The sequence below is a fragment of the Nicotiana tomentosiformis genome, chromosome 1 (assembly GCF_000390325.3).
Source record: "Nicotiana tomentosiformis chromosome 1, ASM39032v3, whole genome shotgun sequence".
Taxonomy (NCBI): domain Eukaryota; kingdom Viridiplantae; phylum Streptophyta; class Magnoliopsida; order Solanales; family Solanaceae; genus Nicotiana; species Nicotiana tomentosiformis.
In genome coordinates this window covers 74,947,846-75,019,934 of record NC_090812.1, presented here as the reverse complement: position 1 = coordinate 75,019,934, position 72,089 = coordinate 74,947,846, and the positions used below count along the sequence as shown (strand labels likewise).

The following is a 72,089-nucleotide window of genomic DNA, read 5'->3' as shown; positions in this document are numbered from 1 at the left end:
AGCAAAGAAGACAACCACAGGGAGAGGTATGGCCACAGAGCCCTCTGAATCAAGTTCTTACATCCCGTCTAGGGAAGCTTCTGAGGGCCACTCTGTGGAGGCACAACCGGAGGCCCAATCTCAGCCACATCAATTCCCTGGGAGATACCAGCTCCGCAATGAGCCTTCCACCTCAGCAAGCTCTTCTGAAGGTTCAGAAGATGGCAGCCAGGGCTCAGAACCCTCTTCTACTCACACCCCTGCCACACCAGTCACAGTTGAGGATGATGATGATATTCCATATGACGGCCGAGGGGATGATACTAGAGTTGCTGGCATAAAGAGGTCAAAAAAGAAGGAGGCCTGGGAAGATAGATTTGTGAGCCTGACAGCCTTTACCAGGTTCCGAGAGTAGTGGCCCCAGAGATCGCTCACACTTGAGCGTCAGTTCCTATTGAAGGATTTGGATAGATTCAATCCGAATGTGGCTAAGCAGTTCAGGGAGAGAAAATGGTGGACATGGTTCACTCAGAGTGTGATGGATGCCAAGGAGCATTTAGTGCGGGAGTTTTATGCCAATGTGGCACACATCAAAAAGGGGACTAAGGTGACCAAGGTGAGGAACCTGAAGGTCCGATTTGATCAGAGTACCCTCAACACTTATTTGGGGTTCGAGGAGGTGGAGCCAGTTCAGTATTTGGAGAAATTTACAGTGGGTGATGCGGCTCACCTGTGGTTAGCTGAGAACTTAGCAGCTCCAAGACCACCACCATCATGGATCACATCAGGTGCCCATTTTGCGGGCCACCCTCAACTTTGAGGCAAAAAGGTGGTAAACATTTGTGTGCAGCCGCATAGATCCGAACCAAAATAAGAACAATCTTCTAGTCCCCCGCGTAGTCTTAGTTGCATCTATCATAGACGGGTACCCAATTAATATGGGTGCCATCATATCGGCCAACATGTCGGTAGTTGTCAGGAAGGGTGAGAGATCCTACCCGTATCCCAAAACTATCACAGAGTATCTCACGGATGCGGGGGTGGAGCCTAGGAGATTTGATACGAAGGTTCGGGCTAAGAAGCCTTTATCCTGGAATTCTCTGAAGGACCCAAGGAACCCGATGAACAAGGGTAAGTCAACTACTACCATAGGCCAATCTGATGAGCCATCGGTGGTAGTTGCTGATTCTACTGCTATGCCTTCTACAGCTTTCATGCCTTCCACAGCAGCCGGGCCTTCGACCGAGACAGCTGACATGCCACCACCTCCATCTTCAGGGCCATCAGCATCAGTATCAGTGCCTTCCTCCTCCACTTATCCACTCACTGTGCTGCGAGTCTCCCAGACACTGGCGAGTCTCAACAACTGGATGCAGACAGCTACTGCAAAGTTGTCCGACCTATCCAGTGCTGTTGCAGCACAATCTTCTGCCCCAGCACCCCAGGTTCCTCCGTCAGTGGAGGAAACATTGAAGAATATATTGGATAATCAGAAGACCAACATGGATACCTTGGTGGCACATGGGGGGAGCAATTGAGGAGCTAGGTAAACAGGTGAAGAAGATGAGAAAATCCCAGGCCTCGAGAAAATCAGTGGACAAGTTGAGACGTGAAGTGACCAAGATAGCAGCAGCTAGTGATCTTCCCTTTGACTTACTGTTAGAGACAGATCCATCAGTACTAGCAGACCCAGCAGCACCTTCAGCACCAGTAGCACCAGCTGGCCAGTCTGATGAGCTAGACCTCGTTGCCCACACTGTTGAGGCGGTGTAACAGATGTTCACCAACCCCGCTAATCCCCGAGCAGAGGATGATGAGATCCAGTTGGAGGAGCCTGAGGGTGGTGATGCTGCTATGTACACCGAGACCACATAGGGAGTCCTCTCTACTCTTTCCTCTCCTTATTTTGATTTTTCTTAAGCATTGAGGACAATGCTTATTCTTATTCAGGGGGTGGTCTATTTTGATTTGATATGACATTTGACATTGGCCTATAATAACTATAATACTCTCTTTTTATTTTTATTTTCATTATGTATATATTATTCTCTCTCTATTGATGTATATATTCTCTTGTCCTTTCTCGATTTGTATATTCATTTTTGCTTTCAGTAGTATATTTCATAGCTTCTTTATTCTGTTTTCTTAGTAATCTAGCTTCTTATTTCTTTAATAGCTTCTTATTTACTTTAATAGCTTCTTTTTTATTTAGTATCTTCTTTTTATGTTTTAGTGATCAATAAGCCTTTGGTTTTCTTAATACCACAGTTCTTTCCAAAGGTATTTTTGTGTGAACCGGGTGGCTCTTCCCAATGATGGATGGCGTGACAACTTTCTTAAGGGATTTAGTTCTTTTTTGATGTTTAGGTAAGAACAGTAGTAATAATGAATAAGAGGACCTAATTGAGTCGAAATAGAAGAGTCAAGCATGCTTCACTTGGTACCAACATACTTAACTACATGCTTATGATTAAAAACAAGTTCTTGGAAAGCAATAGCTCTAGTTAGTGACCTTGTGACTCTTGCGTTGACTTAGGCAATCATCGAGTGGTTAGTTGAACTATTAGTAATTTTCAATCTTGAATACGGTTGTTGTAGACCCTCGACTCTATCCTCTTTAACAATCCAGTTATGTGAGAGGTGAGATATTTTGTTGCAAGTCCAAGTACCCGTGTGAATGGTTTAGAACTTGCCCCGAATGTGTTTCTAGGCAAAATTTTACGTTTTGCTTGGCTTGAGAAGTGATTGTAAGCTCTCCTTGCCCCATTTTGAAATTTTTCATGGCCCACCAATGATGTTATCCCTAGTTAACCCTTTTGAGCCTAAAGCCTTTCTCATTTGATAACCATGTTACAAGTCTTTACCCGTTTTGTAGTGACCTTCTCTTGGCACCCGAGCTTTCCTTAACACTCATGAGAAGCAATTGGTGAAAACATAAGTTTGGGGGAGAGACGAGGAGTTTGAAATTTGTATCAAGGTACAAAAAGAGAGAAGAAATGAAGAAAAGGCAAGGCAAAGAAAAGAAAGAACAAAAGAAAAATACAAAAAGAAAATGAATAAATTGAATAGTTGAATGGATTCAAAGAAAAGCAAAAGTGCAAAGCATGGAGGAAACAAAGAAGGAAAAAATGAATATCATGACCAAGAAAGAGTGATATCAAGTCTCTCTAATTCCCCTAAGAAAAAAGAAAATGACTCAAAGAGTTGGTAAAGCATGAGCCAAAAAGAGAAAATGGAGTGCTTAAGGAAAGATAAACTTGAGAAGAATTAACAGAGTTGCAATGTAAGGTGCGGACCGCATAATAATTGTGCGGCCGCAGAAGTCAAGGTTGAGAGAGTTCCAACTCCAAGCCCAGCAAGAACTGTGGACCGCACTATAATTGTGCGGCCGCAGAAATCAAATGTGCGGCCGCACCCAGAATTGTGCGGTCCACAGAACTCAAGAGATGCGGCTGTAGTGCAGAATTATGCGGCCGCAGATCCAACTCCTGTCAAGGGCTGAAACAAAGTGCGGACCACACACAGAATTGTGCGGCCGCAGAACCTCCGAAAGTGCAATTTTGTCCAAAAATTTCAGCTATGTATATATAGACTTTTTTGACGAAATTAGGTTAAGTTTTGAATACCACAAAGTCTGTAGCCATTTTGCTTCACTCTTTTAGGCAACTTTAGCTTATCTTGTTGATTTTACATTGGATTTTCATCTATTTATCTTTTAATATGAGTTTTATCATCTTTGCTTCTTTATTTTTTTCACTACCCACTATGAGTAGCTAAATTTCTAACTAGGGTTGTGACCCAACCCTAGTGTGGGAACCTAATGGGTGTTTGATTTAGGGCTTGTTTATGGTTGGGTGTGTATTATTTAGCCTAATTCTTGTTATAATTGTATAATTAATTGTTGCAAATATTGTTTTAAGCCTATTTGACTTGGTCTCTACTTGAGAAAGAGAGACTTAGTCTAGGAAAACTTGGCTAACAAGAGTTTGGGATGAAATCAAGAGATTGATAGTCTCAATTAAAGGGTTGAACCTAGAGATAGTAAAACCCAACTTGAGCAATTTTTTAACTGTTTAGTTTAATACCTATTTGGACTTGAGAAAATCAAATTGGGCAAAACCACTATCTTACCGAGAGGTATTGAGTGGGTATTTGAGTGTTGATTGCTATAATACACCCCGACCAATGAAACTCGCTCTAAAGCCCACAACCCGTTAGGCCAACACCTAGGTGGAAGTCACAACCCTAGACCTTTTACATATTTGAAAAACAACAACAAAAGCATTCTTCTCTAGTTTCATATTTTTCAATTGCAATCCTTAGTATAATTTTAGAAGTAAAATCAAAACAAAGTTTGTGGAAGTTCAACTTAGATAATTCACGTGCTTAGACCAAATACATACCACTAATCCCATCTACGCTCCCTGTAGATTCGATCCCGACTCCTAGTTGGGTATTATTATTGCAATCGACCGCTTCACAATCCTAATTTGAGGTGTGACTTGGGAGAGACCACCAGTGGGTTGACCCACCTCTTCTAGATCATTACAAATAAGTAATTTTGGGACTGCTATAAATAATTCGCATCAATGAGTAGCGAAGGAATAGGGAAAAATAATATGTAATTGTGTTTGTTATTGCTGCACTGCTCTTTGTAGTGTTATTCTTAGCTTAGGATCATTGTATGTTCATTCTTAACAAATAATGACAATGTCAAGTGTATGGAGTATTTTGCTGTAATGAAAAGTGATGTTTGGCATTAACATCTAAACATATATTAGACAGTTCAAAACAACCATTTTGATTGTCAAAAGTAGGCCATCAAATCTGCACACTAGCAGAAACCAGTTTACTATTGTGCCTAAAACCAAACCAAAATAACATTAACTAAGTTCTGAATATTTCAGACTAAATCTTCCACAACATAACATACAAATAAGTTCTGATACTAACAGACTTAAACTTTCACAAAAAGAATCATTTCTTCAAATCATTATAGTTGAGACATTTGAAGTTGGACTGAGATTGGCTCAGGTTAGGTTGAATTGAAGGAGCTTCAGATTGACCTAAGGTTGCCTGAGTTTGTCTCCTTCTAGCCTGTTGTTGAAGTTGCCTTTGTGTTACTGCATTTGTTCCTTTCCACCTTAGTCCAGGTGCTCTATATCCAAGATCAATATTGGTCTCGCTAGCATCAATTATTTGCCTAGGATCATGTGTGAATCTATCCCTTAACCCAAACTACATTCAAATAGAAATATAATTTCAGAACTTAGTATAGTAATTAGACACAATAATTAGACAGAATTTCACATACTTACCCTGTCTATGACTATCCCTAATTCACCAAACAATATTCCAAATCAAGCAGTCCTAGGCCTTCCATCTAAAGTTCTAAGAATTTATTGAGGAGTCCTTGATCTTTCTTCTGTAGTTCCAGATTGTTGTGTTCCTGATCCACTATCAATAGTAGTTCTAGAATTTCTTTGTGTTGCAGATCTAGTTGTTGTAGTAGTAACAGATTGTTGTGCTGCAGATCCACCACTAGCAGTAGTACCAGAATGACATCCTGATACAGTTGTAGTAGCATGGGCATTGCAGTACTACTCCCAGCACCAGCAGTTGAACTTTGCCCTTTCTAGAACACCCAAAATATAAAAGAAATTCAGCAAAAGACTAAAAAATACTTAAATCATAAGGAGTATTTGTTTCTTACCAGGATTGCACAACCTTTCTTGTTATGCCCTACTGTCTTGTAATGAGAGCAGGTCATTGGTTTCCCCTTCCTTGATCTCTTACCAAATTTCTTTGTAGGTTCACCTTGAGCCTTTCTTCTATATTTCTTAGGTCTACCAGGCATCTTAGTAATTACAGGAGGCTCAACTTTGGGGTTTTGAGTTGGAGGCCACATCTCCATGTTGGTCACAGGTTGAATGTAATAATTGAATGCCTTGAGGTATGTTTTCTTCTTATACCAATGCTCAACATAGTCAGCAGTTTCAAACAACAACAACATACCCAGTATATAGTCAGTAGTGTCATATATTTTTAAAATAATTACACAAAGTGTATGGGAGCAGGGTATGCCTTTCAGCTGCCACATTCTATATGTGCACTCTTTCTTTACAAAATCAATTATCTGTTTGTAAATTCTATTTTGGATCTCAAATCCAGTTTCCCCGTTCCATTTATATTCATGCTTGGTGGCTCTTATAGATTGCTCTTCAATGTACCCCATTGCCATAGGAGATATATCATAATTCCACTTTGTAAAAAATTCTCTCATATTAGTCATCCTCTCCATTACCTTCACTCCGATCTCTTCCAACATGGTTATGATTGACTTGTGCCTAGAAGTAAGTATCCAACTGTTAAAAGTCTCACACATGTTGTTCTCCACAATATCACACTTACTACAGTCTTTAAAAAAGGCACTGCACCATGACTGTTTGGGATATCTAAGAAAGTCTTCTATTATTTTATTGCCACCCAATTCTGCCAACTCATCCAGTTTAACCTTCAGAAATGCTTCAAATGAAGCTCTTGCACAACCCCAGAATTTCTTCCTTTTTTCCTCACCACTCCAGGTTTTCTTCTAGTTGCTCCATATGTGCCTCGCACACATTCGATGCTCATCATTTGGCATCAATTCATATAAAGCTTGAACAAGTTCCTTGAACAACAAAAATACATTGTTAGAGTTCATATAATGCAAGCTTAAGTATTAAAGTAAAAAATGAGATTAAAATAATACACATACCTTCTGCATATCAGACATAATTATTAGTCCTTTACCTTCAGATTCTGTCAGTTTCAAGTCCTCCATTAGACACCTAAAAACCCATGACCAACTGTTATTGGTCTCTTTCTCAACCACTGCGCAAGCAACAGGGTACATCTGGTTATTACCATCCTTAGCAATGTATGACAATAGCTCACCTTTACACATCCCTTCAGAAATGCACAATCAAAGCCAATTACACTTCTACACCCTTCTAACCAACCTATTTTCAAAGCATGTAAACAAATGTATATCCCCACAAAGACCTCTTTACCAGGTTCTATTTCTTTTGAAGTCTTCACCACAACAGTCCTACCATGGTTAGTAGTTCTTATCATGTCAGCATAATCATAAATCCTAGCAAACTCCATTTATAATCACCTAAATACTTACCCATTACCTTCTGTCTAGCCCTGGCACATATTGTTTTTCCTACATACACACCATACTTAATCCTTATCAACTCTTGTAACTTCTTGAGCTTTATGTCAAGCTGATTAATGATCTTATCTTTGTAATGTTTAAATATCCAAGCTCTGTTAGCAAGCTTGTTCTTTGTGATCGGGAAGCATGAATAGACATGGTAGTATGTGTTAACAATGAAGTTCTGTGTGTGGTCCTGTAAACTACCTAAAATATGCCATCTACATCTCTAGAGTTCAAACATGTTGCCCTGACCCTATTCCTCTCATTTGGTCTCAACTTTAACTGAACTCTCCTATGTATAGTATAGTCTTGTAAAGCAGATCTAAATTATCTAACATTTTCAAAGACCATTCCCAGTTGAAAAATAATTTTCTTACAGTTAGGGTCAAAGTAGACCTTTCTACTGTATCTCCTTGGAGGAAGGTTTTGCACCTCATCATCTGCATCTACATCATCATCAGTACTATCCTCACTCCCGGGATCTGAACTATCTAGGTACTGCTTATTCCCTCCTAATTTACCAGCATATTTAGAAGTCTTGTCCTTGTAAATGTCTTCAAATCCAGGGTCAATGCCTACTGGGCACTAGGTAGCTCATCTACATTAACATCACTAGATCTCTCTTTCCAGTTCTTCTGATTTACTTTGGTCTGTCTAGCAGCAAAAAGGTCAGATATCCCTCTATCTTTTCAGATATTGAAAATGGAAGTCAACATTCATAAATTTAGAGTTTGTCAAGATAGTGGAAGTTTTGAGTGTGGCCATTTCTAAAATTTTGCTAAATTACTACATGCTTGTAGAATCTTTTCTCTTTGTACCACTTCTTTTGATTTTTCCCAAAGGCTATGACAATTATAAACAAAAAGTAAATGTTTGACTTCGTATTATAGCCGATTAGCGGATCGGATCTAGGTGCGGTCCTTCCCCAAACCATGCGTGAATACGGAATATTTTATGCACCGAGTTGCTCTTTAGTTGATAGGTCCCCGCAATCATAACCAAAAAAGTTAGATATTACAATAGAGGGGTGTCAATGGTTTGGTTCCGCCGGTTATTTTATAAAACTTGCACCATACTAATTTTTCAGTTATTCTATTATGTATAACCAAAATTAGACTTTTAGAAACCGTACCAATCATGTCAGTTTCTCTTCGGTATCGGTACGGTTTGGTTAATTTTCGGTATTTTTTTTAAAATGTCAGTTAAAAGTCATCAGTAGAAGTAGAATGTAATAACATACGTACTTTTATAGGACTTAGCAAAACTCTCTAGATATTTTTACTATTTAAAGGGTAATAAATTAAGAAAACATGAAAGATGGTCAAAGTATAGATCCATCAAACGTAAAAGAAACTAAGCAAAGACAAAAAAATATAAATCACATGAGTCTAAAGATAATAAGTAAGTTGGGACTTAAGAATAAAGTCTATAGAAGATTAAATATTCAAAAATATAAATTTAAATCATATGAAAGGAAACATATTCAATACATTGTAGTTTGCTACTCATAATCGCTAGTATACCTTGTGTCTTGCTAGCGAATATGTTGGAAATAGTTTAGTTTCAATAGGAGTAGTATAATAGGTTTGGGAATTAGGATTTTGAGTTTAATTATTTGTTGCCTTGTAACCGTTTTCATAATTCCAAGGCCCAAAAGAAAATTTAATGCTTTATTATTTTAAAACTTTATATATAAATATATATTTTTCATGTAAATTTATTCAGTGCGGTTCGGTATTTTTTGGTTTATTTTTATAAAATAAAAAATCTACCCTAATTATCGGTACGGTTATAGATTTATATAAAAACCTATGGTTTTATTAAAAAAAAAAACCTAAAAATCGATTTGTTACGGTACGGTTCGGTCGGTCTAGTCGGTTTTTAAATATCCATTAACACCCCTAAGTCAATATCAAACATCGCATCGTATTAGGTTCATTAAACAGGAAGTACTTCCTATTATAAATCTTAATTTCTATGACTCAAACTCGAGACCTTTGATTAAACGTGAAGGAGTCCCATCCATCTCAACATATCCTTTTACGTTAATTCACTGGCCAACCTCATATCAAGTGTAACATTATAACTGTCACTATACTTTCATACTATTCACCCAAAAGAGAGATATATAAGAAAAAATCTCCTCAGGCTACTCCAAAACATCATTTAATATATGCGTGGACATAGATCAATTGCGTTCATAATCCCAAATTGTAATACGCCGATATTAATATATATAATCAACAACATTATGATGATGGTGATTTACGAATTAGTTTCGCATAGTATAGTCAATAGTGAATACAAACCATGCTTAAATTAGTCATCCTAACTAGCAAACAAAAGGAGGCTGCCTTAGGTGTAGGATTGGTATTTCTAGAAAGATTGAACTGTTTTAAAGTCAGAAAAGATTATGCTCCAAGTACAAACAACTTAAATTAATTTTTGTCATGATCATAAGGAGCAAACAATGTTTGATCATAGTCAACTTTTGGGACCCAAAAAAAAAAGGTCTATGCCAATCAACACGAGAAAAAGTACCCATATACTTTCATGCAATTAATTTTTTAAGACTAGGAGTTAAAATGACAGTACAAACGCACAAACTATAGACGACAAGATCTATAAATAAACACTTTTGCACTGTATACCACTAATATTTTTCCCTTTTCATCGAATCTTGTTATTATGAAACTAAAGAAAAGAACTAATAATATCAAGGGATGCCGTAACAAATGACTCTCTTCATCATTAATAAGAGATTTTAAATTCAATTTTTTTGATTGGAAAAAATCATGAAAAAAAATGTTTCCTTACGACGAATATTTAGATTAGTTATTTCCATCAGATACCTGAAGAATAAACAAAAATTACAAATAATTAAAATAACTATTCGAGTTGACTTATTAGGGAAGAATATAATTGATAAAGCTCCACTATTGAAGGTTAGGCACCATTGCTTACTTGTTGTACCCAATCCCTTTTGGACTTGAGTGACACTCAAATTAAAACCACAAACTTTTTGTCCCAAGGGGATTGAACCTAATCATGTCAACATATTTTTAAGCACCAACATCATAATCAAGTAGAAAACTTTTAAATTCGTTGTCTCTGCTTTTCCTATCATTTGTCATTATTCATTATAAATAAGAAACGCAACAGCCTCACCAGCAAAAATGTTCTAATATTTAATTGCCATTCACCTAAGTGACTTTTCACAGATTAAGTTTACGTTTAGGATCTATTTAAAATTAGGACTTTCCACAGTAACAAAATATTACTTATATATTTTAAAAAATTTCACAACTATATGTACATCGAATTGAAAACAAGTATGCTAACACTCCGCTATTACTTTGCGTCGCCACTAATTGTAATAATGTCTACACTTTCATTAAGAAAAAGGGAACATTAAATTAAAAAGATTGAGTAGACGAATATTCCTTTTTAAGTTTTTGTGTCCGTAAACTCCCATAGAGAGGATGATTTGGGCCTTTATTTTTTGACAAGAAATTTGTACTTATCTTGATTTCTTAGTGGAGAAGGTAAGGTTGTTGTTATGGACTGAAGTCAACTATGAAGATATACAGCATCGCAAAATAGAGTAGAACACATATTCTCAATTAGATTCTGTACATAGTTTGACTAAACATTTTTTTTTTTTTTGTAGAAGTTCAACTATTGATATGACATAACAAATTAAAGTCATGAGCACATAAAAAGTGAGATAAAAGAATACTAAGGGTAATTGATAGAATGAATATGATACTTTCGCCCTTAATCAAAAGTTTTGAATTTGAACCTTACAAATTAAAAAGAAAAATTTAATAGAAAATACTTCTCTTTTAACGAAACTTGTAAGGCAAGAATTCAATTAATCAAAGCTCAAAAACAAGTGTTGAAACACTGAATGAGAAACTAAAACTTTAAAAAAAAAAGTGAGACAAAGATAAACATGTTATAGTGGACTTAAGAAATTGAGAAGTTCTTTTTCTTGTGCACGTCCAAAAAGCCTATCAGCTACCCACTAATGACCTATTGGCATATCCTTTTAGACTACTCCTATTTGAAAAGGGTACTCGCCGTACACCTGTTTCGTTACTACAGTTTACATCATGAAAAATTATCAAAGTTCAACATTTCATGGCCAACATTTATTCATGTAAATTACACAAAATAGTGCTGCTGACGCAGAACGCAATTCATTAAGATTTCGATGCTTGTTTAGATATTTCAAAATATTACATCACCGCTTAACAGTTAGCTAGCACCAACAAGCTAGAGCAATGAGAAACGAATTTAGAATTTAGAATTTAGAATTAGTTGATTGAGGGTGAGGGTGAGTGTGATATGTGTGTATATATATATATATATATATTATATATTTTTTGTTCATATATTACGTAATTTGTATTAAAAATAATGAGTTCAGTTGAACCTACCGAACCGTTTATAGATATGCCTCAACTAGCATTATTAGAATTCTAAGTATGATGTAGTAGTAGTGGTGATGGGTCGGAGATAAATCAAGAAAACATTTTGATATAATAAGATAGATAAGATAGTTTTATCCTAATCTAACGTTCTTTCCTATAGTTTGAAAGTTATAACGTTAAAAGAAATTAAGAGAAAGAAAAAAGAGTGAAAAATTCCCTTTTTAGCTCATGTCAATACTATTTCATCTTATCCTATCTTACCACTATGCAGTTGAACACGATTAACATGCTTTAAGAAGATTAAGACCCATTTGTCATAATTAAGGGTAGACGTTGACCACTAAACATATACAGAGGCGGATGTAGCGTAATAGTTACGGGTTCAACTGAACTCATAACTTTTGACGCGGAGTAAAAATTTGTATGTAAAAATTTATTAAAATTGCAAAAATAGTAGATATGAACCCATAACTTTAAAAATATAATGGGTTCAATGTTAAAAATCTTAAAATTGAACCCATAGGATTTAAATCCTGGATCCGCGTCTGAACACATATGATCATCCAAAACTAAATTATTAAAAAACCAACTTACAACTACAAAACGCTGTGCTATCGCCCTTTTATTTTTTTAATCTTACATTTTATAATTAGAGAAGCATACGGTTAGGGATGATATATTAAGTTTATAGAAGCAGGGGCTAAGCTAGTATAACTTTCAGGTTCGCCAAATTTAGTAACTTCTACAAATATTATATCTATTTTAAGAAATTCATTGAATATGTATATATTATTTTTATATATTATACTTGGCTGTCGGCTAATCAACTTGTTGGAAAGACAAAATAAGAAGATTAAATAAAAGAAACAATTGCTGTATAGAAGGCTTAAGAAGTCCAATGGATGCATTAGGTGGTTCTCAAGGTTGACTTTACCATTTGACCCTGGCACAAGAGCGACAATAAATTATGAGAAATTGGGAATATATTACAAGATTTTCTGAATTTGTCAATAATTATGATTCTCTGTTTTAAACTTTTGTCCGTGCTGGAATGTGTATATTTCAGCAACAAGGAAAATTGTTCAGTTTTCAGTAGACAGTAGTAGAATTATTAACAATGACATATTAATATATTCTTAAGTGTGGACTGTGGCACCTTGTACTCCTAATTCTGTTAAGACAATACATGTATTATTGTGCTCTAACCTAAACATTAATAAGTCGGTGTACTAATATAAAATTTGAAAATACCTGTTACTTTATATATATAGTTTACCATTGGAAAAAAGATTAGCAACAAAAATAAGAAAACCATTATGGCAAATGATCAGACCTTGGGAAAAGGGGGTGTAATATGGCCATTATTTTGTCAAATGGAGTCCATCTCACATAAGCATAAGTATTTTTGTAAAGTGTAGACTTTGTTGGCAATATTCTTTGGGACCCAAAAATATTGTATTGTGTATTGGACATCATTTGCACAAGTTGTATCTCTTCTTTTACACCTAAGAGGTCAAGACTTTTTTACCTATAAAAGGGAAGGCCATTAGTTCATTTTAAACACACCAACAAGACTTGAGTCTTCATTTCTTGTTTCTTCCTTTCTTCCTTTATTAAGAGTTTTGTATGAGAGTTAAGTGTTGGGAAGCACTTGTGTGAACCCTTTCTTTGGAGTGATCTTGTGAGGTTATTCCCTTAGGGTATTTGGGATTAATTAGAGTATTTACTCTAATTTTGTACTCTCTTTTGTACTCTTATTGTTATAGTAAATTGCTCCTCTCCGCTTGTGGACGTAGGTCACTTTGACCGAACCACGTTAAATTTGTTTCTTCTTTATCTACTTTAATTGTCATTGTTATCAACTTCCATTGTCTTTGTTATTACCATTATACCGTTGTTTGGCTATATTCCGCACTACTCGGGTTCCCGATCCTAACAAATTGGTATCAGAGCCGGATCTAACCGGGTTAGTTTCAATAGCAAAATTACTCTAACAAAGACCTATGTTGAAAAATTTGACCGAAGTGCAAACTTCGGAATGTGGCAATTAAAGATGGAAGCTATCCTAATTCGGGATGGCTTAGACTTGGCGTTACAAGGAAAGGAGAAGAAGCCGGATAAAATGATGGACGAGGAGTTTGCCATCATAGACAAAAAGGCAAAAGCAGGTATCATTTTAAATCTCTCAAATAAAGTTTTACGTGAATTTTTCGTAGAAACCACAGCTAAAGGCATGTGGGAAAAATTAAAAACCTTATATATGAAGAGGACGGTGAAAAATAGACTTTACCTGAAGCAGAAGCTTTATACAATTTGTATGGGTGAAGGTACCTTTATTCTCTCTCATCTTGACACTTTCGATTCCATTTTTATGGATTTGATTAATATAGATGCTGAAATTAAAGATGAGGATCAAGTCGTGTTACTGCTTTGTTCTCTACCTCCATCTTTTAAGCATATAAGAGATACTATGCTTTATGCAAAGGATAATATCTCTTATAAGGATATTAAATCTATCTTAAAATCAAAAGAACAGATAGATAGTGATATTACTGGGGAAGCTAGTGGAACTCAAGCGGAAGTTGGATTGTTTGTTAGGGGCAAATCCGACTCCATATCCAGATACAATAATTTAAGGTATCGCTATTGTCATAAGAAAGGTCACAATATCTCCGAATGCTATAAGTTGAAAAATAAAGAAAAGCATAAGGAAAGAAAAAATGAGCACAAAAATACTGACACTGCCGAAGAAAGTGTAGCTGCTGATGAGACTGAGGGGACTATTTTTTTAGCAACTAATAATAGTTTCAAATCTAACAATGAGTGAATTTTAGATTCGGGTTGTTCTTATCATCTGTGTCACAATCGGTATTTATTTACCACATATGAATCTATTGAAGATGGAGTTATCTTGATGGGCAACAATGTTGTCTGCAAAGTTTTTGGAAAAGGTACAGTCCGAATCAAAATGCACGATAGTGTGGTGAGAATTCTCACTGATGTTAGACATGTTCATGACTTGAAGAAAAATCTCATCTCTTTGGGCACTCTAGAATCTCTTGGGTGCAAGTACACAGGTGAAGGTGGAGTTCTGAAAGTTTCTCATGGTGCTCTTATGATCATGAAAGCACACAGATCTGGTTCGTTGTATACTTTATTGGGATCCACTGTTATAGGCCTTACTACAGTTTCGGTATCAGACAACTTGTCTGATTTTGATGACATTAAATTTTGACATATGCCCATTGAGGCTTTTGCGGAGAAGGTAGAGCAAATATACGATATCATCCAAAATTAGGCCAAGGTGGAGATTTATAATATGGCCATTATTTTGTCAAATGGAGTCCATCTCACATAAGCATAAGCATATTTGAAAAGTGTAGACTTTGTTGGCAATATTCTTTGGGACCCAAAAATATTATATTGTGTGTTGGACATCATTTGCAAAGTTGTATCTCTTCTTTTACACCTAAGAGGTCAAGACTTTTTTGCCTATAAAAGTGAAGGTCATTAGTTCATTTTAAACATACCAACAAGACTTGAGTCTTCATTTCTTGTTTCTTCCTTTCTTCTTTTATTAAGAGTGTTTTGTATGAGAGTTAAGTGTTGGGAAGCATTTGTGTGAACCCTTTCTTTGGAGTGATCTTGTGAGGTTATTCCCTTAGGGGTATTTGGGATTAATTAGAGTATTTACTCTAATTTTGTACTCTCTTTTGTACTCTTATTGTTATAGTAAATTGCTCCTCTCCGCTTGTGGACGTAGGTCACTTTGACCGAACCACGTTAAATTTTTATCTTTTTTATCTACTTTAATTATCGTTGTTATCAACTTCCATTGTCTTTGTTATTGCCATTATACCGTTATTTGGCTATATTCCGCACTACCCGGGTTCTCGATCCTAATAGGGGCTTTTATTCACTAATTAAGACAGAGATTTATGGCCAAGATCGGATTGATAAGTTCCAAAACTTTGTCCTTAACTATATTAATTGATGGGCAACAAAAAATTAAAATGATCTAAAATCATCAAAAAACCATACTCCAAATTTAATGAACAGGCTAATCAACTTGTCGTTTAGTACCAACTAGACATAATTCAAAAGGTTATTGTCTGTACGCTGTATGTATAAATTCTTCTCAATTTCACATTTAGTTAATTATTTCTCCTACCACTAGTGGATTAATTATGAGTTCTTTTATCAATTCAAATTAATGTAATTTAATCTATCATTATCGTTAAAGGTTGTAGTCGAGTGATAAGTTGTCACGACCCAAAATCTAACTAGTCGTGATGGTACCTAACTCATCCTGTTAGGTAAGCCAATTTCCAACTAATCAGTTTCAATAATAATTATTAAAGCAATTTAAGTGAATAAAGATCATAATCTTATACAATCCCCAGGAACTGGTAGTACAAATCATGACCTTCTAAGAATAGAGTATACAAAGCGGAAATGAAATAAATACATAGTCTGTTTGAATAATACATAAATAGAGCTTTTATAAATCTAAGGCTACCCTGAACAAGAGGCAGCTACAACAGGAACGCAGGTACATCTTCAGATCCCGCAACCATCGAGCACAGCAACAACAACAGCTAACATCTGCACGCAATATGCAGAAGTGTAGTATCAGTACAACCGACCCCATGTATTGAGTAAGTAACAAACCTAGCAGTAGGTTGAAAGTAGTGACGAGCTCTACCAAGGTCAGAGTCCAACTTCCATAACCAACAATAGTTCATAATAATATTAAACACGTAATGCCAGAAGTAACTCAAAGAATAAATGCTCAGCTAAATCATGACTTCTGAAAATAGTTCTGCATTTCAAGTACATCAATGAAAACCCAAATCGTTTGCCGAAGTTGCCAAAAATATGAATAATTTGAGAACATTAATTTTTCCAAAATCCTTTCAATAATAAATAAAATATCACATTTTCTTTCCCAGATAACCAGTGTAAGACAAATGCATCACTATGCCCATATGTCGGCATGTGTGAGAAATCATGAATAATGTGATATCGTACAACATGAGAAAAACACATCTCTATGCATATATGTCATGTGTGCATGTCAATGCAATGTATCTCAGAGATTGCACTCATGTACTCACACTCTCTCAGAGTACTCAATCTCATTGTCTCGCATTCTCTCTCACTGTGCTCAACACACTCAATCATTCAGCGCTATACAATACCTACTGGGGGTGTGTAGAAACTCATGAGGGGCTCCTACAGCCCAAACGCTATAAGCACGGACCACTCATGTGCCATAATATAAATATCTGGATCCGCACTGCCAACTTACGTGTTGCACGGCCAACTCACGTGCAATAATATTATAAGGATCAGCACGGCCAACTCACATGCTGCACGGCCAACTCACGTACAATAATAATATAAGGATCCGCACGGCCAACTCACGTGCTGCACGGCCAACTCACGTGCAATAAGAATATAAGGATCTGCACGGCCAACTCACGTGCAATAAGAAGCCAATAAGGCCTGCTGGAGGCGGGCAGCCCCAATCCATATAATAGTAATAATATATATATAGCCAACATGGCATGCTGCGGCGTGCAGCCCGATCCCAAAAATATCCTCACAACCAGGTCCTCGGCCTCCCTCAGTCATCAATCTCTCAAGTCTCTCTTTCATGGGCTCACAATGTCATGAGAATAGCCCAAAATGATGATATGATGTATCAATAAATAACAATAGAGACTGAGATATGATATGTAATGAAATGAATATGACTGAGTATGAATTTTCAATATAACCAATAATTCACAGCAATATTACCTTTGTGGGTCCCAGTAATACTGGCACATAGCCTCAACATGATTTTTAATATGCTTTTCAGTTCAATTTCTTTAACTCATAAAACCGCGTGGAAAATGCCAAGATTATTTAACTATAAAACTCCACAGAAACAATTATGTCACAATTTCTATAGTGCATGCCTGTCACCTAGCATGTGCGTCACCTTCCAACAATTCACATAATACATATATTCAGGGTTCATACCCTCAACTCCAAGATTAGAAGAGTTACTTACCTCGAACAAGCCAAATCCAATGTCAAGCAAGCTAAGCAATGCTCCAGAAATTCTATTCTACACGTATCAACTTCCAAATAGCTCGAATCTAGTCATAATTAATTTGATTCAGCTCACAAAATATAGGAATTAATTCCATATCAAAATACTAATATTTTCCAAAAATCCAAAATTACGCCCCAAAAATCACCCGTGGGGCCCAAGTCTCGGAATCCGATAAAACTTACAAAATCCAAACCCCCATTCAACTACGAGTCCAACCATACCAAAATTACTCAAATCCGACCACAACTCAGCCTTCAAATCCTCAATTTAAACTAAGAGGGTTTTCAAACTTTTTCAACTTAATTCACCAATTAAATGATAAAAACAACCATGGATTCGGGTAATTTAACCAATATTGAGTTAAAAACACTGACCCTGTTGTTTTCCTTGAAAAACTCTCGTTAATCGCCTCTTCCCGAGCTCAAATCCGTCAAAAATAGAAAATGGGACAAATTCCCATTTTCAGAACTTAAACTCACTGCTCGGGCTTTTCTTCTTTGCGAACGCGGTCAGTGCCTCGCGTTCTCTAAGCACAAAATAGTTCCCGTCCAAATTCCTCCTTCGCAAACGCAACATCACCCTCGCATTCGCGAAGCACAAAGTGCCTCTGCTTCAATGCCTTCTACGCGAACGCGTTCAACCAATCGCGAACGCGATGCTTCGTTCCCCCTCACTACGCGAACGCGACACCCCTTACGCGAACGCGTAGACCAATTGCCTGGGGTCCTCAGCTACTTCCTCTCTTTTTCGCGAATGCGTAACACCTTTCGCGTTCGCGATACACACCCAGTTCACCCTTCGCGAACGCGAAGAGCAAATATTGTCAGCCTCTCAGTTCCTCTTCGCGAACGCGAGGCTCCACTCGCGAACGCGATGAAGGAAACCAAATGGTGCATTAGAAAAATTCTAGTAGAGTTCCAAGTCCAAAATCCAACCCGCTAACCATCCGAAACTTACCCGAACTCGTCGGGACCTCAACCAAATATATCAACAAGTCCTAAAATATCATACGAACTTAGTTGAGCCCTCAAATCACCTCAAGCAACGCTAAAACCATGAATTACACCCCAATTCAAACCTAATGAACTTTGAAATTTTAAGTTTCTACAAACGACTCCGGAACCTATCAAATCACGTCCGATTGACCTCAAATTTTGCACACAAGTCGTGAACGACATAACGGAGCTATAAAACTTTTTAGAACTGGATTCCGACCTCGATATCAAAAAGTCAATTCCCCGGTCAAACCACACTTCCAAAAAAATTTAACTTTCGGCATTTCAAGCCTAATTCTACTACGGACCTCCAAATAATTTTCCGCACACGTTTCTAAGTCCAAAATTACCATAGAGCTATTAGAATCATCAAAACTCTATTCCGAGATCGTTTACACATAAGTCGACATCTGGTCACTATTTTAACTTAAGATTTAAACCTTGGAATTAAGTGTTCTAATTCATTTCAAAACCTCACCGGACCCGAACTAATTATCCCGGCAAGTCACACAACAACTGTAAAGTATAATTTGAGCAGAAAATGGGGAACCGGGGTTGTAATACTCAAAACGACCGGTCGGGTTGTTACATTCTCCCCCACTTAAACATACATTCGTCATCGAACATGCCAAGAGTTGTTTCCAAGCCATCAAATCACTATTCCATCTTACCACACACGTATTCGGGGTGAACCCATGTCACCCTATTCCACATAGGCTTGACTACACAATACAACTGAAAATTATTAATTTAACCTTAGCCCACAAACCTTGGAGTTTAATTTCCAACCTTTAGAATTTCTTTCAAGACACAAATCTTATATTTACATACCGTATAAGTCCGAAGAAGTTGCATCGAGCTATAACTATAACCACGGATATAATCAACCGACATATTACACAACTCGCATGCTCGTAGCACCATTCCTGATCGTAGTGACTACTCCAAAACCAACCGCATACTAGTATTAAACCCATATCGAACCAATATAACTCAGAGTCACAACCCGTGCCATCAGTGCACCAATACACAACAATTCAAATGTACTCAGTCATGGAAAATTACTCAAATAAGAGAACTAGCCCGCCAGATTAACATGTACCTCTACAACGAAACGCTAAAAATTTATCAGACACCGTAGAACCATCACCCGATTCTAACACAAGGTTCATACCTTAACATAACTCCGCTGCAATGCGTGACCCTATCCAAACACTGGTCCATAATATATACCTCGAGCCACCCCGCTCAAAATCAATAACCACAGAGAGGCAACTGACAAAAAATACCACACAAAACCTGAAAGAACATAACCATTATGCAATCGATCATGCAATACCCAAATACTCATCACGCTCAAATTCCGCTATAAAGCTCAAATAGAATCGCACCATCTGTGTACATAACCAATGAATCAAAACTCTTCGTAGCATAAAGGATTAACTTACAGATCATTTGAGAACATGAATAAGTTCAACATCAACCAAATGACACATCCCTCAATATTAGCAGTATGGAGCCAACCATTCCGGCTCGGTGTAGAATACACATCTTAATTAGGCCTATCAATGGACCCTCAAATCAACTTTAGTCACCCACAGTAGATAAATGACCCTCCGAAAATTCACCGTGACTAATTCGTAGTACATCCTATCATCTGACTAGTTTCGGCCACGACTTCACAGTCCGCAACCATGTACAATCTGCTCCTGCAACTCCCAAATTCCAAATTCATCGGACACGTAAATCACCATATTTGATTCCATCTCTACCGCCCGAATGTCTAACACCTCTCTCATACACGATCATCCCACGAGAAATACTTTAAAAGTTCTTCCGTTCCACTTGACAAAATTTGAATATCACAGTCTATCAACCATGTGAGTACCGCAATACTAATTTATACATCTATAAGTCAAAATACAATGCGCCTTATGAAGTCCGGTCCTTTCTCATACAACACCAAGTAGTAATAGTATTCATTTAGTTATTTGAAACCGTCCATGTTGTCCAACATTCGTTACCTTCTCTTCAAAACTGTACTGCCACCTTGTACATAAAAATCTAGCTTTCGTACAACACATAACATCTATCTTGCCATCATGTGAAAGGCACAAGAATCTTATTATCAACTTTGAGTCACCAATAATTTACATACCATTTTAGTTAGAAACCTTTCTCTTGCTTCTTTCTAGGAGGAAATCACAATACACAACATGTTCTCCACATTAGTAGAAACCATCAAGAACACTTTGGAATTCATTTGCACATAATCAAGCCCTTAAAACTAAATTCCTGTAACTCGACCAAGCCACGCAGGTTGCCAAGTCCAGGTGTATTGCCACAAAGCACCTGTAGAAAACCCCCACGTCATATGCACCCAAAGAACCAATCTTATCCATTACCATACTGATCTAACCTACTACCCAGTTGTCCTATTTTCTCCGAGTCCCTTCCGAATTTATCTTCAGATTGATACTTCTTCTTGCTAAAATACCATGATCTTTAACCACAACTTACCCTACAAATCTTAGCATAGAACCATAATGCCCTACGGCCCATAAGCAATTGTATTCTTCTTAAGCACCTTCAAAATACCACAACTATAATACTCACTCCGAGAATACCTTATATGAATTTGAAATTGTTCTTCTTACCTTCCTTATACAAAAATATAGAATCCATAGTCATATAGAATTTTCGCAAGTCCAGGCACCATCAAACGCAAATCTCGGGTTTTATCCATACACAAGTCCGAAAACATTCTCAATTGCTATATATAATTCTCAAACCAACTAAAATTTTCTCGGGATTCACCCACTTTGCTCACATCTAATTACACCACCCAAATGGGCCAAAAGACATGTGCCCCATTAGCACCACAACACTCAAAGAAGTAACTCTACTTTAACACCACATATCAAATTCATACTCCGTGCGCACTCCATCATTCACAAATAACAACTCACTCATCCCACTATTTTTCATATACTCATCCGTGCAATATAATCCGTAACCAGGAATTTTCCTTATTCGAGTCATTTTCGAACTCCACCTCTGCAAGTCATCACTGATTCCCAAGTATACTTTAGACCCAAACAAAATTTGACACATACCCATGAATTGATTTGTCTATAGCAGGCTCCCCCACTTGGCTCAAAGCCATAGATTAAAAGACTCTATAATTCACAATACACATACCCTATTACTGTCATAATACCGTAGTCAGTGCCACAAAATTCTTCTCAAGTTCATGCAATGCCAACCATAAAAATATCCCAAATCGCCCGTTAAGATCGCAATCATTCTCTTGATACTCAGGTCGACTTTCCCAGCCAAATTCAAATTCAAATCTCCACACATACGCCCCACTGGCAGAAAAGAAACCCTCCACTCAGATTACAAGGAACACACCTACGTAGATTACTCTCCAGGAGATAACCCACCTCCCTAGCCTCAAATTGCCATTTTGTAATATATTTTCGCAGCCAAAATTACTATGCAATCACTTAGTGTATCTGACTCCAAACTCATTAACCAGACATGAGAATTTAATTTGTCCCACAATTTAAACACGTGAAAGATCCTTCAAAACATTCACACTCGAGATTGTACGTCACATCAAATCAAAAATCAAGCATCTAATGGCCTTCCCTTTACATACGAAGGAAATACTTCTCGTTATGTTCAAATCGTCTTAACACATCCCGCGGTCACATCATACCCATCATACCTCCATTTTACCGCTCATCGAGCCACAAATTTCACTATAGGGTCATCACCGGACATATAAGTCCAATTGTATGAGTTACAACTGAAGCTACCGAGCTTAAGCTGCGGTCTAAACCTGGCCTCGAGTCCTCCAGACTGGCCCATCACCAAAACATAGAATACTCATCTCGAATTTCGTTCATGGAATCATAAGCCGGTGATGCACAACTGATACTGAGCGCTCATGTGCGCATACAAATACGTGGAAGGAATTTAAAGAGTTTATGTCTCAAGCTAAATCAATCTCGCACGAAAAGGAAAGAAAGAAGGGAAGTGTATATACTAAATGCCCTGTAGCCTCTCGAAGATAAGTATGGACGTCATCATACCGATCCGCAAGACTCTACTAGACACTTGCTCATGACTTGTAGAACCTATGAACCTAGAGCTCTGATACCACCTTGTCACGACCCAAAATTCAACTAGTCGTGATGACACCTAACCCATCCCGTTAGGTAAGCCAATTTTCAACTAACCAGTTTCAATAATAATTATTAAAGCAATTTAAGCGAATAAAGATCATGATCTTATACAATCCCCAAGAACTGGTAGTACAAATCATGACCTTATAAGAATAGAGTATACAAAGTGGAAATAAAATAAATACATAGTCTGTTTGAATAATACATAAATAGAGCTTTTATAAATCTAAGGCTACCCTGAACAAGAGGCAACTACAACAGGAATGCAGGTACATCTTCAGATCCGCAACCATCGAGCACAACAACAACAACAACTAACATCTGCACGCAATGTGCAGAAGTATAGTATCAATACAACCGACCCCATGTATTGAGTAAGTAACAAACCTAGCCGTAGGTTGAAAGTAGTGACGAGCTTCTACCAAAGTCAGAGTCCAACTTCCATAACCAACAATAGTTCATAACAATATTAAACAAGTAATGCCAGAAGTAACTCAAAGAATAAATGCTCAGCTAAATCATGACTTCTGAAAATAGTTCTGCCTTTCAAGTACATCAATGAAAACTCAAATCGTTTGCCGAAGTTGCCAAAAATATGAATAATTTGAGAACATTAATTTTTCCAAAATTCTTTCAATAATAAATAAAATATCTCATTTTCTTTCCCAGATAACCAGTGTAAAACAAATGCATCACTATGCCCATCTGACGGCATGTGTGAGAAATCATGAATAATGTGATATCGTACAACATGAGAAAAACACATCTCTATGCATATATGTCATGTGTGCATGTCAATGCAATGTATCTCACAGATTGCACTCATGTACTCACACTCTCTCAGAGTACTCAATCTCATTGCCTCGTATTCTCTCTTACTGTGCTCAACACACTCAATCACTCAGCGCTATACAATACCTGCTGCGGCGTGCAGCCCGATCCCTGTTTATAGTCGACTGCGCTCACTTGGGGTGTGTACAGACTCATAAGGGGCTCCTACAGCCCAAGCGCTATAAGCACGGACAACTCACGTTCCATAATATAAATATCTGGATCTGCACAGCCAACTCACGTGCAATAATAATATAAGGATCCGCACGGCCAACTCACGTGTAATAATAATATAAGGATCCGCACGACCAACTCACGTGCAATAAGAATATAAGGATCCACACGGCCAACTCACGTGTTGCACGGCCAATCACGTGCAATAAGAAGCCAATAAGGCATGCTGCAGGCGGGCAGCCCCGATCCATATAATAGTAATAATATATATAAAGCCAACATGGCCTGCTGCGGCGTGCAGCCCGATCCCAAAAATATCCTCACAACCAGTCCCTCGGCCTCCCTCAGTCATCAATCTCTCCAGTCTCTCTCTCATGGGCTCACAATGTCATGAGAATAGCCCAAAAATGATGATATGATGTATCAATAAATAACAACAGAGACTGAGATATGATATGCAATGAAATGAATATGACTGAGTATGAATTTACAACATAACCAATAATTCACAGTAATATGACCTCTGTGGGTCCCAGTAATACTGGCACAGAGCCGCAACATGATTTTTAATATGCTTTTTAGTTCAATTTCTTTAACTCATAAAACCGCATGAAAAATGCCAAGATTATTTAACTACAAAATTCCACAGAAATAATTATGTCACAATTTCTATAGTACACGCTCGTCACCTAGCATGTGCGTCACCTTCCAACAATTCACATAATACATATATTCAGGGTTCATACCCTCAACTCCAAGATTAGAAGAGTTACTTATCTCGAACAAGCCAAATCTAATGTTGAGCAAGCTAAGCAATGCTCCAGAAATTCCATTCTGCGCGTATCAACTTCCAAATGGCTCGAATCTAGTCATAATTAATTTGATTCATCTCACAAAATTATAGAAATTAATTCCATATCAAAATACTAATATTTTTCAAAAATCCGAAATTACGTCCCAAAAATCACCCGTGAGGCCCACGTCTCGGAATCCGATAAAACTCACAAAATTCGAACCCCCATTCAACCACGAGTCCAACCATACCGAAATTACTCAAATCCGACCACAACTCGGCTTTCAAGTCTACAATTTAAACTAAGAGAGTTTTCAAACGTTTCCAACTTAATTCACCAATTAAATGATAAAAACAACCATGGATTCGGGTAATTTAATCAATATTGAGTTAAAAATACTTACCCCGTTGTTTTCCTTGAAAAACTCCCGAAAATCGCCTTTTCCCGAGCTCAAATCCATCAAAAATGAAAAATGGGACGAAGTCCCATTTTCAGAACTTAAACTCATTGCCTAGGCTTTTCTTCTTCGCGAACGCGGTCAGTGCCTCGCGTTCGCGAAGCACAAAATAGTTCCCGTCCAAATTCCTCCTTCGCGAACGCGACATCACCCTCGCGTTCGCGAAGCACAAAGTGCCTCTGCCTCAATGCCTTCTACGCGAACGCGTTCAACCAATCGCGAACGCGATGGTTCGTTCCCCCTCACTACGTGAACGCGTAGACCAATTGCCTGGGGTCCTCAGCTACTTCCTCTCTTCTTCGCGAACGCGTAACACCTCTCACGTTCGCGATGCACACCCAGTCCACCCTTCGCGAACGCGTTCTTCTCTTCGCGAACGCGAAGAGCAAATATTGTCAGCCTCTCAGTTCCTCTTCGCGAACGCGAGGCTCCACTCCCGAACGCAATGAAGGAAACCAGATGGTGCATCAGAAAAATTCCAACAGAGTTCCAAGTCCAAAATCCAACCCGCTAACCATCTGAAACTTACCCGAGCCTGTCGGGACCTCAACCAAATATACCAACAAAGTCCTAAAACATCATACGAACTTAGTCGAGCCCTCAAATCACCTCAAACAACGCTAAAACCATGAATTACACCCCCCAATTCAAACCTAATGAACTTTGAAATTTCAAGTTTATACAAACGACTCCGGAACCTATCAAATCACGTCCGATTGACCTCAAATTTTGCACACAAGTCGTGAACGACATAACGGAGCTATGAAAATTTTTAGAACTGGATTCCGACCTCGATATCGAAAAGTCAACCCCCCGGTCAAACTTCCCAAAAATTCAACTCTCGGCATTTCAAGCCTAATTCCACTACGGACCTCCAAATAATTTTTCGGACACGCTCCTAAGTCCAAAATCACCATACAGAGCTATTGGAATCATCAAAAATCTATTGCGGGATCGGTTACACATAAGTCGACATCCGGTCACTATTTTAACTTAAGCTTTAAACCTTTGAACTAAGTGTTCCAATTCATTCCAAAACCTCACCGGACCCGAACCAATTACCCTGGCAAGTCACACAACAACTGTAAAGTATAATTTGAGCAGAAAATAGAAAACCGGGGTTATAATACTCAAAACGACCGATCGGATCGTTACATAAGTATTACTCCATTCTTAATCAAATATTACTTTTAGTAAGAAAGGCTTAACTCATGCGAATTAATAGAGATCTCAAAACTTTTCTCCTAAAATAAAAAAGAGGATCTCTGTCCTTTAGTATTTTCTATTCGTTTGTCCTTTAGTGATTTTATGAATTAGTAGTAGTAAACAGTGGCAGATACACATCTGTTGTGTTTACTTTTTAATTCAGCATCATGATTGCAATGGCTAGTGGCTACCACTGAACTGTTCAGTTGACCTTATGCTCTGATAATTAAAAAAGTAGGTTTTCAGAAATAGTATTATTTCCTTCATAACGCTGACTTGTTGGATAATAATGTGATTGGGTAAATTAATCTTAGATTACTACTTATATTATTGTTTTTAGCAAGTTTTGCTGTCAGGTGACTCAAGTTGCCATGTTCCTCCTCCCATTGGCTTATTTTTCAATACGTTTTTAAACAAAGAATATATATATATATATATATATATATATATATATATAAAAGTCTTATACAGATTTCTTTTTATACTATCTATATATTTTAATATGTTGTATTTGGTTATATTTTTATTTTTCAAGTTACTATTCTTATTTACCGTGAATTATTATTTGCAATTATCTTTTGAATGAACTGATACTATAAAAATTCTTCTACTGATAAAATTTCAACTCTTTTAAAATAAAATAAATCCAAAAGTAAAAGGGAAAATAACGAATACGAAAACAAATTTATATATACTGAATGAGAATGACCAAATGATGACCATAACGGAGGAGAAAAGAACTCTTCTTGTTAAATAGTTTCACTTTCTATCTATTTTAGAAACAGATAACCAGACATCAAGTAGAGGGAGCTTCAAGCAGAAAACTGATCAATCATGGAGTTTAGAACCACTCTTTGCATCTTACTTCATACACTTCTCCTGTTCCAGGTAATATTTTATGTATAAATAATAGAAGTGAATTCAAAATTTAAATTTGATGAGTTCAACATACTGTTTTAATCACTAAACCTCTTTTGGAATTATGAGTACAAAGCTAGATATTTGTTGCTTTTTAGTGATTTTTCGTATATACCTCTATTTTTTGTAAAAAATATTGGATCGAGATGAACCAATACTAAAGTGCATCTGCTTTTGCAAAACGATCGATTTTGTACTTAATTCGAAATAATGATCTCGTAATTCTTGGTCTATGAAGATGCGTGATGTCCTCTATTTCTTGTCTATACACTCTAAGCGATATAGTGATACACAGTATAATTGTAGAGAATTTCTGTCTTGTTTAAATTTATATATGATAACAATAATAAGAGTTGCTCTTCCATCCTAAACAAGTTGGACTTATGATTTACACTAACAAGAAAAAAAAATTGGTGTGCTTTTGCAGTTTTTGAGTGAAAGCAGAGCCAGAGACATAGCCAAAGACTGTGACAACATGCATGGGATGCTAAAAATGCAAGAGAAGGAGCAAACATCAATTTCTCCAATGGAACCTCTAAATCCCCAACTTAATATTTTCTTTACTCCTAAAAATTTAAAGATTGGAAAAAAGATGCCACTTTTTTTTGCTGTCAAAGATCCTTCAACTTCTCCTCAATTACTTTCCAGAGAAGAAGCAGATTCTATCCCATTTTCTTCAACAAATCTTCCTTATCTTCTTGAATTCTTCTCATTTTCTAAAGAATCCCCTCAAGCAAAAGCGATGAAAGATACATTTTTCCACTGTGAAATCTCAGCAATGAAAGGAGAATCAAAATTCTGTGCTACTTCCTTAGAATCTATGCTTGATTGGGCTAGAGAAATTTTAGGATATAAAACCCAATTAAAAGTCTACACCACTGATTTTATAAAAAAGTCCCCTCTTACTTTGCAAAATTACACAATTATGCAAAAACCAAAGGAGATTTTAGCACCTAAAATTGTTGCTTGTCACACTTTGCCTTATCCTTATGCTGTATTCTATTGCCATATGCAAAAGGGAGAGAATAGGTTATTTAAGATTTCATTATTGGGAGAAAATGGAGACAGAATTGAAGCTGCTGCAATTTGTCACATGGATACAAAACAATGGAATCATGACCATGTTGCTTTTCGGGTATTGAAAGTTCAACCTGGAAGTTCTCCTGTTTGTCACTTTTTTCCTGCAGATAATCTTGTTTGGGTTCCATCTTCATCTGTGTAAATTATTCTAGTAGTATTTTGTGGTACTCTTGTTTAAATCAAAGACAATCCATATAGATTTGTATCTGTTCTTGTTATGATTGATAGCTCGTTTGGCTTAACTAATTGGAACTATATCATAAGTATCAAGTGCTTAAACTAATATTACCATGTGTTTAAATAAAGTTGATGAAATTTGTAATAAACAGTTGATGTGTTGATTAGACGGAATGTGGTATACCGTGTTAAAATGTTGACGAAGAGTAACTATAATTGTATACGGTCAAAATGGATTTCAGCCTTGGCATGTCCGGTACAGTGCGAAGGGTGGTATATCGAAATATGATCTGGGAGGGGGAGGGGAGGGGGGAGGGGGAGGGGGAGGGGGGCACGAACTAACCTAGAGCCCGGGGAGGCCGATCCATCTTGAGATCGATATCTTAATCAAACTCGAACAAGAATCGAACCATGGCGCGGGTAGATCTATCGTGCTGGTAATCCAAAAACCAACCTACATCGACCTGGAATCCATCCGAGGGCTCGAACCAAGATCACGAGTTCGAGCCGAAATCAAGCTCGAACCAAAATCAAGGATTCTAAGCAAGATCGAGCTCGCAGACAAAAGCCGTTGTAATCTCACTAGAGGGAATCTTGGCAGAAATTATGGAAAGCTGATTAATCATGGGTCTCCCACTGAATGTTTATTTTATTATGCTTGGAGCCAAACCCCTTCACTATAAAAGGGCTTGTTTATCGTGTTTGTAGGGACATCTTTTGTGAGACTTACACCATCACAAATTGTATTATCCCCTCTACAAGGAAGAGTGATCTTTCTAGTTTCTGAGATTGATTCTATTTAGTTAAATCCTAAAATTCACTGTTCATAATTGATTTGCCTAGATTACGTTTTCTCCAATCTATATTCATACTTTTATTTATCCTAACATTCTGTATTAAGTTGTACCACATATCGTCGTAACTGCGTAAAAATTCAACTCTATCCATTTTTTTGGGTAAACAGTTTGGTGCCCACCGTGGGGCCGAGGATAACAGTGGTCACTTATTTTCGAAAACACCTTCAATTCAGGTTCGGCTACGAATAGCCATCGACCAAATGGCTTCACCGACCAATAACGAAGTTGGCCTTCAAGATGAAACCAACAACTTGGCACTACCCGAAATTCGAGCCGGAATACCACTAGATGTCAATTCACAAATTCCTTTGGAAGCAAACCAGCGTTCCGAACCCGAAAGAAGCATTCAGGGCGGTGCTCGATCCGTAGCCCAAGACACCCAAAACCCAGAGGAGATCGGGGCCAGCTTACGCATGATCTTCGAGATGTTGCAAGCCCAGCAATTAGCAATAGCTCAGCTACAGTGCCAAACTCGCGCACAAAGCAGGCTAGTTTCCAATCCACTTCGAGAGGTCACCCCCAGAACAGAGCCTGCCATAGTAAAATCTAACGAGCAGGAATCGGAAACTACTCCCGGAATTACTAAATTGCTCGAGAAACTCACAAAACGAGTCGAAGCCAACGACAAGAGGGTGGAAACGTATAATGCCAGGGTCGATCAAATCCCGGGAGCCCCGCCAATGATAAAAGGGCTTGATTCAAAAAAATTCATACAAAAGCCTTTTCCATCGAGTGCGGCACCGAAGCCAATCCCCAAAAAGTTCCGTATGCCCGAAATTCCCAAATATAATGGTACGACCGATCCTAACGAACATGTCACCTCTTACACGTGTGCCATAAAAGGCAACGATTTGGAAGATGATAAAATCGAATCCGTGCTATTGAAAAAGTTCGGGGAGACCCTCTCGAAAGGAGCTATGATTTGGTACCACAATTTACCACCAAATTCCATCGATTCTTTTGCCATGTTGGCAGATTTGTTCGTAAAAGCGCATGCTGGTACCATAAAGGTTGCAACGAGAAAATCAGACCTCTTCAAAGTAAAGCAAAGGCAGGGAGAAATGCTGAGGGAATTCGTATCCCGGTTTTAAATGGAACGCATGGAATTACCCCCGGTCACCGATGACTGGTCTGTACAAGCTTTCACCCAAGGATTGAACGAGCTAAGTTCGACAGCATCACATCGGCTGAAGCAAAATTTGATCGAGTATCCGGCGGTAACTTGGGCAGATGTTCATAACCGATATCAATCGAAAATTAGGGTCGAGAATGATCAGTCGGGGACCCCGTATGGACCCGTTCATCAGAACAGGACAGTTGTTAATCAAAAGCAGATCGACAAAAAGCAAAGGTCAAATAGAGACCGATATCGAACATACGTCATCGATCGAGTAAACAATGGTTCAACACGCAATGCAGTTCGGAACAGTCAAAGAATTGATCGGGGACAAAATTCTCGGGGGCTTATGAGTAAGAGCGGCTTCGACAAATATGCCGAGCCTATAGAAGCACCTCGATTATCAGAGTATAACTTCAGCGTTGGCGCATCCGCTCTCGTGTCGGCCATTGGATGCATCGAAGACACTAAATGGCCTCGACCAATGCAAACCAAACTGTTAACCAATCCTGTCCGGAGAAATCCCAATCAAACGTGCGAATACCATGGTACCCATGGCCACAGAACGGAAGATTGCAAGCAACTAAGAGAGGAAATAGCTCGCCTATTTAACAAAGGGCATCTTCGGGAGTTTCTGAGTGATAGGGCAAAGAGCCATTTTAAAAGTAGGGATTTCAGCAAGCAGAACGAGCAAGAAGAACCACAGCACGTTATCCACATGATCATCGGCGGCACCGATACCCCTCAGGGACCGATGCTTAAGCGCACTAGAACATCGATGGTGAGGGAAAAACGATCTCGGACTCAAGATTACGCACCCACGGGGACTTTGTCCTTTGGTGATGAAGATGCGAAAGGGGTCATCCAACCTCACAACGACGCACTGGTAATATCCGTACTCGTAAATAAAACTAAAATTAAGCGTATGTTGATCGATCCAGGTAGCTGGGCCAATATCATCCGATTGAAGGTAGTAGAGAAGCTCGGCCTGCAGGATCGAATCGTACCTGCAACTCTGGTCCTAAACGGGTTCAATATGGCATGCGAAACCACCAAAGGGGAGATAGCCTTACTAATAAACGTGGCCGGAACTGTCCAGGAAACAAAGTTTCACGTGATCGAAGGCGATATGAGGTATAACGCCCTTTTCGGAAGGTCATGGATCCATAACATGAGAGCCGTGCCTTCGACCCTACACTAGGTCCTCAAATTTCCGGCGTCGGGAGATGTAAAACGGTATACGGAGAGCAACCAGCCGCAAAAGAAATGTTCGCCATTGACGAAGCCAAACCAATGACCTCACTTTCGCTGATAAAGGGATCGGGACCGTAAGAAGAACGGGACACCAAATAGCAATCACAGACAGCGACTTCAACCCAGCCAGACAACCAGAAAATCGAAGAGAATGGAGACCAAATGGTCCCTCGATCTTTCATAATTCCCGATGACTCCGATGCCACAAAATCAACGATCGAGGAGCTAGAACAAGTCACATTAATCGAGCGCCGGCCCGAGCAAAAGGTATACTTGGGAACGGAGTTGAACCCTGAACTCAGGAAGAAACTCGTTCAATTTCTTATCAATAACATCGATTGTTTCGCCTGGTCCCATTTAGATATAACAGGGATCCCGCCGGACATAACGACGCATCAGCTAAGTTTGGATCATAGGTTCAGACCGGTGAAGCAAAAAAAAAGACCCCAGTCCGATAGAAAAAACTCCTTCATAAAGGACGAGGTAACCAAACTTCTCAAAATAGGGTCCATTCGGGAGGTAAAATATCCCGAATGGTTAGCCAACGTAGTCATGGTCCCTAAAAAAGGGGACAAACTTAGGATGTGCGTGGACTATAAGGATTTGAACAAAGCATGCCCCAAAGATTCTTTTCCATTGCCCAACATCGATCGCATGATCGATGCCACGGCCGGCCACGAGATCCTCACTTTTCTCGATGCCTATTCCGGGTATAATCAAATATAGATGAACCAGGACCAGGAAAAAACCTCATTTTTCACCAAATATGGAACGTATTGTTATAATGTAATGCCCTTCGGGCTAAAAAACGCAGGAGCCAATTACCAACGCCTAGTGAATAAAATGTTCGAAGAACAAATAGGAAAATCAATGGAGGTTTATATTGATGACATGTTAGTCAAATCCCTGCACGCAGAGGACCATTTAATTCATTTGCAGGAAACGTTCGAGATTCTGAGAAAATACAAAATGAAGCTCAACCCCAAAAAATGTGCCTTCGGGGTCGGTTCGGGCAAGTTCTTCGGCTTCATGGTATCACGTCGGGGAATAGAGATTAATCCCGATAAAATCAAGGCTGTTGAAGACATCACCGTCGTAGACAGCATGAAGGCCGTGCAAAAACTAACGGGTCGGATCGCCGCCCTAAGCCGATTCATATCGAGATCGTCCGATCGAAGTCATAATTTTTTTTCTCTACTCAAAAAGAAAAATGATTTTTCCTGGACCCCGGAGTGCCAACAAGCATTAGAAGGACTAAAACGATATCTATCAAGCGCACCACTGCTTCACACTCCAAAACCCGATGAGAAACTTTGTTTGTACTTGGCAGTATCGGAAGTCGCCGTAAGCGGTGTCCTAGTTCGAGAAGAGCAAGGTACGCAATTCCCAGTTTATTATAAAAGTCGAACCTTAGGAGAGGCGGAAACTAGATATCCGCTCCTAGAAAGGTTGGCGCTTGCACTGATAAGCGCCTCAAGGAAGTTAAGGCCATACTTCCAATGTCAACCCATATGCGTATTGTCTACTTACCCGCTTCGTAATATTTTGCACAAACCCGAGTTATCAGGCCGACTGGCCAAATGGGCCGTCGAACTCAGTGGGTACGATATAGAATATCGACCCCGCACGGCCATCAAGTCTCAAGTCCTAGCAGACTTCGTGGCCAATTTCACACCAGCCCTCGTACCCGAAGCCGGAAAAAAACTGTTGAAATCAGGTACATCATCGGGGATATGGATCCTTTTTACGGATGGGGCTTCAAACGTAAAGAGGTCCGGACTGGGCATAGTTTTGAAACCACCCACGGGTGGCATTATTAGACAATCTATTAAAACTATTAGGTTGACTAACAACGAGGCCGAGTACGAAGCCATGATTGTAGGTCTCGAGCTAGCTAAAAATTTGGGAGCAGAAATCATTGAAGCCAACTGCGACTCCTTGCTGGTGGTAAGTCAAGTAAACAAAACTTTCGAAGTTCGAGAAGGTAGAATGCAGAGGTATTTAGATAAACTGCTTATCACTTTGTGCCATTTCAAACAATGGACTTTACGACATATGCCACGGGAACAGAATAATGAGGCCGACGCACTGGCGAATTTGGGGTCATCGGTCGAGGTAGATTATACGGGCTCGGGAAATGTAGTTCAACTTTCGAGATCGGTAATCGAAGAAGGACACGCCGAAATAAATTCTACAAGCTTAACCTGGGATTGGAGAAATAAGTATATCGAATATTTGAAAAACGGAAAACTCCCATTGGACCCTAAAGACTCCAGAACCCTACGGACCAAGGCTGCTCGATTCACTCTGGCTTCAGATGGAACACTGTACCGAAGAACGTTCGACAGACCATTGGCTGTATGCTTGGGTCCGGGGGATGTCGATTATGTCCTACGGGAAGTGCATGAGGGTACTTGCGGGAATCACTCTGGAGCCGACACATTAGCCCAAACAATAATCAGAGCAGGGTATTATTGGATCGATATGGGCAAAGATACAAAGGAATTCATTCGTAAATGTGATAAATGTCAAAGGTTCGCACCAATGATCCACCAGCCCGGAGAACAACTCCACTCGGTCCTATCCCCGTAGCCTTTCATGAAATGGGGGATGGATATCGTCGGCCCTCTGCCATCGACCCTAGGTAAAGCCAAATTCATTTTGTTTATGACTGACTATTTTTCTAAATGGGTTGAAGCACAGGCGTTCGAGAAAATAAAAGAGAAAGAAGTTATAGACTTTATTTGGGATCATATCATATGCCGGTTCGGGATACCCGCCGAAATAGTATGTGATAATGGAAGGCAATTCATTGGCGGCAAAGTAATAAGATTCCTCGAAGACCACAAGATAAGAAGGATACTGTCGATGCCGTACCACCCTAGTGGGAACGGGCAGGCCGAATCAACGAATAAAACCGTCATTCAAAACTTAAAGAAGAGATTGAACGATGCTAAAGGGAGATGGAGAGAAATCCTACCCGAAGTTCTTTGGGCATATTGGACAACATCAAAATCCAGTACGGGGGCGACCCCGTTCTCCTTAGTATATGGATCCGAAGCATTGATACCAGTCGAGGTTGGTGAACCTAGTGCCAGATTTCAATTCTCGACGGAAGAATCAAATAACGAGGCTATGAACACAAGCCTCGAACTATCGGACGAAAGGCGAGAAACTGCCCTCGTCCGAATGGCCGCCCAAAAGCAGCGAATCGAAAGGTATTATAATCGAAGAACCAAGCTCCGCCATTTCAAGCCTGGGGACTTAGTGTTGAGAAAAATTACCATCAATACCCGGAATCCGAATGAAGGGAAGCTAAGACCAAATTGGGAAGGACCATATTAGGTACTCGAGGACATCGGAAAGGGGTCGTACAAGATCGGCGTTATAAACGGCAAATAGTTATCAAGCAACTGGAATGTATCACATCTAAAACAGTACTACTGTTAAGGTACAACCTTTCCATATTCGTTTATATCTCAAAACTGACCCCCGCAGAAGTCCGAACAAGGGACGGATCTCTCATCAGAAAGCACGCGTTGCACTCTTTTTTCTCGATACCGGTTTATCCCAAATGGGTTTTTTGGCAAGGTTTTTAATGAGTCAACCACTGGTCGTGCAGCATTTATAATGATATCTGAGGCCCCGTAAGAGAGTTACTTCACAGCAACAGGGTCCCGATAGGAAAACTGTAAAGAGCCAAATGGCCAAAGCGAGCCATGCTCGTATAAATTGGCCCGAACCCGGGCGTGTAATAACATGCGAAGAATTAAGATATAATGCGACCGTTAAGCCTACAGGCTATCTTCTCATTTCGAGTTCGAGCAAACACTCACTCGACTAAATAGCCTACGGGCTGCATCAATTCGAGTTCGAATCATTCACTCGACCAGGCCTACGAGCTATTTTTCATTTCGAGTTCGAGCAAAAACTCACTCGACCAAATAGCCTACGGGCTGCATCAATTCGAGTTCGAATCATTCACTCGACCAGGCCTACGGGCTATTTTTCATTTCGAGTTCGAGCAAAAACACACTCGACCAAATAGCCTATGGGCTGCATCAATTCGAGTTCGAATCATTCACTCGACCAGGCCTACGGGCTATTTTTCATTTCGAGTTCGAGCAAAAACTCACTCGACCAAATAGTCTACGGGCTGCATCAATTCGAGTTCGAATCATTCACTCGACCAGGCCTACGGGCTATTTTTCATTTCGAGTTCGAGCAAAAACTCACCCGACCAAATAGCCTACGGGCTGCATCAATTCAAGTTCGAATCATTCACTCGACCAGGCCTACGGGCTATTTTTCATTTCGAGTTCGAGCAAAGATTCACTCGACCAAATAGCCTACGGGCTGCATCAATTCGAGTTCGAATCATTTACTCGACCAGGCGTGATTCAACCAAGCCTACGGTCTATTTTTTATTTCGAGTTCAAGCAAACACTCTCTCGACCGTCACTCCCACGGGCTATATTCTCTTCAAAATCGAATCGTTGACAATTAATAAGTCTAAAGGGCTACATTGCCCCAAGTTTGAATAAACGCTCGCTCGGTTGCAGAGACCACGAGTTTCAAGTTTGATTAAGTGGTTTAATACATAGAGATATGCCTATACACAAAATTTATCTACATAGGTGGCTGTTCAAAAAAAAAAAAATTTAAACGGGAGCGGTCTCTTCTTTATCAGGTTCCCCCCGTTCTCGGATCCGCTTTTGCTCCCATCGTCATCGTCATCATTATCGGAAACCATAGCTTCAGCATCAGCTTCGAGTTCTTTTGCCCTTTTTATCTCTTCCGTAAGATCGAAGCCACGAGCATGAATCTCCTCGAGAGTTTCTCTCCCGGATCGGTACTTAGCAAGTTCAGCGATCCAATGCGCCCGACCATTGGCAGATTCGGCTGCCTCTCTTGCCTGAACTTCGGCAGCTTCAGCATCAACCCGATAGACGGCCACGAGCGCATCCGCATAAGTCTTCGCCATTTCAGTATCGGATTCGGCCTTGGCGAGTACTGAGGCCAACCGAGCCTCGAGCTCCTTAATTTTTCTTGCTTGAACCAGGCCTTTTTCCTTCATTTTCTGAAGTTGGGTTTCAGACGATGATAACTGGGCTCGAGCAGTCTCTTTTTCTGCAGCAAAGCGGTCCATACCTTCTTTCCACCGCAAGGATTCCATCCTTATCATATCGACCTCCTCACGCAGCCTCCCTATTATCTCAATTTTTTGCTGCAGCTGTGAGACCGAAATGTTAGCTACCGTCCCGGTAACGAACCCATAGGTTTTCAAAAGCATCATTACCTGCTCAGACAAATCATTCTGGTCTCGATAAGCCTTGGCCAACTCGGCCCGGAGATCTTTTATTTCCTCCTTTCTCTGCCCTAAGGAGAGTTTGAGAGAGTTCCTCTCGTCGGTAGTGCGTTTCAGGTCGGCCGCATGTCGATGCAGCTCATTCTGGGAACGAGAACATTGTTCTCGATGGACTGCCGCAGCCTACAAAGAAACAAGGAGCGAAGTTAACGAAAGACGAACATAAAGGCAAAACCAACAAAAAGATTTTTTTTTTAAAAAAAAAAACTCACCAGGTCCAAGCCTGCCGTAAACCGTGAAAAAGATCTGATTCATCACCGGTACCGGCAACGTCCTCGATACCAGTAAACAGGTCACGAAACGGATCCTCTTCATCGTGAGGCCTACCTAGATTGAGGGCCCCCAGAGCTTGAGCTTCCCGAATCACCCCTGCGGAAAAAGCGGGAAAGGTAGGCGAGTCCTCGATCACTGCTGCCCCAAGTGACTCGCTTGGAGCATTCCCCTCGGCTCGGAGGGGTTCGAAGGGCTCTTCGATTGTAACCCCTGCCGGTTGATTTCGATGAGAGGCGTCTTCGACATCCGATAGTTCGGGGACTTTACCGGAACCTCTCTCCGATATATTTTCGATTCGAGACGGAGCCCCATAGGGCATCTTCAATTCAGCCGGCATTGAAGCATCGGTGGCTCTCTTCGTCCGGACCGCCAGCGTGGACTCATTATCCTCTTCTTCTTCTTCTTCTTCATCCCTTAGGCGCAAAACAGATTCTACGGTCAAAGGAATAACATTCTTGTTTGGTTTACGAGCCGTCCTCTTCTTTGGTTTAGGATATTCGGGCAACGAAGCTCTCTTCCTTTTATTTTCCTTCACCAGCTTTGGAACGAAGGTCGAGACATCCTCCTCATTAGACAGAGGTCTCAAAACTGCGTCCTTACCCAAACCTGCATATGGGAAACCTTATAAAAAATATATATCGAGAAATGCCTCGCTAGAGTCCGAGAAATGAGCTTACCGTGATTTTTGGCCTCCCGCCGACCCTTAGACAGATCACGCCATGAGCGTTCGGCGTATGTGGAAGTCGAAACAAGAGCCCGTACCCAATTCTTGAGGTCGGGAACTGCTCCGGGCATCTAGGGAACAGCTACATCACGAAAAGAGGAGTGTCGATAAGAGAACAAATGAAAGAACAAAATAGAAGCAACAGCAAAATCACACTTACGTTTCAAATTCCACTCTTCGGGAAAGGGCATCTTTTCAGTCGGGATCAGGTCCGAAGTCCTTACTCGAACGAACCTGCTCATCCAACCCCGGTCCCTGTCCTCACCAATACTCGAGAACAAAGCCTTGGTAGCCCGACGCTGGAGTTTTATTAACCCTCCCCGAAAAAGTCGGGGACGATACAGCCGGATAAGATGATCGAGGGTGAACGACATCCCCTCGATTTTGCTCATGAAATATCGGATCAGAATAACAATCCGCCACAAAGAAGGATGGATCTGGCCTAAGGTTACCTGATACTGTCGACAGAAGTCGATAACGACGGAATCGAGGGGACCCAAAGTGAAAGGGTAAGTATATACGTTCAAAAACCCTTTCACGTGAGAAGTAATGTCTTCGTCAGGGGTAGGTATTATCACTTCTTTTTTCCCCAATTGCAGTCCTTCTTTAACAGATCGAGGTGCTTCTCAGTAATCGAACACATGTACCTCGATACCGGCTCACACCGGCCAGGGACCGATGAACCTTTATCAACTTTAAAATCCAAAGTAAGGACGCACGCCTTGGGGACACACTCCTCTGGCCGTGGCTCCGTCGGTGTCTCATCGGCGACACAATGTGAAGATGAAGTTTTTTCTTTCTGAGGAACGGTTTGCGATATTTTCGCCATTTTTGAATTCAAAAATAAGGAGTAGAAGAAAGTGATAGAGATTTGGTAGAATTGAGGGGTTTTTTCGGAAAGAAACCACAGCTTTTTTGATAGGCTGGAGAGTATAAAGAAGGAATTGAGAAATTTTAGAAGATAGAAGATGCAAAATGGTAAAAGATAAAGGTGAGAATTATTTATAGGTTTAAAGCGACGGCGGTTTATTATCAGCAGTGGCCGACCACCGCCTGACATGCATTAAATGTCTTGAAAGACTAAACCGATAGGACAGTTATCATGTGCGTCATGGTCGAACTTGATGGAATTGACAAGATATAATCCGATCGAGCCGTTGAAAATCATATCGTTTCTCGTCATATTTCTTTCTGAGAAACGAGGGGACTATCTGTATACGGTCAAAATGGATTTCAGCCTTGGCATGTCCGGTACGGTGCGAAGGGTGGTATATCAAAGTATGATCCCGAAAGGGGGGGAGGGGAGGGCACGAACTAACCTAGAGCCCGGGGAGGCAGGTCCGTATTGAGATCGATATCTTAATCAAACTCGAACAAGAATCGAACCATGGCGCGGGTAGATCTATCATGCTGGTAATCCAAAAACCAACCTACATCGACCTGGAATCCATTCGAGGGCTCGAACCAGGATCGGGCTCGAACCAAGATCACGAGTTCGAGCCGAAATCAAGCTCGAATCAAAATCAAGGATTCTAAGCAAGATCGAGCTCGCAAACAAAAGCCGTTGTAATCCCACTAGAGGGAATCTTGGCAGAAATTATGAAAAAGCTGATTTATCATGGGTCTCTCACTGAATGTTTATTTTATTATGCTTGGAGCCAAACCCCTTCACTATAAAAGGGCTTGTTTATCGTGTTTGTAGGGACATCTTTTCTGAGACTTACACCATCACAAATTGTATTATCCCCTCTACAAGGAAGAGTGATCTTTCTAGTTTCTGAGATTGATTCTATTTAGTTAAATCCTAAAATTCACTGTTCATAATTGATTTGCCTAGATTATGTTTTCTCCAATCTATATTCATACTTTTATTTATCCTAGCATTCTGTATTAAGTTGTACCACATATCGTCGGAACTGCGTAAAAATTCAACTCTATCCATTTTTTCGGGTAAACAATAATAATAGTTACAAGTAACTAATACTCCTATGAAGTTAGAACCATAAAATTTGTAACAAAATAGTTTTCCCACACTAGAAAATGCCCAAATTGCTTGTTGGGTAATCCTACAATTTTGGGCTCTCTGATCTTGTTATCCGGTTTAGCCAAAAAGCTCAAGGATCGCCCTAGACTCGGAGCATTTTATGTTGTTGCTATCTCTATTTTTAGACACGATTAAATTTTTTGGAATCACCTCGAGGAAGTAATTTCGAGTCTGTATTTTGCTTCTAATTGAAACTCAAACACCTAAAAGAAAAAAACTCCAACTATAAATCTATATATCTATATCTTTCTATCTATATCTATACTATATTAAAAGCACGAAGGCCTTTAGCAAAATGTAGTTCGTCTTTTTTACCCTTTAAAAATAAAGTTTACACTAGACAAACTAGTCATTTAATTATTTCCCTAATATTTAGGAATAGTTAATTAATTCTCTACAATTTAGGAATAATCATCTAATTATTTCCATAAATTATTTCCCCAAGTAATTATTTCCCTAATAGTACAATCTAGAAATAAAATTCGTACACTACATACTAGGAAAGCTTTTCGTTCAAATCCATTGCACACTAGGAAAGGTTTTCGTCAACTCCATTTATATTTAGTCTCCTTTAGGTTTCATTGTCAAAACAATTCTTGTTCGAGCAGCACAAGACTAAGAATTCAGGTTCTCTTTCTTTGAAAAAAAAAATTGTATTAATAACTGAATTTTGCATGCACTTATTTGTATTAGTAGTTGAATTTTACATTCACTTATTTGTAATATTTATATTAGTAGTTAAATTTTGCATCCGCGTACTTTAATTTATTAGAACTTTGAATATAATACCAAAGCAATTTATATTATACACCATATTTAATTTGTACGTGATATTTGTAGGCATCTATTACAAGATTACTGCGTTGTAACCCATCATCTGGAAGTTTTCTTTTCGATAATGGTTTTGCTTTAAATATAAGGTAATTTATGTCCTCTATCTTATAAACTTTTGTTAATTTTTAAATAATTCTTTGTTTCATATTATTGATTTGGCTTGGCTGATTTTATATTTGACATCTGACAAACTTCTAGTAATTTTCATAGAATTTTCATATTTAGGATTAACTAATTTCATATTTCACTTAATTTATAAATTTTGTATAGGTTGGTTGGACAATTACGGTTCATAACAGAAAATTAGTAAGACATCCGATCTACGTCTTATTGATTAATTATTATTTTTTTCTTATGTTGTATAATTGATAAATGTCACCCAAATTGCATGTTTTAAGCAAATTATAAATTAGATTGTCTACTGTAATATCGATTTTACACTAGACAAAATAGTCTTTTAATTATTATTCTAATATTTAGGAATAGACATTTAGGTATATTTTAATATTTTAGACTTTAAAATCAACTAAACTTTGTGTATTAAATTTTTTCTTATATGAACTATATAATATAAACATTTTTGTAATAAAAAAAAATAGCACATGAAAATCACATTAAAAATTTCTCTCACGTTCAACTTCTTTTAGGTTTGGGAGTCCTTTATTTCCTTAAAAGAATTAATAAATGTTAGGTATTAGGTCAACTAGAATCCATGAAAAATAGTACTTTATCTTGTGTCGATCGAGAATGCAAACATTGAATGGAGTTTATAAATTTATAGATGCACAACAAATCAATTCTTTAGCAATTCAGTTAGATATTTTTAAAAATAAATTAATCAACAAACAACTTTCCATATTTATCTATTTTTTATATCTATCTATAACTATACTATTTTAAAAGTATAAAATCCCTCCACAAAAATATTGATCAACTTTTTACGCTTTGACCATATACTCCATGTCAGACAAAATTGTAATTACAATTAGTATAAATATTTTAATTGCTTCTTGAAAAGGCATTTTAATGCTAGCTAATATCTAAGACTTTAAAGTCACCTAAAAATTGCTACTCTAAGTTTTGGTATATTAGCAAAATGTTGGCATTCCTTGAATATTGGTAAATTAACAACTTTCCAAGAAGTTTGTATCATATGAGAACCTTAAGTTGGTGAGAATTACTAATCAACTAGCATTTTATTCCCCAATAAAAGTAATTACAACATATATAATTAAGTAACTACTCAAAGATTATCTATTACTCTCACCGTTCCAATTTATGTGAACAAGTTTGACTGAACACGGAATTTAAGAAAAAATGAAGACTTTTAGAATTTGTGGTCCTAAACAAGTCAAAAGGGGGCCTAGAGTATTTGTGTAGTTATAAAAGCTTCTCATTAAGGGTAAATTGTAAGTTTAAACTAAATTATTTTTCAATTTAGAAAAGGGTCATTCTTTTTGGAACGTACCAAAATGGAAATAGGTTCACATAAACTGGAACGGAGGGAGTAAGATTTTAAGGTGGTATTTTTTTAAAAACAAAATGAAAGAATTGTTTTTAGAAACCAAATTCAATTGAATAGGCCGCATATATAAATGAGTATATTCACAAAAATTGAAAAGTATTGATGGGCAATCTAGAGATGAAAATTTTCATAATAAAAATTTTAAGATTTAAAAAATCAAAAATATATAGGAATTATCATCCCTTCCCTCCCCCCCTCCCCCAACACACCCAAAATAAAAGTATTTCGAATAAATATCTGTCTTTTTGATAAATCATATTTTTATTTCTTTAAACCTCTTCATTATTTATATTGCCTGATATTTTCACTTCTATATGGCAATTTCTTCCCTTATAAGTTAAGTATTTGTAGGGTTAATATTTCTCAATTTTAAGAACTTACACTTTAATTTTTATTAACCTAAATAAGTATAATTTTTAATACTATTTTAATATGATTAATTATTTTTTTAAAATAATCTATTTAGATAGGATACACGCGCAATGCACGTACTGTAAGACTAGTTATTATAAAAGCACGAATGTTAAAACGCTAAATGTTGAACGACTAAAATATCCTTAAAATATTGATAGAGTTTTATACCCTTTGAAAAGAGAATTAAGCTCCATTCTATGTTGGATAAAATTGTAATCTCTATTAGTATTTTAATACTAGAGGAACTAATATTTAAGATTTTCAAGTTGGCGAAGATTTCGTCACTTTCAGTCTCCTACCAAAACTTTATTTTTGAGTTTCAATAATAAATACTTAACCTACTTTACAAAAACTATTATCATTAAGTTTTCCGCCCTATTTCAACTAAATTACTTATTGATAGGGGAGATGCCTAATGTTCCGTTTAGAATTTAAGATGACATACTGCACAAATTCTATTTGAATTGCAATCGGAAAAGATTTGGTTTGCTTCGATTGTAGTGACATTGTAACTCTTCCATCTTGGGAGTTTTACAGCTTGTTTGAATTGTTGTTACACATGATTTCACGAGGCCAAATAGGTGTACGACCCCTTAAACTTGACTTCAGTTTCCATTTTGATACTTTAACTTAACGTTTTTCCTATTGAACACTTTAATATTATATAAAGTGATCTATTGAACACTTTACTCATAACCAATAAAAATAATAAGGTGCGTGTAATTCACACATGAATGACTTAGCAAAATGACAAATAAGAGTGAGACATGTGGCATTTGGGTCCAAATAGTCAAAAAGAAGTTTTGAAAACAAAAAAGATTTATTTTAAACACCCCCCTCCTACCGTCACCTTCTTCCCAACCACCCCCTTTCTTTTTTCATTCCATGGAATCCCACCAGCCCCTTCCATAGAAAACCACCTCGCCTTCTCCAATCTCCTTGGCTCTTCAACCACCAGAAGACTACCGTTTTCATCTGCCAAAAGGAAAAAATACAGGTACCGTTTTTGGATTTTCAGATCTGGGAAAGAGAGAAATTTATGTTAATTTTTTTCCTTTCTTTTTTGGGTTGAAAATCCCTTCTTTTAGCTAACTGGAGAAGAAAAAATCCAAGTTGAGAAAAAAAGGGAAGAAACAAAAAAGAATTCAGTGATTCTAGCAACCATCGACCATTGCTCATTTCCTTTCCTCCTTCATCTCTATTATTCTGTTTCGTTATTGTTTTAACTGATAAAAGAGCAGAACTGAAAGAAGTAACCGGACATTTAATATTTCGGGGGCTACCATTAAAATCGGCGACATTTATCACCATTTCTGGTCTTCCATCGTTATGGTATCGGAGATTCGTTCGTGTTCTGTCTATTACTGATTTCGTAGTTGGTGTGTAAATGTTAAAACCTTGATAACATATTACTGTTGTTTGTCGCCTCTTTGGACCTGGCCGAAGTTCTGACTTTTCCGGCGATCTCTATTAATTCCGGCAATAAATTCGGCAATAAAATTTATTGCCGTTCTTCTTCTACTTTCGTTACTCGTCGAGGATCAGGTGGTTATGGGTGGCCTTTAGAAAAAAAAAAGTCAATTTTGATTTAAACTAAAAAAAAATATATATATGATCTCAAACCCATTAAATTCACGCGCGTAAGAGGGGGTGAAACCAACTCTCTTGCCATGTCAGTTTTTGTGTTTAATATGCATACATTGATTTGGGTTGAAGTGTTCAATAGGTAATGGGCTTAGTTAAGGTGTCAAAATAGAAACTGGAGCCAAGTTTAAGGGGCCGTACACCTATTTGGCCGTTTCATAATGAATCGTAATATATTGTATTGTATTGCACTGTATCGTTGATGAATACAATGTTTGGATAGATTGTATCGTTTGCCGTTGTTTCATGATATCACGCACCCGCAATATGAAGAATAAATTTGCAATATTATAAAGAAGAATTATGATACGTGGTAAATTTATTATATAATAAGGTAGGGGGTATATGATAAAATAAAATTATTTAATAATAGTGAAGGGTGAGATGAGAGAAAAAGACAAGATAATGACGCAACCACACCAAATCGGTCGTTACATAAAGTGGCACATTTCGTCGTTACATAACGACGGATTTAACGAAACCATATAATAAAATTTAAGTAACAATCAAAACAAATATCGTATTTAAAGTAACAATACGATACAATACAATAAGTAACGAACATCCAAACAAGTGGTTAATCAACTTTGGGACAACCTGTTGTAACTTGATTCCAAGCCAAAACGTCAAGTGCCTCAATGTTTTTATAAAGAGACTCTTTTCACCGATTACATGCCATGAAATTTAAGTGCCTGTTTTTTTGAATTGATAATGATAATCAACCGTGGTCGATCAACAAGTCCTAGGTGATAAACTTCATATATTTTTTAAATCTACAACCATATTCTTATAGCGTAAGAAGTTTGTCGGTGATTTTATTCTCAACGCCCAGTTCAAAATTTTTTACTTCATTGTTTCATAACTATTTTATATGTTCTAATCAAATATTATTAAAAAGTAAAATAAATATTATTTCCCCTACATCTCTTTTTTCTTTTCCTCTCTTGGCTGTTGCTTATTTGCTTTATATATATCACGATTAATCGTTCAAATTAAATTTTAAAAAAATCTGGTTGAGAAATATTTTCACATGCCCAATTAAGATTTATATTTGGAATGTTCCAGTTTTACCTTTTGTTTGTGCAATTTTATTATTTATCATACCAGTCTATCACTTTTTTTGGTCTAAATCCTTGTATTAATTTTTATAAGATGAAGATAAAACATAATATCGCTTTAGGTACATATATTCTACCAATTATCATGGGGTATATCGTGCAACACACGTTCATAGAGACTAGTTATATTAAAATCATGAAGGCCCTTAGTGAAATGTCGTTCGTCTTTTTTACGCTTTTAAAATGGAGTTCACGCTGGATAAAATAATAATTTAAATATTTTCCTAATATGTAGAACTTTTAAATCAAATAAAATATTATTTATTAAATCTATCCTTATTTGAAATATATAATACTCATAACTAAAATTTTGGTTATGAAATCTTTTCTTTTAAAATTAGTAGAAAGTTTAATATTTAGAATTTCAAAATAAGTATTGTCTGGGAGAACTAGGAATATGTTTTCTTTTCCTTCTATTTTCTTACAGCAATTCCCTTCGAAATATGTTTAGGCATTCATTCTTTTTATAGGTAATAGCTTAGAATTTTAAGCGATAGTGAGATGTTTATACTTAAGAAATATTTTAATTATTAAATATATTTTTTAAATATTACATAAGAAGATAAAAAATTTATCTATATTTTCTTTATTATTATAAAATTAAAAATTCTCAGTGCAATAAATAAATAAATTATTCTTTTAATGTTAAGAATAAATAATTAACTCTTTGAATTAATTAATTAGCAAAAGAATTTAATTTAATTATTTTTCAAAATCTCATATTACTAAGGTTATTTTTCAAGTTGATCAAACTCTTAAGTTACACAAATTTGTTTCCATAAGAAGAGCACCGGTGGCAGAAATTAAAAAGTTGAGCAAAATCAGTTATATTTTAGTATTAATTTGTTACTTATTTTCAGTATTAGCTAACATAATAATAATAATTTTCATAATATATTTTCAAAGTTCTCATAAATCAGAATATGGCATAACAGACTTTTATTGGACAAGTTTTCTTTATTTAGTGAACTAGCTAAATTGGATCAGCATTCGTTATTAAGAACTAACATTTTTTTAATTTTTGATCAATAACTCAAATATTTTATTTAATAATAGTCACATTATTTTTTAAATTATATATTCACTGAAATAGTCAAATAGGGTACACGCGCAAAGCGCGTACCCTAAGACTAGTAGTAGTAATAGCACGGGATAGCTATTTTTTCAGCTCTATAATTGAAAAATAGTCATCATCATGGAGTGCCCAAATTGAAGAATTAACCCAAATAACAGCCCACCTATATATATATATATATATATATATATATATATATATATATATATATATATATATATATATATATATATATATATATATATATATACCGGTTAGAAAAAGTAAATATTAAATCTAGCCAGCTATTATGTAATAATTCCTTTCAAATTTCACAGGTAAGACTCCATTTGAAATTTAAAACTCAATTACAATGGCTAATTTACAATTACACGACCAAATAATGGCTATTTATGAATTTTATCTTAAGGAATGAGTGTTATGATTTTTTTGGGGTATTATCATTTTTAGTCCGCGCCATAAACTATTTATATCTGATAGCCGAAAAAGTGTATAATTTTTATATATAACATACAGAATGTATATATATAATTTATACATTTTTTCGATTATTATTTTTACAGCGGCTATACAGTGTCATTTTTGGGAGAAGTGCATAATTAGCCACTAATTAGAGATGTCTTTACTCTTTAACTTCTGTTTAAAATATATTTACTCTTTAGCGAGTGCTTAATAAATTTTTACTCTCCCGGACGAAAATACCCCTGTGCTAGACATGGGTGTTGTGTAAATAGTAAGGACACGATGTCCTTAATTTCATGAATGCTGTGTAAATATTAAAGACAAAGTGTTCTGTATTTACACTTTTCGTTGTTAAACTTTAGGAGATCATGTCTTTAACTTCATATGTGCAGTGTAAATGTTAAGGACATGACGTCCTTAACTTCATGTGTGCAGTGTAAATGTAATGTCCTTAACTTGTATTGGCACCTTTTGTTGTTAAACATTAGGACCATATGTCCTTAACTTCATATGTGCAGTGTAAATATTAAGGACATAGTGCCCTTAACTTTATGAGTGTTGTGTAAATATTAAGGACATGGTGTCCTTATCATGAATGTTGTGTAAATATTAAGGACAAAGTGTCATGTATTTGCACCTTCTGTTGTTAAACTTCAGGACATCATGTCCTTAACTTCATATATGCAGTGTAAATGTTAAGGACATGTCCTTAACTTCATGTATGCAGTGTAAATATCAAGGACACAATGTCCTTAATATTTACACAACACTCATGAAGAAATGATAAAAACTTTTTTTCATATTAATTTTAATAGAATAGTGATTATTTTTGCTCAGCATTAAAAATACTGAATAAAAACTAAATATCATATTAAAAAGTGATTATCCCACGTCATTCCTATGCCATTTCCTTTTTTTTTTTAAAGTGCGTGTGTTAAGAAGCGTAAAGAAGGCTATATGCAGAATTGGGTGTGGGCTCACGACCCATAAGCAGCCCAAATTTGTTTTAACTTTTGAGCCTACATATTGTTATGCACAAGATAAAGGCAGAATAGTCTAGTAGACTCTTGTACTTATCTCGGTTGGTCATGCCGGTTTTCGTACTCTATAGTTTGTCAATTGAACACTTATACTTGTTCGAATTCTATATATTAAACCCTTTTCTGAAGAGGTCAATGGTGTGTGCAACATAATCGTCTCTACGTTGGACTCCATGTCATTAATTAGTGCCACATAAGAAATAATATGTTAAAAATTAAATTAAAAAAAAAACCAAACTCTAATTCCCTCATTTTACACAATTTTTTTCTTTTTCCTCGTCTATTTCTCTTTCTACGCTCCATCTCTCCTTCATCTTCGTGCATTTTTACTGAGCTTCGTAGGATTTTGAATGTAATTATGTATGAGATGAAGAGGGTGAGATAGAGAATTGGTAGCAGCCATGGCCCATTAGTACCTTTACCCCGAAACCACTACGCTATCAGGAGCTAATGACTGGCAGACTGAAATTGGACCAAATTTTGGCAGAGTCAGTAAATGATAAGCTTATATTTCTTTCTTTTTTTCTGTCTTTGTCTGTGTTCACATAGAATATTATAGTGTGTGCAAATCCTAATATTGTCATTGTTCATTAGGTTAGGACTTGGTAATGGTAGGAGTCCAAATTAGTCTCTTGATGTTTCAATTTTTTTGTGAAGTATGTTGGATTTCATTCTGGATTGTGGTCCATCAAGTTATATCATAATATTATGGTACTTTTGGGGAAGATAGAGGAATCTTGGATGTTTTTTTAGATAAAAAAATTAAGGTTTTTTGTTTGTTTCTTATGGAGTCCCTTAAAGGTGTAATTTTATCGGGGGAGATTCCAAACAAGGACGAAAAAATTGGAAAAAATTAAGGGAAAGAAGAGGTGATTTTGCTAATACCCAAAGAGAGCTCCAGGTAGGTTTAACAATGGAGAATGAATGGAGAATCGAGAAGAAAACCAATAAATAAGGGAAAATGTTATTTGTTAGGGCTTTCTAATAGGTCTCATACCCCTAAAAGGCGTGTTGAGTCACGTACTGAATCCAATTCAGCCATATAGTCCTAGTCAACGGTCATAAGGATTTAATATATAGAATTCGAACAAGTATAAGTGTTCAATTGGCAAACTATAGAGTACAGAGAGACCGATATGACCAAGCGGGACAAGTATAAAAGTTTACTAGGCTATTATGCCCAAGATAAATGATAAGATAGCATAACCAACAACTTTCTTATCATCCAAATAAATGATTAGATCATATTATCTAACTTGATAAAGAAACATAGATAATTTAACAGATTGAGCTATTTAAATATGTGGCCATCTTGAAGTCCTTAAACACATACGATTCTAATATGGATCGTACTAATGTTGGGAGTTATTGCTAGTCCAAATTCTAGCAATACGATGAGAATTTAGCGCGAAATTCAAAAATAGTCAGATTTACAAGTGGTAATTGAAAAATAGTTACAGTTCTAAAAGATCAAAATTTTAGGCACTTTTCATGTAAAGATAAATCTGAACGAAAACACTGTTTAAAATCCGAAAAATATTCCAGCATAATATAGTGGAGTTCGACATAATATACTGGAGTTCCAACATAATATACTGGAATTCCAGCATAATATAATGGTGCAACACAATATGCTGGAAGTTCATACACATGTACTCCAATCTCCAGTATATTATGCTGGAACTTTCCGTGTGTTAGAGTTCCAGTATAATATGCTGAAAGTTCATACACAGGTATACCAATCTCCAGTATATTATGCTGGAACTTTCCGTGTTACAGCAAAAATAGTGACTATTTTTCAATTACCAGTCCGAAAACTGGCTAGCCCGTGCTATTTTCACGAATTTAGCTAATCCAAGCTCGTGTGGAGTTTTAATTTGTATGCTAATCAAGTTGTCGTAAAATGGAAAGAAAAATTACTAATAAGCTCTTATTTAAATTTCGAAGATACTCTTATACGGAACTAACATTATCCATAAAGTGAGAAGAAAATTCATTTCAAGAACACTTAGTAGGCATTTGGACATAAAAATTATAATTTTTGAAAAAAAATTAGTATTTGAAGCAAGTTAAAAAATGATATTTGGAGCTTGAAATTATATTTGGACATATATTTCACTTGAAAAAATGTTGCAATTTTATAAATGGGGAAAGAATTTTTTTGAAAATTTTGAATTTTTAAAAAACTAATTTTTTTAAAAAAATCCAAAACTTATAAAATTTCAGGGACAAACACATTTTGAAATTTTTTGAAAAAAGGGAAAAAAAATTAAGGACAAACGGGGCCTTAATTTCACGAGGGAAACCAAAAAAGCATTCTCCTTACAATCACTCAATCACGTTCAACCTTCAAATCGGTGGCCAAACACTTGGCTACTAATGCTTAGCCAAAAAAGAACAAAAAGAGAAAAGAGAAACAAAGAGGGTAGCGTAATTGGACCATGAAATTTGGGCCACATTTTAGCACTTGGGCTGAAATACATGCACATGGCAAGAGTAAAGGACTAGATCAGGACCACCAACATTTTTGAGGCCTGGGCCTTTTCAGCAATCATATCAAAGCAGATTTGTGTCTGTAGGAGTGCTGCTACTTTCATATTTAACAGAATGACACGAAGGCAAAATAACTTTTTAGAATCTGTTAGGAATCCCATATAAGTTCAAGCACAAAATGACATTCCACAAATATATAGTTACGGCCTAAATTCTTCTTCTTATATCTTGAAAAAGACTACACATCTTTTAGTGGGAGAAGGAAAGTGGAAGATGGCCCTAAAAGATTTTTACTCTGCATAAAGCGAGAGAAAGAACACGTAGATAGTTGTTCTGTTTTTTTTTTCTTTTTCACGTAGATAGCTGAGATTTGAGACAAAAAGCTAAGACGTAAATAGTTGAGTAAAAGATTCAAATATCTTTTAAAAATCTCCTCTTTTTATAGGCTCATAGCTCATTTCTCTCCCCCCCACCCCCCACCCCAAAAAAAATGGAAAATATTCATCTAGAACTTTACATAGATGGAATTTTTTTAGTGCATTTGATTACACCGATAATTAATAAATTATTGCATAGGAAAGAATTCATATTTTGTTACCTAGTTTGATAATTTGTCTGATCCGCAAGTCATTTCCAGGAGAGAGAGTTTTAAGTATTTGGGGTTTATAATTCAGAATGATAGAGAGATTGATGAGGTTGTCACACATCGTATTGGAGCAGGGTGGATGAAATGGAGGCTTGCTTCCGATGTCTTGTGCGATAAGAATGTGCCGTTGAGACTTAAGGGTAAGTTAGTGATTTGACCGACTATGTTGTATGAGGCAGAGTGTTGGCTAGTCAAAAACTCCCATGTCCAGCAGATGAAAGTAGCTGAAATGTGGATGTTGAAATGGATGTGTGGGCATACTAGGTTGGATAGAATTAAGAATGAAGTTATTCGGATAAAGGTGCGAGTGGTCCCTGTGGAGGAAAAGATGCGAGAGGCGAGGCTGAGATAATTCGGATATGTTAAAAGGAGAAGCATAGATGCCCCAGTCAGGAAGTGTGAGAGGTTGGCCTTGGGGTAAGAGGAGGGGTAGAGGTAGGCCAAAGAAGTCTTGGGGAGAGGTGATCAAGCGGGACATGGCACAAATTGAGCTAACCGAGGACATGACCCTGGATATAAGGGTGTGGGGGTTGAAGATTAGGGTAGAAGGTTAGTAGCATAGGCGGACATACGTTGCGGGTTGAGGGGTCACGGGACCCCGTTAGCCTTGACAAAAATCTATATATACATATGGGACCCTTTAAATATTTTATTTATTCCCCCAAATACAAAGAGGCGGGTAGAAGAAGTGGTTGCTTTGGGCGTTTAAATTTCCTCCTTTGCTGGTGACGCGGGTTTGAAACCAACCTTCAGCTTTTGTCCTCATTTTCAGCTTTTTCTCCTCTTTGTTATTTTAGTTCTTTAAATACAATGTAATTTATATTTAATAGTAAACTACTTTATCTTTTACTTTTATCTTTTTCTTTTTTAATTCAATCATAGTTTAGTACGAATACATAATAGTCAACTTAATTAATTTTATTCTTTTCAATTTCCTCCCTTAAAATTGAAAGCCTCAAATTGCAACTTTACCGCTCCACAAAAAAAAAAAATACAAATTCTTCTGCCAGTACGTTCTTCAATAATCACTCTGACTCGACAGTGGCAACTAAGAGTTTGAGACTCTTCTTCAAATCTTTTAGTATTAACATACTCTTAATATTGATTTTTAGTAAGTCCTAATTTTAAATTTGAACGTCCTTTTAATCACTGGCCCCTTTTTTAATTAAGAAAATAGAAATTTTATAAGTGTGAAACATGTTTAATCAAACACCTTCCCTTCCCATGGCAACCATTTTGCGAAGAAATCTCTCTCTCTCTCTCTCTGTTCAATGCTTTCTTTTTCTTTAAAACTTCTTTTTGTTAATATTTGGATGATAAGTCATCTGAATCATTAAGTTTTCAAAGAGTTGCATGTCGAAGTTTGTTGCTAGTGATTATAGGGGTGCCTCTGTCGGGCTCAAATCCCGAGTCTGCCTCTGGTTAGTAGGTAGTCGTGTGTTTCCCTTTATCTTCACTAGTTCGATAGTATTAATGTTAGTATGGTGCCCCTTTTATCCTTAGTTTGCTATTATCTCATATATTATTTTGTTATTACTTGCCATCAGTACTTTCTTAGTTTGCTAGCAGTACTTCTTTCATATTCTCTATTGCTATCTTGTATTTATTTTTCTAAATATATTATCTTGCTATTATTTGTGCTATCGATACCTCTTTCATATTCTCTATTGCTATCTTCGATTTTTTTTAAAAAATATATTGTCTTGCTATTACTTGCTATCAATGATTCTTCCATCTTCTTTAGCCGATGGTCTATCGGAAACAGTCTCTCTACCCTTCCAGGGTAGGGGTAAGGCCGCATACATCCTACCTCCCAAAACTCTATTAAATATGAGTTTCAATGATGAAAAATAATATATCACATTTGATGCAGGATCACAAGGGATAAAATAAAGGAATCAAGAAGCCATATCATTCAAGTATAGATTAAGGAAACAATCTATTAACGGGAGCTCTAGAAGCAAAGCAAATGACAAGAATCAATGATTAGAGATGAAAAAGGAAGAAACAGCGGAGATCCGGAAGAATAATCAATCAATGAATTGATAGATAATTGACGGAAGCTATTATAGGAAGGTACCAAATCAAAGGGAAATAAGATTGCAAAGTGCTGCTCTCGAGTTCATTGAAGCCAGAAATTAAGGGATCTATCGCTGATCACTCAAGTAACGGAAAAGATATGCTCAGCGGATGAAAAGCCTATCAAGACCACAAATCAAGTAAGATCAATAGAAACTTGACTGTATTCTTGGAAAGAATCAATTTATGATTCCTTTCAAGGATCAACTCCCTTTGGTTTGTAATCTCTCAAGATTCACTTCAATCAAGAGTCAAGTAGAGTGCACGAAGTATATATATACATATGTTCCCGATTTGAAGAAGATATACTTTTAACGAACTATTATCACTCTTTTTGTTCTACTCCAAACTATGGCTATCCAACGGGATGGGCCGGTCTTTTTGTTCTACTCCAAACTATGGCTATCCAACGGGATGGGTCGGCCCGGCCCATCCCAGTCCTATCCCGGTCCCGATTCCGTCATGTCCTGGCCCACTTAGTTCTAAACGGAATAGGCCCATATTCAACGGGACACGGGATGGGACGGGCTGCCCATTTCGTCTCGTTTATCTCGTTCCATTTATCCCGCCAGCCCACGCGGATTTTGTTTTTTATTTTTTAAAAAAGAGTCGTTGGGCAACGACATTCTTTGCAAATTAGCCGTTGCCAACGGCTATAAACGCCCCCCCCCCCCCCCCGAAAAAAAAAACACCTCTACCCCTCCCTTCCCCCCAAATTATTAATTTAAGCCCTATGTTTATTAAATTATATTTTGGCTCTATTTTTAACTATAAATACCCCCATCATTCTTTATTTTTTCCCACAAAAGTCAAAATCTCTTATACTATCTATATTATTCTCTCAATTTTCTCACAAACAACTACGTTTCAAGTATTTTGGTAAATGTTTGGAGCAACTTTCAAGCTTTAAATTAATTCGTCAAGTATTTGGAGTAATTTTTTGTGCAATTTCTTCAAGTTTTAATATTTAATCACGGTGCACTCATTCCATCTTCTAATTGTAATATTTAACTTTTGCGTATCATTTTAGTGCTTAATTTTTGTGTTTACTTTACGTGTTCTATTTTCATAATTCATTTGTGTGTTTAATTTTTGTGTTAACTTTTCTAATTTAATTTCGTATTTAAATTATGGCTCCTAAAAATATATTTGACATATTTAAAAAAAGTAGTAAAGGTGCTAGTGGTAGTAATCCTAATCCTAATCCTAATCCTAGAATTAGAAAATATATAGATGAAATGACTCATGTTGATCAAACTTTATTTTTGTCCCCCCACTCCCCCCCCCCCCCATAATATATTATTAATTTGGGAGAACAACTAGATCATGAAACTTTACAAAGATAATTTGGCAATGATATTTTTATTGAGGACGAAGAAAATGAGGAAGAAGAATTTGATAAAACACCCACTAGTCCAGCAACACAAGCTCCAACTCAGTGTCAATTTCGGTCTGGAGCTTTGCTCCCCGTACCTCCTATAAGGTACGCGTAAGGTTGAACGTACCAAAACATCACTTGTATGGGATTTTTTTAAAGATGATAAAGTCAATGAATTTGCTATATGTGAAAAATGTAAGGCATGATTTGTACATGGAAAATCAGGTGGGATGGCGGGGGGAGGGGGGGAGGGTAGCCAGGTACTTAGTTAAGAAGCACAAATCTTTATGGATACAAGCTCAAATAGATGCTGGAAAAATTCCAGATCCTAGCAACGGTACAGGCGCTCCTAGTGGATCTGGCGGGTGTTATAACTTTTTACAACAACAGATTCACCCTGCTTCTGGTAGTATACTACGTTCCTCTAACAAAGATAGAGATAGTGAAAATTTAGCAAATATGGTCGAAGTCTGTGTTTGTCGGAGATCATAGACATTCATTAGCAGAGGACAACCTAGAGATTTTCGTCTTATTCAGAGATTGGATTAATCCAGAAAGAAGAAATCTTGATTTTAAAAAATTAACCACTAGGGAAGAAGAAGAATGCAATGAGATACTTAGTACTGGGAGCGATGACAACATGGAACTCATGGAACATCAATCAACATTGCCAATTCCAGAATAATGTATGAGAGAAATTATAGAAAAGTTACAACGAAGCGATATAGGAGCTTACAAATATTAGTATGATAATTTGTAATTGGCTACTAAGAGGCCTAGTTCAAACAGAACCCTTCCTAGAAGGTGGCTCCGTAGATTAGGTGCTCTTCAAAAGACTTGCATTTGTATGTAAAATTTGAAAGTTCTATTAATAAAATAAAAGGCTTTAAGCCTTAGAATTGTTTTTATGAATTGTCTTACACTCTTACTTAGTTACCTTATTGCTTGAAATTATATTAAATAAATTACAAGTCTATTATAATTACTAAAATATTTAGTTACAAGTCTTTTGTAAAACAACCTCCTGATTTTAAAAATTTAAAATCCCATTACCATGTGTATAAGTTGACTAAAGCTATGTATGGGCTCAAACAAGCTCCACGGGCATGGTACGAAAGGCTTAGCTCATTTCTACTTGACCATGGCTTTACAAGAGTCTTATGCAAAGTGAGTTTAAAATGAGCATGATGGGAGAGCTTACGTTTTTCCTTGGACTTCAAATACAACAATCAGAAGAAGGAACTTTTGTGTGCGAGACAAAATATATAAAGGAATAATTTTAAAAGTTTGGCATGAGCAGTGCTAAAGCAATTGGTACACCAATGAGCTCGTTAACAAGTCTCGACAAGGACGAAAAAGAAAATCTAGTTGATGAAACTAAATATCGTGGAATGATTGGCTCTTTGCTTTACTTGACTGCCAGTCGACCAGATATTATGTTTAGTGTGTGTAAATATGCCAGGTTTCAGTCAGCTCCTAAGGAATTGCATTTGATTGCAGTAAAGAGAATAATTTGTTCTCTCATCGGAACTATCTCTTATGGACTATGGTACCCACGCTCTAATAATTTTAAGTTGGAAGGTTTTTCAGATGCTGATCTTACAGGTGATAAGGAAGACAGAAAAAGCACCATCGGAATATGTCAATTACTGGAAAAGGCATTAATATTATGGAACAGTAAGAAACAAGGCTCAGTTGCATTATCCACAACGGAGGCAGAATATATTGCCATTGTGCAATGTTGTGCACAGCTACTATGGATGTCTCATCAATTGGGTGACCATGAAGTATTTTTTGAACCTATTCAAATATTTTGTGATAACTCTAATGCTATATGTCTCTCAAAGAATCCCGTGCATCATTCTAGTGTTAAGCATATAGACATTAAACATCATTTAATTAGAGATCATGTCCTTAAGGGAGATATAGAATTATCATTTGTTGGCACCACTAATCAATTAACAAATATTTTTACTAAGCCTTTACTTGAAGATAGATTTTGCTCCCTAAGAGAACTACTTGGCATTATTTTGCTTGATCATACAAATTAGGACCTATGTGTTAGTTTTAATTCTTGCATGTCTAATGTTTAAGTTTTATTCTCTCTGTAAGTATTTATTAATTAAGCACCTCTGATTTCCCTCTCTTTTCCTATCAGTCGCAGCTTTCAAGAAAGGAAAATCAATCACCATGACCCTCCACTGACACACTTTCCTTTCCTGCACTCAACCGTCAAAATCTCTTCTTTTTAATCCTCTGAACCATTCTCCCTTGTCTTCATTATTCCTATTGCTCAGAAACCCTTATCCAAAATCCTTCAAGCCCTTCTTCAAAATCCTTTAATGGCTAAACACTCCAAGAATCCGTCTGTCTCCACTAGAAAAAGTACTCGTTCCAAGGGAAACCCTCTTCTCAGCCTCCAGAACAAGTAGATCTAGGGTCTGATCACTCGGAAGGGTTTGCCTCTTCTCAGGCAAAACCATTTGACCACCCTCACCGAATAGGAAAAAAAACTCTTGGCAAAAGGCCCATGGAAGACCCCCTTGAATCTTTTACCCCTAAGAAATCCAAAATAGACCTCCCGAGTTCTCTAGAGTCCGACCTCAATTTCTAGGATATCCCAAATAGGGATTTCTTTATTGTTCTGAAAGGCAAGTCCATTTCTCACGGCAGAGTAATCGACCTTGATGACAGGGAGGCCCTCAATTGTAAGGTAAGCGATATGTTTATTTTTCAAGGATGGTCTAAATTCCTCTCTGTACCCCTTCATAAAGTGTATGAACCTTTAGTGAGAATGTTTTATGCCAATCTTTGCTCTAGCAAGCCTGATAAGTTAGAATCCCTTGTTCTAGGAAAACACACTGTCCTTGATTGTGCCTTGTTTGAATTAATTTTTCAGTGTAAGTGCTATGATTTTCCTATGCTTTTTAAGAATACTTGGCCTGATGATTTTGAAATTTCTTTTGATCAAGCAAAACGTTGTATTGCTGAGTGTCCATCTGATTTCCTTCCTAACCAGTTAGGTCCAGTGATGTTAGTTTCGAAACCCGAGTTCTGGCCCACATTGTTGCAACTACTTTTCTTCCTCGTACTGGCTCACTCTCCACCTTTTCTCAACGAGACACCTTTCTTGTCTACTGTCTTGTGACCAAACTTAAGATTAAACTATCCTCATGGGTCATAAACTTCATGATTTAGAGTGCTGATGATCCCACCAGTCTAACCTATGGTATGGCTATCACCCACATCTTGGAAGCCCACAATATCTCTATATCAGAATATCCCTTTGTCTCTATTTCAAAGTTCTACAACTCTAGAGCCTTTGCTAGTATGGGGTATGTGTGTACTAAGGGTTCCCGGGTAAAGAAACAGGAAGGTGAAGTCAAGAATGTTCAGCCTAATTCTAAGATCAAAGATTATGTTTCCCATCATAGTGTAGGTGATCCTGATCTTATAGAGAAACTGACTGCTATTGACAATCAAGTTGACCATCATCAAACGCCTTCTTGCTGCAACACAATCCACTGTTGGGGACATCCATGAAATCTCCAAAGAGTCTGGATCCGACATTTCAAAGATGAGGGCCAAAATTCTCAAACTTGCAGAAAATGCAATCAAAGCCTTCAAGAAAGTACATGACACGATTGATGGGGTGGCATTTTCAGCTAATGGCAGCTTTGAGCGTGTCACGATCCAAAATCTCACATGTCGTGATTGCGCCTATCTCAATACTAGGGAAGCTCACAATCTCAATAAACTAACATATCTATTAAGTTCGAAAACATAATATTTAAATTCAACGGAAGGAATCTCACAATACAGATATAATCACTCCCAAAACTGTACAAATAATGCCGCCAAATCTTTAGGGCATGAACAATAGCTGCTAACTCAAGGTCGTGGACCGGATAATTCTTCTCATGTACCTTTAGCTGTCTGGATGCATAGGCAATCACCCTACTGTCTTGCATCAGCACTGCGCCGAGACCAATACGCGACGCATCACAATACACAGTATAAGACTCTGAACCTGTAGGCAACATCTATACAGGAGCTGTAGTCAAAGCTGACTTGAGCTTCTGAAAGCTCTCTTCACACTCATCCGACCACCTAAACGGAGCACCTTTCGGGGTCAATTTGGTCAAAGGCGATGCAATAGACGAGAAACTCTCCACAAAGCGATGATAATAACCGTCCAAGCCAAGAAAACTCCGAATCTCAGTAGCCGAGGATTGCTTGGGCTAACTGTGTACTACCTTTATTTTCTTCGTATCTACCTTTTCCTTCACTGGACACTACTTGCCCCAAGAATGCCATTGTACTGAGCCAGAACTCACACATAGAAAATTTGGTATATAATTTCTCCTCTCTTAGCCTCTGTAATACAATATCTAAGTGCTGTGTATGATCCTCCTGGCTACGTGAGTACACCAGGATATCATCAATAAATACTACGAGAAATAAATCAAGATATGGCTGAAATACACTATTCATCAAGTGCATAAATGCTGCTGGGGCGTCGGTCAGCCCAAAAGACATCACGAGAAATTCATAGTGGCCATAACGAGTCCTGAATGTCGTCTTTAGAATATCCGAATTCTGAATTTTTAACTGGTGATACCCGTATCTCAAATCAATTTTGGAGAACACCCTCGCTCCCTGAAGCTGGTCAAATAAATCATCAATACGCGGCAAAGGATATTTATTCTTGATTGTAACTTTGTTCAGCTGTCTGTAATCAATGCACATCCACATAGTACCATCTTTCTTTTTCACAAATAGAACTGGTGCACCCCAAGGTGACATACTAGGACGAATAAACACCTTATCAAGGAGTTCTTGAAGTTGCTCTTTCAATTCTTTCAACTCAGTTGGTGCCATACGATACAGAGGAATAGAAATGGGCTGAGTGTCCGGCACCAAGTCAATACCAAAATCAATATCCCTGTCGGGTGGCATACCTGGCAGGTCTACAGGGAATACATCCGGAAAGTCTCGCACTACTAGTATTGAAACAATAGGAAGAGTACCTACATTAACATCTCTCACAACTGCCAAATATGACAAACATCCCTTTCCAACCATACGTTAGGCCTTCAAACAAGAAATTACCCTGCTAGGAACATAATCTGGAGAACCTCTCCATTCAACCTTCGGCAACCCCGACATCGTCAATGTCACGGTCTTTGCGTGATAGTCCATAATAGCATGACATGGAGACAACCAATCCATACCCAGAATTACATCGAAATCAATCATACCAAGAAATAAAAGACCAATTCTAGTGTCCAGTTCCCCAATAGTTACCACACACAACCGATATATACGGTCCACAGTAATAATATCGCCCATCGACATAGATACACGAACATGTGAAACTAAGGACTCACAGGGCATATCCAAATAAAGAGAAAAATACGATGATACATATGAATATGTAGAACCAGTGTCAAATAATATAGAAGCCTCCCTGTGGCACACTGAGACAATACCTGTGATCACTGCATCTGAAGCAACAACATCTGGCATGGCAGGAAAAGCTTAGAATCGGGCCTGACCGCCACCTGATCGGCCTCCCCCTCTTGGGCGACCCCTAGCTGACTGAGCCCCCCCTGTGCTGACTGGGCGGGTGGGGGAGCAACTGGTGCAGAAGTAGTAGCCTGGCTCCTTTGCTGAGTTGGACCTCGAGTAAGGCGGGGACAAAATTTCCTCACATGACCCAGTCCTCCACACTCATAGCACTCCCTCTCGAAGAATGGTGGCGAGTTCTGAGGTGGACCTCGAGAACCAGAATAACTACCAGAAGAACCTGGTACAGATGATCCCTGAACTGAAGGAGCACAGGGCGTACTCTGGGCTGGAAGGGCACCGAGAGATGGCTGACCCTGATGAGAACTGTAAGAACCATGGCTGGATAATGCACACCGGTGAACTGGACGACACGTCTGAGCGTGTCTATAAGAACGACCCCTACCACGGTAAAACATACCTCCTGAAGGAATACCGCTGAAACCACCTAGTCCTCGAGACCTCTTGGCCTCCCTCTCTCCACGTTCCTGGCTGCAAACTATCTCTATCTTCCGAGATATGTCAACTACCTAATCAAAACTAGCACCAGATACCCTCTCCCTAGTCATAAGTAACCACAACTGATATGTGAGGCCATCAATGAATCTCCTAATCCTCTCCCTATCAGTAGGAACCAACCAAACTGTGTGACGGGCCAACTCAGAAAATCTCATCTCGTACTGTGTCACAGATATGCCATCCTGACGTAACTGCTCAAACTGTCAGCGCAGCTCCTCTCTGCGATACTACGGCACAAACTTCTCCAAAAAGAGAATGGAGAACTCCTGCCATGTAAGTGGTACTGAACCGATTGCCTGCGGTTCTCATAAGCCTCCAACCAACCGAAGGCAGCTCCAGAAAACTAAAAAGTAGTAAACGAGACCCCACTGGTCTCCAAAATACCTGATTTACGGAGAATCCTCTGACACCGGTCCAAGAAGCCCTAGGCATCCTCCAACTCTGCTCCACTGAAAGATGGAGGCTGTTGTCTCTCGAACCTCTCTAGTCTCTTCTCCTCATCCTCAGTCATAGCAGGAACTACCGAGGCTTGAGCAGCTGTAGCCGGCTGGGCTGGTAGTGCCCCGAGTATCTAAAGTCCCCGCACTACCTGATCTAGAGTACGGGCAAAAGGGGTATGAGTACCTCCTCTGGCCTAAGAAGTGGCAGGAGTGGCCTGAGTACGAAACCACCTGAGCAAGGCCAGTGCAAACTGTCAATATCTGTGCTAGTGCCTCCTAAAATCCTGAAATCACAATAGATGCAACTGGTGCCTGAGCTGGTCCCGCCGGCTCAGCTATATCCGGAATCTGCTCCTGAGCTGGAGCAACTTGTGGTGCTACAGGTGCTGCTCTAACTGATGTACGAGTTGCACCTTGATCTCTACCTCTGCTCGGCCTCTACCACGGCCCCGACCTCTCACAGCCCTAACTGGCGGTACTAGTGGCTGACCGTCTGATCCGGTAGTACGTGTCCTCACCATATGTGAGAGAATAGAATAACAGAGATTTAGTTTCCAAAATCTACAATTCGCACGACAGAATATAAGAAAGTGAAATATTTCTAAGGGTTCGGCAGCCTCTCGGAGATAAGTACAGACGTCTCCGTACAGATCCGCAAGACTCTACTAAACCTGCTCATGACTCGTGAGACCTATGTAACCTAGGCTCTGATACTAACTTGTCACGACCCAAAATTTTACCTGTCGTGATGGCGCCTATTTCAATACTAGGCAGGCCGACAATCTCAATAAACCACCGGTGTCACAGAGTACATGAGTATCTAAATGAATACAAAGTCTGACTGATAAAATACTGTCCGAAAGTATAGAACGGTACAATAACTGAAAGAAAGAAAGTCAATGTCAGCGGACTCTAAGCAGCTACCTTGATAGTCTCCAACCGATAGCACTCCGAGATTTAACAAATTATGTGTCCGAAAGCACCTGGATCTGCACACGAGGTGCAGAGTGTAGTATGAGTAAAACCAACTCAATAAGTAACAAGACTAACCTCTGGGCTGAAAGTAGTGACGAGCTCCGCAGGTACAGTCCAATATAAATAATGGTACAGAAATGTAGGCATACTTTCACGTTCAACAGTTAAACTCAGTACAAGTAAAATAGATCAATATTGTATGATAAGAGGAATATGACATCTCATTGGAAAGACCTCACGTAATACTCATCACTAATCATTCGGTCACTCGGTGCTGTATATGGACAATCCGGTCTAGGGATATTCTATCCCGTATATATATATACACATCGACTGACAGTCAGTCACTCAGTACCGTATAAGACTAATCCAGTCCTGAAAATTTTTATCCCCAAATTTAAATGATACGGACAAGATCCATGTCAAGGGAAAATTCATCACAATATAAATAAGTAAGGCAAGTTCATACCCTGGGAAGTCCATCCCGAACATATAATTATCTAAGCTCACTGGGTGTGTGTAAAGACTCCGAAGGGGCTCCTTCAGCCCAAGCGCTATATAAAATCGATATGGCCTACTGTGGCGTGCAGTCCGATCCCATAATAATAATAAAGCCTATAAAGCCTGCTGCTGGCGGACATCCCCGATCCATATAATAGTAATATATATAAAGCTAATATGACTAATTGCGGTGCGCAGCTCGATCCTATAAATATCTTCACAATGGATAATATGACTAAGTGTGAAATGTAAATTTTTAAAATAATTAATTTATCAGCAACACGACCCCATTGGTCCAAAAATATCGGCACGTAGCCTAAACATGATCTTTATTAAGAGCCTCAGCTAAATTCCTCTAACACGTGAGAAATATTCAGATAATGACATGACTCTTTAATTTTTACAACTTCCCAGAATTTATTCAAGTCACAGTTTCAATGGTGCACGTCCACACACTCGTCAACTATCATGTGCGTCACCTCCAAACAATTTATATAACACTAATTCGGGGATTCATACCATCAGAGCCAAGTTTAGAAGTGTTACTAACCTCAATCCGAGTAAAACTCTACTCCAAAATGCCTTTGCCTCTCAAATCGGTCTCCAAACGTCCCGAATCTAGCCACAAGCAGTACAATACAATCAACATAGGCTAAAATAATCAATTCCACAAGCAAAATACGAAATTATAGCCAAAAATCCGAAATCGGCTCAAACCTGGCCCCGGGCCCACTTCTCGAAATCCGACAAAAGTCCCAAAACCTGAAAGCCCATTCACTCACAAGTCTAACCATACCAAATTTACTCAAATCCGATAACAAAATCCCATTTAAAACCTCAAAATTCTAGCCCAAGAACTCTTCCTCATTTCCCCCAAATTTCCATCTCAAAACACTAATTAAATGATGAAAACAATGATATATTCGTGTATATTGACCAAATCCGAGTTAGAATTACTTACCCCGATATTTTTTCCTTGAAAAATCTCTCAAAATCGCCTCTCCTTAAGCTCCAATTTGTCAAAAATGAAAAATGGGACGAAGTCCCCTTTTTATAACTTAAAGTTCTGTCGAGGCGCTGCCCTCGATTCTGACCTCGATTTTGCCCTCGATTTTTTTGACCTCGATTCTGCCCTCGATTTTTACCTCAATTTTGATCTCAATTTGACCTTGATTTTTGACAGATGAAGGAAATACCAAATCAGCCAAAAAAAAATCCAACAAACTCAACTTCAGCGGTCTCCCAACTTTAATTCTCGATCCGTTAACCATCTGAAACTCACTCGAGGCCCTCAGTATCTCAACCAAATACACCAACAAGTCCTAAAACATCATACGGACTTAGTCTAAACCTCAAATCATATCAACCAATGCTAAAACCATGAATCATATCCCAATTCAAGCATAAGGAACTTAAGAATTTCCAACTTCTACATTCGATATCGAAACCTATCAAATCAATTTCGATTGACCTCAAATTTTGCACACAAGTCATAAATGACATAACCGAGGTATTCCAATTTTCAAAATTTAATTCCACCTCAGATATCAAAAAGTCAACTCCCCGGTCAAACTTTCAAACTTAAATTTCTATTTTAGTCATTTCAAGCCTAATTTAGCTACGGGCTTTCAAATAATTTTTTGGACATGCTCCTATGTACAAAATTATCATACGGAGCTATTGGAATCATAAAAACTCTATTCCGAGGTCGTTTACATATAATTCGCCATCTGGTCAAATATTTTAACTTAAGCCTTAATTCTTAGAACTAAGTGTTCCAATTCATTCTGAAACCTCCCCGATAAGTTTCATAATTATACTAGAACATATATTAAGCAGTAAATGGGAAAATGGGGTTATAATACTCAAAAAGACTGACTTGATCGTTACAGAGCGTCTGAAGGAGACGATTTGCAACACTCTCACTTATTTCTTGCTTTGTTAGTTGTGGATGTTTCAGACAATATTTTTGCTATTTTTCTATTTTGGACTGGATAACCAGTTGCTGGATATATATTTTTATTTTTGCTAAACTCTGCATGCCTATAATTTGCAAATATTTGCTGAAGATGTGCCTGTTTCTACTTAATTTCAATTATATATATGCATATCCCCTCTTTGTTGATGTAATAAATGGGGAGAAAAGAAGTCATTCATTGCAAGACAAATAGCAGCACTTGTTGAGGGGGAGTCGACTGAAGTATATGAAGCATTTGTTGAGGGGGAGTCGACTGAAGTATATGCAACACCTGTTGAGGGGGAGTCGACTGAAGTATATGCAACACCTGTTGAGGGGGAGTCGACTACAGCGGAGTAGGCCAACAGGGAAGTAAACTATTGTATATATATATTAATTTTGTCATCATCACAAGGGGGAGATTGTTAAATATGAGTTTTAATGATAAAAAATAATACATCACATTTGGTGCAGGATCACAAGGGATAAAACAAAAGAATCAAGAAGCCCTATTATTCAAGTATAGATTAAGGAAATAATTTATTAACGGGAACTGTAGAAGCAAAGCAAAGGACAAGAATCAATGATTAGAGATGAAAAAGGAAGAAGTAGCGGAGATCCGGAAGAAGAATCAATCAATGATTTGATATATGATTGACGGAAGCTATTATAGGAAGGTCCCATGTCAAAGGAAAAAAAGATTGCAAAGTGCTCCACCGGAGATCGTTGAAGCCAGAAATCAAGAGATCTATCGCTGATGACTCAAGTAGCGGAAAAGATATGGCCAGCGGATGAAAAACCTGTCAAGACCACAAATCAAGGAAGATCAGCGGAAACATGACTTTATTCTTGGAAAGAATCAATTTATGATTCCTTTCAAGGATCAACTCCATTGGTTTTGTAATCTCGCAAGATTCATATCAATCAAGAGTCAAGAAGGCCTCACAAAGTATATATATACATATGTTCCAGACTTGAAGAAGATATAATTTGAACGAACCATTATCACTATTTTTGTTCTACTCCAAACAAGCATTGTACTTCTCCTTAGATTTGTCATGTAATTATTGAGAGAAGAAAGAGAGATAAATACTGGTGAGACATTGTATCAAGAAAAGAAAAGTGACATAGAAACTGAGCCGTTGGTTTAAAGCTACATCAACTATCTTGTACTCGAGATACTTCAATACTAAAAGAGATCACCCTTGCAACCTAAGGGGACTGCACGTAGGATTCACATTGAATCTGAACCAGTATAAAAATTATGCTGTCTTTATTTTCTGCACTTTATTTTCGCATTATTATTATTCTGTTTTTATCTCTAGTCGATTAATTGGCAAACTAATCAACTACTTAGAATACTGAAAATAAAAATCGTCAATTCACCCCTCCCCCTTCCTTGTCTTTTCAAACTCTCCTTGTGGGATTACACTTGGTTGTTGTTGTTGTTGTTGAAAGATTGAAATACCCCAAGAATAATTTAGGCACAAGCAAAAAATTCAACAAAGACTATATAGAAGAAATTTATCAAACTAGGGAGAGAACGTGGTAGGAGGCTTTTTCACAACTTATAAACTCTTGAATCTCTCTACATCATAGCTACCTTTGCACACTAGAAAATATGTAGTAGTACCCCTATTTATAATACTACAAAACCAGATTTGAATAGAATCTAGAAAACCTATTCCTACATGATATTGGTTGTGAATCCTAATTAGACATAAATTAAATAAACTAGTAAATACCAAATCCTAGACGGCATAGGAATACTAATTAATCTTGGTTTAATTTCCAACAGCCTCCCTTAAACCAAGATATTCAAACTTGATCATGCCCGGCATCTTCTTCAACTTGATGAATAACTCCAATCTTAGTGGCTTTGTGAAAATATCAGCAACTTGCTCTCCAGTCTTACAATACTCAATAACTATCTTCTTGTCTTGAACCAAGTCACAAATAAAGTAAAATTTGATATCAATATGTTTGCTACGCCCATGAAAAACTGAATTCTTTATTAACACAATTGCAGACTTGCTGTCACAAAAAATTATTGTACGATTGTCTTGCTTGTATTGAAGAAATCCAAGTATTCTTCTTAACCACAATGTTTGTGTAGCACTACTTGTTGCATCCATGTACTCTGCTTCAGCTGTTGATAAAGCAACAACTTGTTGCTTTTTGAAAGACTAAGAAAATGCACCAGAACCTAAATAAAATGCATAGCCAGAAGTATTTTTTCTTTGTATCGTATCACCAGCCCAGTCACTGTCTGTAAATCCCACAAGACTACTATCATTAGTCTTTGAATAAAATATACCATCAGTTTGCGTACCTTGAATATATCTCAAAATTCTCTTTGCTGCTTGCAAGTGAGATTGTCATGGAGTCTTCATAAATCTGCTAATTAATCCAACTCCATAAGTAATATCAAGCCTTATAGAAGTCAAGTACCTTAGACTCTCCACCAATTTTCTAAAATATGTAGCATCAACAAAATTACGAGTATCATCTTTAGTCAACTTCAATTTATCTTGAATATTGCTCTTATATGATTTGGTTTTACTCATGGTAAATCCCTTCAAAATAGCATCAACATAGTTTTTCTTCACTTTGAAATCATCTACTTTTTTGGTTTCCTTGTAGTTGGACTTGTACAACCATTTAACTCCAATTTGCCATTCTATAGGACGTAGAGTAATGCCACCACTAAATATTTCCTCTTGCTTGAAACATGCAATCTCGAACAAAGGCACGAAATTGATTGCATCTTCAATATCTATAATCATATGCTGTTGTGGTTCTGGATCCCAAGTTATTTCTGCCTCAATCTTTGGTAGATTATCAGAAACTTTCTCTTGATGAATCGCCTTGCTTTTTTTCGTTGCTAGGTTCATCTTCAATACCATCAAATAACTTTTCTTGTAAAATACCAATCTCTTTTGGACGGGCATCTCTTGAAACCAAATCGTCCTTTTTAACAATAGCAGAAATTCTTGGCAGATCAATTTGAATATTATTTGACTTTTCTTCACTTTCAATGGAATATCTATCACAACAAAAATTATATGTACATTCTCTTATTTTCTCCTCTATTTCTGAATTTTGGCCTTCTTGATTTATTTCTGCAATATCTGGTATGTCTTCTTTTTCTTTTGGTTGATCATCATTTTCTTGCGATGCCTCCTCCAATGTCTCGTCTTTTTATTGATTCATTGATATCTCGTATGTCACCAATTCACCTTTTAAATCATTAAGTCTGAGCATGCTAAGATCTTTGGTAGCCTCAAAAATAACTTTCTTGTTGTAAAACTTTAAACTTAGAGACTGCAATATTGTTTCAACAACTTTAACTTCTTCCAATACTTCTCCATTGGTCCTTAGACCATTGACTATTTCTTCAATTCTTGTAAAGAATTCTTTGATAGACTCTATTGGTCTCATACGAGCTAACTCAAATTGACTCCTAAACTCTTGCAGTTTTTCCTTCTTTATGTTAACAACTTTTCGATATGACTTCACCAAGATTGTCCAAGCCTCCTTTGATGATTTTGCATGCAAATATTTTTTAGATACATGCAATTCGACCTTAATGGCGAGATAGTAACGTGCCTTATAAGCTAAATGTCTTTTCTTCTCCAATTGCGTAGCTGCATCACCCTTCAACGTTGTGCCTTCTAGGGGTTCCTCAAATCCTTCATCAATGATAAACCACAATCTAATATCCTTAAAAAAATTGTTCATCTGTTGATACCAAGTTTCAAAATTACTTTTGCCATCAAACACAAAAACGGGACAATTAGGTAATAGAGTATCCATATTTATTTTTTGGATCTCCTACCGGCTCTGACAGAATCCCACACAGGCTCTGATACCAATTTGAAGGATTGAAATACCTCAAGAATAATTTAGGCACAAGCAAAAAATTCAACAAAGACTATATAAAAGAAATTTATTAAACTAGGGAGATAACGTGATAGGAGGCTTTTTCACAACTCATAAACTCTTGAATCTCTCTACATCATAGCTACCTCTGCACACTAGAAAATATGTAGTAGCACCCCTATTTATAATACTACAAAATCATATTTGAATAGAATCTAGTAAAACTATTCCTATATTATTTTGGTTGTGAATCCTAATTAGACATAAATTAAATAAGCTAGTAAATACTAAATCCTAGACGGCGTAGGAATACTAATTAATCTTGGTTTAATTTCCAACAATTGTTGTTTGATAATTTGTTTGAAAGAATGTTAGAGGTCTTATTCTTCCGTTTCCCTTTACCTCTTATGTATCGTTGTTATTGAATCAGAAGTATCGTTGTTATTGAATCAGAAGTATCGTTTGCTAAATAAACCGATAAGAATCATAAGAAATTTACCACTTTACTGACGGGAGGAAACTAGTGAGTAACATTTTAAGTCAAGTTTAATTTGAAAAATATTTATTAGCGTTTTGGGTAAAGAGACAAGCTTGATTGATTTTGAAGGCAGTTTAGGATCACGCAGACACTATAGTGCTAGTACTTTTGTTTCATTCCAACTAAACACGTGTTTGTCGCACTTCACAAAGAGACACATCTGCCTAAATTAGCATGCGCAAAAATATGTCGGCGTAAAATATAAATCAAATACACAAATTGGTCAGCCGAAACAAATTACATCCCCTAGCTTAAACATACTTAATTAAAATATATATATATATATATATTACATACATATACAATAAATATATATTTTGTCGGTTATTATTTTTAAAGTGACAAAAAATATACGTTTTTCAAAAATATATACAGTAATCTTGTATTATATATCCCCGGATAAAAAGCTCAATCATCTCATAATAATTTTTAGGTCCTATTTGAGGTTGTAGTAAATTAACATGAACTATCATATCAAACAGAGATTGTCAGCAATTAAGAAAAAAAATAAGTACTTCAAAAATCTCATTTGAGGCATTTTATAGATGTATGAATCTTCATATTTGATAGTTCAAAATGGACGGTATGTTTACTTATATTATTTCTATTGGTTTTAATAGATATTTGTAGCAAGTAACATGCTTCCACTTTTCACGTATTGTTATATTTAGTTATTTTTTAAGTATAGTATAGTGTAAGTTGCATAAAAAAAGAGTAAAATTTATTTACCCCTTAACCTCTAATGCTTGGGAAACAATACCCCTTTAATTTTTGAATGAGACCGGTAATCCCCTCAAATAACATTTTCCAGTGAACTTTAAAATCTTATTTTCCGGTGAACAAGAAAATAAGTAGTGCTGTTTTCTTCTTACTTCACGGCACAGATTCCTGTTATATCTGATAGCTAGTAGAAGGAGAAATGAATAGGGAAAGAAGGGGAAGGAAAATAAATTGACCTTCTTTGGCCAAAAAGTTTCTTTTTTTTGACAGTTTTACTTGTATCAAACAGACCAAAGAGTAACAGAATCAAGTTGCTAATATTGGACTAGCTATTACATTATACTTTTTTGCTACCTTTTGTTATCAACTAACAGGTAACTCGTACAGATTTTGACAAATACTTGCAAACTGGAGAATTTTGACTATGGACTTCGATCTCTATCTTGTTTTAATGTCTTTCTTTTCATGAAATGTAGATTGCAATAAGCTTGGCCGTATGTAAATTTGAATTGAGTCGCCATTGAAACATTTCTTCAGAATAAATATTCATTTTCTTCTCAAATGTGTTCTTATATTAATGGAGTATACCAAAAAGATACATAACATGTTCTATTAGAAACAACGAATGAAAATTCTGTTTCTACTTGAACATCATCTTCATATGTAAGAAAAGTCAAGAGTTCAAGAGTGCTAAAGTTAGCAAAATATTCATACTTGTGCATTGTATAGTAATCAAAGAAGTCTTGTAGATGTTAAATTAAGAGAAAACTATTCTCGATTTGTATTTTTCACGAATAGCCGGTCATATTCATTGTTTATTTTTTCTAGTCATATACATAGATTATACATTCATTATACATATATAATACACAAATTATGTATACATTATACCTTCATCAGCTATTTTTAGTTTAAGCGGTTGGATGAACGGCTATTTGCGTTAATTCTTCATAGATATTTGAGAAGTTGTGATAGAATGCAAAATAAAATTTGGATCATTAAACTGGAAAGTTCTCCGATTGAGTTCTAATTTTTTCAATACAATGTAAAGAAAATCTAGGTAGACATATGTGTTAGACAATATGGCATCTATGCAGCTATGCTGGAATCTTTTAACACACGTTCCCATTAAAAGGTGAAGGGGATAATTTTCCTGAGTATTAAAAGGTTAAGGGGTAAGTGTATTAGTGAAAAATAGACTCACCACGTTAGTCTATTAAATGGTGGCACATGTCAGCAAATTTATGAGAAAAGTGAAGAATGACATGTAAACATGATATGTGAAATACCTCCGGGACCAAGCATACTCGTATCATGGCTGTTAGTTTCGGAACTGATCATCATAGAGTAACTCCGGATCAGTTACAGGAGAATAGCTCATAATTATATATGAGTAAAGAATCAATTAATCTCGGATTACATGGGATTTACCATCATTATGCCATCAGTTACAAATCAATTATGTAACGTACAATAAATGCAATAAATGGTTGTAATGGTCAGAACAAGGCAATCAATTACGGGATTGACTCAACAAGTACGAGATTGACTCAACAGGTACGAGATTGACTCAACAGGCACGAGATTGACTCATCAGTTACGGAATTCCAGCATTTATACAACTGTTACAAGTCTTCCAAAAGTAACGGATGGATTGAGTAAATGCTCATAATGGACCCATAATTAAAGGTGAATGGTTACTTAGATTTAGCCCTATAAATAGGTACTTAGATTTAGCCCTATAAATAGACACACTTTTATCACCACCAGGGGAATCTAATTTTCTTCTCTACAATTATATACATTGTAATTTATAGCATCTTGCTCCCAAGTTAGCCATAGTTCGACCCTTCAAGCTCTGTTCGGCTCATCATCCTATCAAGGATCGTTCAATAAGAATTATTTCTTCTCTGCTTTATTTTTATTATATTATCTGTCATTGAATTTATTTTTCACTTCTCTATCACGTTGTATTAATGAAAATTTATATCTTTCGAATTGAATCGGTTGCTTATGGCCCGTCTTATAAAATTATTGCTTTGACCTTGAAAACTATTTTTTAGGTTAAACAGTTTGGTTCCGTTACCGGGAACT

General features: G+C 37.3%; 1 protein-coding gene across 1 annotated transcript; it reads left to right on the top strand.

Annotated features, from left to right (window-relative positions):
* The first annotated feature begins 27,079 nt into the window (after positions 1 to 27,079).
* On the top strand, positions 27,080 to 28,615 carry LOC104100323 (BURP domain protein USPL1). The gene is made up of 2 exons (XM_009607539.4): positions 27,080 to 27,263; positions 27,721 to 28,615. Exons 1-2 carry the CDS (start codon positions 27,210 to 27,212, stop codon positions 28,513 to 28,515), a joined length of 849 nt encoding a protein of 282 aa, XP_009605834.1. The 5' UTR covers positions 27,080 to 27,209; the 3' UTR covers positions 28,516 to 28,615.
* Positions 28,616 to 72,089: the final 43,474 nt, after the last annotated feature.

Excerpts from the sequence above, each read along its gene's own strand:
- LOC104100323 (XM_009607539.4), top strand. The coding sequence starts at position 27,210 with ATGGAGTTTAGAACCACTCTTTGCATCTTACTTCATACACTTCTCCTG. Across the intron at positions 27,264-27,720 it reads ATACACTTCTCCTGTTCCAG|TTTTTGAGTGAAAGCAGAGC; the intron begins GTAATATTTTAT and ends GTGCTTTTGCAG.